Source organism: Macaca fascicularis, chromosome 6 (assembly GCF_037993035.2).
Source record: "Macaca fascicularis isolate 582-1 chromosome 6, T2T-MFA8v1.1".
Lineage (NCBI taxonomy): Eukaryota > Metazoa > Chordata > Mammalia > Primates > Cercopithecidae > Macaca > Macaca fascicularis.
In genome coordinates, this window is record NC_088380.1 from 18,541,879 (window position 1) to 18,602,826 (window position 60,948).

Sequence of the window (60,948 nt, forward strand, 5' to 3'; positions counted from 1 at the left end):
GGACATCTACTAGGGCTTAGCTTGAGCCTCACCCATGCACCAAATTAATTAAGGTCTACAGGATGAAAGCAGCCAGTGATTATTAGCTATATAAGGGTCTCCCTTGCCTGAGATTTTGGTTTATCACATTCTTCTTGTTTCCACAGATCTCTAATATCTCTAAAATATGAATTTTCAAAATGTATCTATTTCTTTCTAATAATTGAACTAGGAAAATTGGTTTTCTGTTACTACATGTTACTTAGATATGGAAATATTTTCTATTTATAGAATTTTTGTTAACCCTCTTACTTTGTTTTATATGTTTGTTATATATGTTGGTAATCCAAACTCTAGAAAAATATATAGGAAATGAAATCATACTCTATTACACTGTTTTTGTTTGCTTTGCTCAGCTTTGTTAGTGAAAAAAATCATATTTATACATATAGTTGTAGCACATTTTTAAATTTAGGATTCCATTTTGTACATTTACCAAAATTTTAATATATTCTATTGATGATGAAAATGTAAAGAATTTCATAGTTAAGCTAATGTGGAATTTTAAATCAGCCAGGCTGCCTTCTTTCTTGTTGTTTTGCTATGTATCATTTTTATTACCAAAAATATCTCATGGCTTCAGATGATTTCTGAGGATTCAGCCATTAGATCCACATTCTGGACAGCACGAAAGGTGGAAAGAAGGAGGCAGGCACACCCTTTTAAAGACATTTTCTAGAAGCTGTTCACATTGTTTTCACTTGTTCCCAATGGTCAAAATTGAATCATTTGGTCACATCCAGATACATGGGAGGCTGGGATATGCAATTTTCATTTTAGGGAGTCATATGTTTAGGTAAAACTTGAGCCTATTTTTATAGAAAATGTGAGAGTGGCCATAAGGAGACAACTATTGGTTTCTACCACATTAGTAACAAACAATCTATAACAATGTTTCTATATATCATTTATGGTTAGTTTGTGTTTTCTAAGACCGGTTTTAAATTTACAAAGAAAAATCTGACATTTGCTGCTGAGAAACTATTATGTTCATATTGATTAAAGTATAATATATAGAGTTACTAAAATATCAGCAATGTATGTGTTTTAGGTATTTTTGTTGTTGTTGTTGTCATGGTATATTATTTTTGGTGGCTGCCTTTGTGATGATAATAGTATATAAATGTGCTGCTAAAAACAAAACATTTTTTTGACAAGGCGAAAGTAAATTCTGAAGAAAATAAATAATAGGAAATTCCAATATTTATTTTCCACCAATAGTATCTGACATTTAAGAAACTGTATACTGTGAAGAAAAAAAACATGCAGAGTAATCATATTCATGATTTATAATATTTTAAAAATAGCATTTTGTTGGGATTCTGAGATGTAAGACTATATCCATTTTTTTAAAAAAAGTCATACTAATTATATATTGCATTTTAAATCATAATTTCAGTTACTTGACAGTTTGGATTTCACTAAGATGTCAATTACTCTAAATCATAGTGTTTACACTCTACTTTTAGTGTAGAATAAATGTGTTTAGTATTACTGTCCTTTTGATAATTATGGGTCATAAAATATTAAATTAACTTCTGGGTATTTATAATTCTGTGGAAGCATAAGAATTTTTAAAATTGCCTTTCAGTCACTCAGAATGTGGTGGCATTAATATACTATATACACGTCCAAGGAAATCAGGAGGATAACAGTAAAATAAATAATTGAAAGCAAACTACATTTGAGATTGATTTGAAGCACATTTTCAATTACTATTGCAGACCAGGTGTAAGCTGTTACCATTAAGTCATAAAGACAGCTGGTTGCAATGTGCAGCTCTTGGGATCAGAAGGAGGAGACAGGTGAGATAAATGCTTATCTATCAGTTGTCTGCCTTCCTTCTCTAGCACTGTTGGTTTGGATAGAAAGTAAAAACCCAGGCAAGGCAAGCCAATTTAACTCTATGCAGTCTGCTATAAGACAGGTATTGGAGGATGACGTTGCTCTTGCCAAGGTGGACATTATAATTCTCATTTCTTCTGTGTATTCTTAGTCAATTGAAATTGGAAGTGATTATTAGTTCTGGAAGAATATAAAAATCAAGGATGAATCACAGAATCATGAGAGAATGAGAAACATCTGCCAACAATAAAAATGAAAAGAATTGATTAAAATGTAAAAAAGGGCTGAGGATGTGAGGTTCAGCAGGAGTGTTTTTGGAATAGGAGCCTGCAGTCTGATGCGAGTTGTTTAATGAGGTTAATGCAGTAGAAAGGAGCAGGGCTAAGTATGTGCAGACACTCTTCTAATAAAGTAATGCACATGAATTAAACAATTTAATTCTTATCAAATGCTATGAGCTAGGCATGATTACATCACCCCATTTTACAGATAAGAAAGCCAAATCACAGAGAAATTAAGTAATTTATTCAAGGTCAAACAGGTAGTAATTGGTAGATCCAGTTGAATATAGATATTCTGGTTACAGAATCTGCAGTCTTTACTGCCTCTTTAATGAAAGAATTAAAGGCAGATATCAGAGAAGCTGGGGTTGTATTTTAATGTAAAAGAGCATGGTTTGCTTTGTTTCCTATGAGAACCAGAAACAGAACTAGCTGAGGCATCTACTAGGGGGATGATTTAACTGTCAGTAGTTGGAGAGTTGGAACACTGCAGACAGATTGTGGAAGGGAAGAAGAAGTGACAACAAGATTAGGGCAGGAAAATCTGAAGTCCAGGGACAATTTGGATGAGGCCACGGAGTAGAGCAAAAAAGAAAGTACCTTCCTCATGCAGTGGATCAAAAATAAGTATTGGCATTTCATTTGTCAGAATTTTCATACCTTCAGAAGGTATGGAGGAACCAGTAAAGGATTGTTAGAGGGAGCCCAAATAACAAAGAAGGAATGTTATTAGATAGACAATGTAAGTTCTTTTTTCTCCTAAAGGATTAAAATGTTACTTGAACACTCATCTAAGGAACGGATTGATAACCAGGTTCAGCAAAAGACCACAGACCTCCTTACATCCTGCTGCATTGCTAAAGCAAATGTAACTTGGAGTAACTTGTCAATGTCATGACTGAATTTTTCCCACAGAGGATACGATGTGGCTGATTCCAATTTTGAAATTCAAGGGCTCTCCCATGAAGCCACCTAATAAGTGCAACTGGGAAAAAGGTAGCAGTAGACCAGTATCATTCACTGTAGACATCTAATGTTTGGAGGAGGTGACAGCGTAGCAGAGTGGAAAAGCACAGCCGTTTTGGAATCTTAAAGTTATAGTTTCTTTATGTGGTTAGTGCCTTTGCTATTTTTTATTTTCTTTGATACTGAGGACACTTAAATTCTCAGAATCTGTTTTTATTTCCCATAAAATCTAGAGAAAAGTGTCAATTTGATAGTGTTGTTTTGAGTGGTCTATAACATGCTGTGTGTAAAGTTTCTGCACAGAGACTGACTCCATAATTATGGATCTTTTCGAATTGCCTTTGAAATTGTTGCGACAATTTCAGCTTGCAAACATTTCTGATACATGTTATGTTCTGACTTATAGTAATGATTAGCAAAGCTCATGAAGAAAAGTGAAGTAGTGTATAATTTATTTTGCTTGTGGTACAGACCAAGCTGTTCTAACTCAAGGGGTTGTATGCACTGCCCAGGGCAGGTGGGTGATTAAATCAGGGACTGAGCATCCTCTAGGATATGCCCTTGGCCTTGGCCACACCAGTGGATGAAGATAGCATTTCACCATCATGCCATGGCCCTGCCTGTGGACAAGAAGAAAGTGATCTGGAAGATGCAAACCTCTTCTGCTCTCATTCCATGATCCGGGACTGAGTCACAAGACTGAAACAACAAGAGTAGTATGGACCAGCTGGGGAGCCAGGAACTCAGGAGAAAGCCTGACTTATTAAAAGATGACATTGTACAAGCTATGACGATGGGATGAACAAACTGCAATGGGAACATGGACGAAGCAGCAACTAAGTCCACATTTTGAAGTAAGGAATATCTTTTCTCAGCCCTCATCTTTCCTGATTTCTATTAGAATTTCACAATAATGATAAGATAAAAATATATTTTCCTTTTATTGAGTCCTGTGAAAATGTGCTTTTCTTTGTGAAATTTAAAATACCCGTGCTATTCTTGATATTTTTAAAAAATCTCACTCCCTACATGATATGATTTGGCTATGTCTCCACCCGCATCGCACCTTGAGTTGTAACAATCCCCACCTGTCGAAGGTGGGGGCCAGGTGGAGGTTATTGAATCAATGGGTGGGGGAGGGGAGCTGCAATTCCTCCATACTGTTCTCCTGGTAGTGAATAAGTCTCACGAGATCTGATGGTTCTATAAATGAGAGTTCGCCTGCACACACTTTCTTGCCTGCTGCCCTGTAAGATTCGTCTTGCTTCCCCTTCATCGTCCACCATGAGCGTGAGGCCTTCCAAGCCATGTGGAACTGTGAGTCAATTAAACCTCTTTCCTCTTTAAGTTACCCAGTCTTGGGTATGTCTTTACTGGCACCATGAAAACAGATGAATACACTACATTTTGATGTTTCCTCAGGGTATGGTCTTGGGTCTGGGATGCTGGAATAATTATAATGGTAGAAGTGTGTTCTTTAAGTCATTTAATTGAATTAAGTGAGACTTACTTGAATATACCACCTCCCTCATTTCTTCATTTAAAAATGGTAATTAAATAAAAGCAGAGGTTTGAAATTAATAGAATTAAAGATGACAAGGAAGAGAATGATGAAGTGGGTAGCCTTAAGCCCTGGGGGAAACAAAGAAGCTGACTTGATGCTATGAAAATAGAGGAGCTGAATTGAGAAGAGGGGGAAGTCAGGTTGCTACCGTGTGTTTCAAAATGGAGTTCTGGCCAGGTGCAGTGGCTTATATCTGTAATCCCAGTACTTTGGGAGGCCAAAGTGGGTAGATCACCTGAGGTCAGAAGTTCGAGACCATACTGGCTAATATAGTGAAACCCTATCTCTACTAAGAATTATACATATATATGTCTTGCGCGTCCTTGTGAAGAGACCGCCAAACAGGCTTTGTGTGAGCAATAAAGCTTTTTAATCATCTGGGTGCAGGCGAGCTGAGTCCGAAAAGAGAGTCAGCGAAGGGGGATAAGGGTGGGGCCGTTTTATAGGATTTGGGTAGGTAAAGGAAAATTACAGTCAAAGGGGGGTTGTTCTCTGGTGGGCAGGAGTGGGGGGTCACAAGGTGCTCAGTGGAGGAGCTTTTTGAGTCAGGATGAGCCAGGAAAAGGAATTTCACAAGATAATATCATCGCTTAAGCAAAGGACTGACCATTTTCACTTCTTTTGTGGTGCAATGTCATCAGTTAAGGTGAGGCAGGGCATTTGCACTTCTTTTGTGATTCTTCAGTTACTTCAGGCCATCTGGACGTATAAGTGCAAGTCACAGGGGATGCAATGGCTTGGCTTGGGCTCAGAGGCCTGACTCTATATATATATATATATATATATATATATACACACACACACACACACACACACACACACACACACACACACACAAATTAGCCAGGCATGGTGGCCTCTGCTTGTAGTCCCGGTTACTTGGGAGGCTGAGGCAAGAGAACTGCTTGAACCCAAGAGGTGGAGGCCGAGATCATGCCATTACACTCCAGCTTGGACAACAGAGAGGCACTTGGTCTCAAAAAAAAAAAAAAACAAAAAGGAGTTTCCTGGACATATGTCCAGTGGAATAACCTCTCTAAATGGCAACACTTACTAGAAGTCCTCTTTTAGAACCTTCGGAGTTCCTGCCTTCCCGCCTCCCAACTCTGACCGACCGTGGCTAACAGGAGCTAAGACTGTTAAATTAATAGAGGTTATTCTTTTTTTCCCCGTTGAACCGTCAAGGTGTTTTGTGTGTCTTGGTTCCTAATTCCACCAAGAAACTATCAGTACTACATGTAAGAAATGTTAAAGGACACCAAGTGTCAGCCCCAAGAATGTGTGAGTGCTAGAGGTGGAAAGATGAATAGATAAGTGTTCATAGTCTAGCGGGGTGGACAAACAGTGAAAACAAATTCTCATGCCAGATGTTCATTTAAGCCACTTTAAGTAACGTATCAAGTGATGGAGCAATGGTTTGCATGGGGGGCGGGGGAGGAAGAGCACACTCAGATGCTGTTGGTGGAAGTGGTGAAACGATGGAATTCCGGGCCCTTACCCACTCCGGCCCCCCTCCCACATCTTTCCACGAGTTTAATCACAGCATACTTTTGACCAGTTTGCATATGCAAATTTTCCATTGAGTTCGTTTGAATTCTTCGGCCAGAATTCAATAGGTAATAAAAAAGGAAGATCCCATTGTTCAAGAATATTTACTATATATACACGGCTTGAGTGCTTCAGTAGAATTCAATAGGCAATAAAAATGAAAAATCTCATTGTTCCAAGATCACACAACTATAAGAAGCTATTGATCCTACCTAGGTGTTATGAATGTAAATCATGAAAATTTTTCTTGGCTAATTCTGTATTTTCACAAAAATATTCATGATCATGAAAATATATTTTCATGATTACAAAAAATATCTAATGACTAAATATGAATGCAAAATACCAGCCAACTTTCCCAGAAAAAGAACTAAATACTGAATCATTAATCTTGTACTAACTGAATCATTAATCTTCTACTAAGACTTCTTTGTGATATTTCAGTTTTCTGGGAAAGACTTTTACTAATATACTCTCATAGTAAAATAGAGTATTAACACATTGTCCTAAAAATCCATATTGCAGATTTGCCTCTCATATTGCATGGTGTAATAACCACATTTTTAAAGTCAGAAATATTACTGCAATAGCCAGAAACTCCAGACCAATCTGGAAAACTTAGACTTCATCTCTACAAAATTAAAAACATTAGCTAGGTGTGGTGGAACTTGCCTGCAGTCCTAGCTACTTGGGAGGCTGTGGCGGGAGAATCTCTGAAGCTCAGGAGTTCAAAGTTGCCGTGACATTTGGTCATGCCACTGTACTGTAGCCTGGGTGACAAAGTGAGACCTTGTCTCTATAAAAAAAATAAAAAAAAATACTGCAATAATAATTATGGATGCTAATTTTTAAAGTATACTCTTTTTGTTTCTCTTTCTTTTTTTTTTTTTGACACGAAGTCTCGCTCTGTTGCCAGGCTGGAGTGCAGTGGTGCTATCTTGACTCACTGCAACCTTTGCCTCCCGGGTTCAAGAGATTCTCCTGCCTCAGCCTCCTGAGTAGATGGGATTACAGGCGCCTGCCACCATGCCCAGCTAATTTTTGTATTTTTAGTAGAGATGGGGGTTTCACCATGTTGGCCAGGATGGTCTCGATCTCTTGACCTCAGGATCCGTCTGCTTCAGCCTCCCCAAGTGCTGGGATTACAGGCGTGACTCACTGCACCCAGCCTCTTTTTTTCTATTACTTTTTTTTCTTGAGAATAGATGGGCTCATTGGTTCATTTAATGTATACACTATGAGACAATACAATACATTGTCCATGTCTAGAGTGCCCCTTAAATGTGTAGGTGATGCTGTCACAGTCAAAACCAGTTAAACACATTAGAGGCAGACACAACAGAAAGGTCATTGGCTTTGCACCTACAGATCCATATTTGTCCATGTTGCTAGGCAATGGAAGAAAACCACAGTCCCAAAGCTCTTTTCCCCACATCCATTATTAAAACATAAAACAAAACCAAGTATTTGCAGTGATGTCATTTTACATAACCATTTTTGAAATGTTGTTAAACTCAAATACCTATCTTAGACAATAAAAAATTACCCCACTTATCAAGTGTGAGGTTTTGCTTCATATTATCATTGTGCAACAATTTCGGATCTTTTATTTATTATAATTACTATATTTAGAACATAAAATGATTCCTTTAAAAGTCCTGAATATTACTCTATAGTCTCTTGGTATTTGCAGATTTACTATTTGGGGCTTCAGGTTTTCATGAGTGATACTGTTTATTGTCCATTATCTATATTCATAAGTGTTTTGAGGCACGTATTTGAGAGTGAACTTAGCTGCCCACCAGGCGTACTCATTACATGTGCCTGATTTCTGTCTACACAGGTGCTCTTTCTTCTGAACCTAAAAACAAACAAACAAACAAAAAACCCAAAGCAGAAAAAAAAACACCCGCCTTTGTTTCTTTGTTAAAATTATCCCCCTCAACACATACACATAATTCCAGCTCCAGTGGTGGGAAAAGTAATGCAATTTAGCTTAAACCATTTCTAAAAACAAAAGCCCTGGGTGATGGTCTGTCTTTGAGATTGTGGGTTTTCTGAAAGTCTTCAGGAAGCACCTGCCGCTAATGTCAATTATTTCCTTTTGACATTATGTGTGATTCGTTTGGATGTCTGTCTGTAGGGAATAATATATCTGATTTTTTTTTTTTTAAATGAAAGCTACAAATGTGTATTTTCTGTCTGTTGTGAAGCTGCCTTCTTCTGGAACTCTTTGCAGTGTGTTTGTTTTAGGCCTTTTCCAACCTTCTGCCTGTGCCTAGGTTGGGATCTCTCCTGCCTTGTGTTTCCTTTACACTCACTACATCCTCGAGTGAACACCGTCATACAGTGTTAGTGTTATAACTGCATATTGGCCTCTCCCAGACCACATATTCCAACATGGCACAGCCCTCACCTGCATGCTGCTTGTGACATTCCAGGGATTCTCACAGTGCCTGGAATACAGCAGGGACTTTAGCAACACTGTACTGAAGCAAGCTGAAGGGGAGGCCTGCCCCTCCACACCTGTGGGCATTTCTCGTTAGTTGGAAGGAGAGACTTGAGAAAAGAAATGACACACAGAGACAAAGTATAGAGAAAGAAAAAGTGGGCCCAGGGGACCGGCCCTCAGCATACAGAGGACCCGCGCCTGCACCGGTCTCTGAGTTCCCTCAGTATTTATTGATCATTATCTTGACCATCTCGGAAAAGGGGAAGTGGCAGGATAATAGGATCATAGTAGAGAGAAGGTCAGCAGTAAGACATGTGAATAAAGATCTCTGTGACATGAATAAGTTTAAGGAAAAGTCCTGTACCTTGATGTGCATATGCAAACACCTCCATAGACCTTTTTAGTGCATAAAGAGCAGCATTGCCGCCAGCACGTCCCACCTTCAGCCCTAAGGAGGTTTTCTCCTTTCTCAGTAAATAGAACATATGATCCGGTTTTACACTGAGATGTTCCATTGCCCAGGGACGGGGAGGAGACAGATGCTTTTCTCTATCTCAACTGCCAAGAAGCCTTCTTTCCTCTTATATTAATCCTCCTCAGCACAGACCCTTCATGGGTGTCAGCCTGGGGGACGATCAGGTCTTTCCCTTCCCACGAGGCTATATTTCAGACTATCACATGGGGAGAAACCTTGGACAATACCTAGCTTTCCTAGGTAGAGGTCCCTGTGACCCAACCTTCCGCATAGTATGTGTCCCTGGGTACTTGAGATTAAGAGAATGGTGATGACTTCTAACCAGCAAGCTGCCTTCAGGCACTTGTTTAACAAAGCACACCCTGCACAGCCCCAAATCCATTAAACCTTGAGTCACCACAGCACATGTCTCTTGCAAGGACAAGGTTGGGGGTAGGGTCACAGATTAACAGCATCTCAAATGCAGAACAAAATGGAGTCTCTTATGTCTACTTCTTTCTATATAGACACAGTAACAGTCTGATCTCTCTTTTCCCCACACAATCATAGACAGTTAAAAGCATGAATTCTGGAGCCACATTGATTGGATTGGAGTCCAGGTTTTAATGCTTGTAAACTGTGAAAGCCTTCAGAACCTCCACATAGGACCCCAAGGCTTAACTGCAGCTTGACTCCAGGGAGCACGATTTATATAACCCAAAAGGTAAATGGTCAACACTAGAGTCTTCATTACTGATGATCTTGGCAGGTTATTTAGTCTCCACAGGTCTTGATATTCTCATTTTTTAAATAAGAGTAATTATTTTTACTTCCAATGGCTATGAAGATTACGAGCTAATATATATCAAGTGCTTAGAACACTGCCTTCTTTGGAGTATGCGTTCAATGCTATTAAATGTTTTTCTGTTTTTGTATTATTTTTATTACATGAGATGTGAAGCAGTCACAACTGTTGCCTAGCATTTCATTCAATGGATAAACCACTTTTTAAATTCTCCAAGTAATCATTAGGTTTTGTTTATTTTTTACCTTTCTAGTTATTGCCAAAGTAAGGGAGAAAACATTATAACATGTCTCCATGATCACATGCTCAGTCTCCAGGACAGAGCCCTAGAAGTAGAATTTGTAGGTCTAAAGATAGGCACTTTAAAAATCTTACCAGAAGGAGACTAATTGCTGTCTGGGGTGTTTGTATCAACTTATACTGACCAATGTACTACTGGTGTATATTTTCCCATTCCTCAAATCTTCATTAACACTTTATTTGATTTTTGGCAAGCCGATAGATGTAAAATATTTTACTGTTCTTTTAGTAGTTTTCTACAGCAGCCATAACAAATTACCACACATTTAGTGGCTTAAAATAACAATCATTTCTACATTCCAGCATGGGCGACAGAGCAAGACTCTGTCTCGGAAAAAAAGAAAGAAAGAAAAAATAACAAGCATTTATTTTCTATAGCTCTGTAGGGCAGAAGTCTGGGTATAGTGTGTTGCTCAGCTGGGTCCTGCATTCAGAATCATAGAAGGGCAAAATGGAGGCATTTACAGGTTTGTTTCTTTCTGGAAGCTCATTCAGGTTATTGGTTGAATTCAAATTCGTTCTGCTGGCAGCCAGTGACAGTCTTTGCTACTAGAAGTTGTCTGTAATTCTTCTCATTCTTTCCATGTGGCTCACCTCTAGCAATGGAGGTTCAAGGCCCTCTCACACTTTGAACTTCTCAAGCTTTACTTATCTTCTTTCTATCATTCTAGCTGGAGAAAGTTCTCTGGTTTTAAGGTCTTGTTTATTAAGGTTGGACATACCTGTATAATCCAGGCTATAATCTCCCTATCTTAAGGTACAAAATCTCAATCACATCTGCAAAATCATTTTTTCTATGTAGGGTAACATACTCACAATTTCCAGGGATTAGGACCTGGGCATCTTCAGGGGTCTGTTCTACCGAGCATGGTTCTTTCAATTTTAATTTGCTGCTTATTACTGAGGGTGAGCATATTTTCTATGTCAATTGGCCATATTGATCTTTTATGCTTTAAATTTTATTTTCATATACCTTTTTCCCAGTTTCTTTTTGGAAGATTTATCTTTTAAAATTGCTTTTTTTTTTTTGGTTATTATATATTGTGGCTAATAATTATTTTTCAGAAATGTACACTGAAAATATTTTAAAACCATAGCTTAATTTTTAAATGAGTTCATGTATTTTTTGTTTTTTTCCCCATAAGTTATTGGGATACAGGTGGTATTTGGTTACCTGAGTAGGTTCTTTAGTGGTGATTTGTGAGATTTTGGTGCACCTACCACCCGAGCAGTATACACTGCACCCTATTTGCAGTCTTTTATCCCTTGCCCTGCTCACATCCTTCCCCCTAAGTCCCCAAAGTCCATTGTATCATTCTTATGCCTTTGCATCCTCATAGCTTAGCTCCCACATATCATTGAGAACATTCAGTGTTTGGTTTTCCATTCCTGAGTTACTTCACTTAGAATAATAATCTCCAATCTCATCTATGTTGCTGCAAATGCTGTTATTTCATTCCTTTTTATGTTTGAGTAGTATTGCATTGTGTGTATACACACACACACACACACACACACACACACACCACAGTTTCTTTATCCACTCACTGATTTATGGGCATTTGGGTTGGTTCCACAATTTTGCAATTGTGAATTGTGCTGCTATGAACATGTGTGTGCAAGTATCTTTTTCATGTAATAACTTCATCTCCTCTGGGTAGACACCCAGTAGTGGAATTGCCAGATCAAATGGTAGTTCTACTTGTAGCACTTTAAGGAATGTCCACACTGTTTTCCACAGTGGTTGTACTAGTTTACGTTCCCACCAGCACTGTAGAAGTGTTTCTGGTTCACTGCATCCATGCTAACATCTATCTTTTTATTTTATTTTTTGGATTGTGACCATTCTTGCAGGAATAAGATGGATCACATTGTGGTTTTGATTTGCATTTCCCTGATCATTAGTGATATTGAGCATTTTAAATATGTTTGTTGATAATTTGTATATCTTCTTTGAGAATTGTCTGTTCATGTCCTTAGTCCACTTTTTGATGGGATTGTTTTTTTTCTACATGCCTTGATGATGTTCATCATGTATAGTATCTTCCAGATCTTCTCTGAATTTCTTGTATCTGGATGTCTACCTCTCTAGCAAGATGAGGGAAATTTTCCTGTCTTTTTTGCAGCTGTTCAATGTCTACAGTAAACACTGAGTCTTTGAAAATATTTCCAAGGCAGCTCTCAAAACGGGTCCTCAATAACCTACTCCTAAAGACCCCAAATCTGGAAATAGCTTGTATGTTTCTGATTTGTTGGTTTGGCTTGGCAATATCAACCTCATGCATATTTTAAGTATCTTCCAAGCTGTTGAGTCAAGCTGTTTTATTTTGCTAATTATTTGGTGGACAATAACGCACACCAAAGCTGAAACCAGAGCTTTTCCTGAGCACAAACATTAGGGTGATGACATTTTTCAATGATTTCTTGAGCTGCAAAGGCTCAAGGATATTATTTAAGCAATTTATGTCCAATTTTTTTGTGAGCTGCACACATCCATTGTCTTATTGAATAGTCACACTAATAAAAAAAAGCATATACTACTATAGCTCAGTCTTCAACTTTATGAGGATGCTTTTCTTAACATTTTTAGTTTAATTTTTTAATGGCTTATAATTAACAGCCCAAATGTGAAAAGTTAAAACTTGGATGTGAAACAAACCATTTTTTATTTGCTGTACTTTAGGTAACCTCAGCCCTCAAGAGAAAACATTTATTATATCCATCCTCCTCACATATTGTTTATCCTTTATGCAAATTATCTGATCATAAAGCATTCCATGGAGTCATTAGATATGCATGTTTTATGACACTATTAATGCATCTTTGCACATCTAAAATGATACATTGGCAAAAAAACGGATTAACCACTATGTATTTTACAAACTGAAACTAATTGTTTAACTGAATGGATTAGTTAGAATCTGTTAGACTTCTGGGAACACATGTTGAATTTTTTCATGCCTTTCTAATTTTATTATAATAAATTTTCTGCAAATGAATGGCTTTCAAACAGAGAGTGTCTTAATTTATAGCCAATTATGAGTATGCCCAGTTTCCCAAGATATATTTTAGAACTAACAAAAAAGACTAACTGGATAAATTATTGCACTCTTTATGATGCACATTTTTGTCAGTCACATTAATATAAAACTAGTTTGGAGACTTGCAAATCATCTAAAATTTTACCTAAAAAGTTTTCTATGACTATAGTCATTATGAAAGTTTGACCTTTGCTACCCCTACCTCTTGTGATTGTAGCTCAGGGAGGAAATAATGAATTTTAGTTCATCTCTTACATTGCTATTATGCGGCTTTTAATGGTGATCACAGATACATCTGTCTTGAATTTTGCAGCAGTGAAATCCATTATGGTTGTCCCCATAAGAATACAATTTTAGCTTTCGCTAAGTTTTCTCAGTAATAGTCTTGCTAAGTTTGAATAGATTCAACTTGAGCATTCTTACATATGAAGAAGTCTTAGTATTTATTAATGTAATCTATTGCCTACTTTCAAGGAAACAGATATATGTTAAGTTTTTTATGCTACTAGTTATCACATCCCCTATGTTTGCCAGACTTCCCGGCATATTCAACTTTATGTACTGTCGTTGCTTGTTTTATTTATTGTAGAGATCAAACTGCAGTAACAAATGGCCATGATGCGTAGCATTGCAAATGTTTCTCTTATGTACTAATTCAAAGCCAACTAGGTGGTACGGGGTGAAACAGTTAACTCAGTTCTATGTGATCATTCAGAAACCCGGCAGCTTCTCTCTTCTTGCTCTTCCATTCCCTAGGATCTTGTCTCTTTTTTACAATCTAGCTTATACAAGAAGAAAGAATAAAATGGGAGGCATGCAATTTCTCAAAAGGGAAGATTGGGCTTGGGGATATCGATTGTCAGCCCACTGTCTTCTCTTTTGAGGGATATCAGGTTCATTTTATTACCTCTAGTTACAATACCGATTCTTGAATAAAAATTATATTTGTATTGTCTTCAAGATTGTTTTACATTAAATGTATACTAAGTAATTGAAATATAAAATTGTACGGTGGTTAAACATCCATTTTATGAGTGTATTTAATAAGAAATTTATGGTAAACATAATACAAATTTTTCTGTCGGGAACTTAATGGGGTTAACATTTCCATTTAATTTGACCGATTTAAAGTATTTGTATCCTTTAGCAGGGTTACAGGAACTATTGAATGTTCTTGAACTTAAAACTATGGTATTTAGATTTCTGCCACCATATCCTTGCAGCATTCCTCATAAATATGAGTCAAATATAATTACTGTTACCTCACAAATGCATTTGTTAATTTGTAGCATTTAGGCTCTTATTATTAAAAAGTGGCATTAAAATAAACATTGAACCAAATATTAAGTCATTATTCACATTAATGGCTAGGTTCAAAAGATTTTTTTTTTAAATTATAAAATATAATTCTCTATTAAATAAAAAGTGCTCAGAAAACCTTTTTTTAATTGAGTAATTTCTCAGCATGGCAACTAATACGTATATATTTACATATAATGGTATATAATGATCTATATAATGTGCCATGATTTAAACACATTGAATGGGTAAATATGAAAGCAGTAATCGTATTTTGCTCAAGATAATTCTGCCTAGTGTCTAAGGCCTTCCAACTTGAATATTTTTCCATCTTTAATATTTTTTGACTGCACATAAATTTTAAAGTATGACTTACCCTCAATCCTGTGCATTGGGATCACACATAGCTTTTAATATTTAAGAATATTTTCATGCTACAGCTCTTTTAATAAGGCTACTTGTTTTTAGACAAACATCCAGACTTTAGAAAATAATTTGTAATTTATAATTATATTCAAATATATTTGTATTTTATTTGTTAAAAGCTTTATTATTTTCTCAATAATTAAGCAAGCTATAATAGAAATTGATTTCTGTTAGGAATTAGAAAATTTGACATCCAATTCCAGCTCAGTAAACTCTTTTCATGACTTTGAAGAAAATATTAAAACTCTTTGAGTTGTAATTTCCTTATCTTGGTATGAAGGGGTTAGATTAGATCATTACTAACAAGCTCTTATTTCCATTAATATAATTATATATGATTATTACTTTTAAAGATCCTCTTATAAAGCATCTTGTTAAATTTAGAAGATACAAAGATGATTTAGATACAGCCTTGCTCCCTGAGGAGCTTATTGTCTTCATGTAGCGAGCGCTAACATCCAAGTAGAATTATTAATATATGAAATAAGTGCCACAGGAAAAATCTATGCTTTCAGTTTTTTGAAAAGTCTTTAAAGAATAACAGTACTATTAACTTCCTATAAAAATGATATGTTAGGCTGGGCATGGTGGCTCACGCCTGTAATCCCAGCACTTTGGGAGGCCGAGTTGGGCGGATCATCTGAGATTGGCAGTCGAGACCACCCTGACCAACATGGAGAAACCCCATCTCTACTAAAAATGCAAAATTAACTGTGTGTAGTGGCGCAGGCCTATAATCCCAGCTACTCAGGAGGCTGAGGCAGGAGAATTGCTTGAACCTGGGAATCGGAGGTTGCAGTGATCCAAGATTGTGCCATTTCTCTCCAGTCTGGGTAACAAGAGCAAAACTCTGTCTCAAAAAAAAAAAAAAAAAAAGTTATTGTAATTTGCATCAATTTACAGATTATATTATTCTAACTCCAACCAATGTCACGACCTCTCTATGTCTCCAAATATTGCCCATTCTTCTCTTTTCTCATGCATCCAGTTGCCTCTTTTTCAGGTCCCTGCTTCCCAAGAAATTGTTCTTGCATCCTAACACTTCCAAATGCACACAAGACAAAATGTTTTTTTCCTAGAAAAATAAAGTCCAGGCTCCTTAAATTTGCACTTGTAAATTGCCATATGTTTCCCTATACCTTTCCAACATTAAGTCTCATTATTTTTCTATACAAATTTTTACCGTAAATTGATGAATCTATTATTCAGCTACACAAATGTAAATTGCTCCCTTAAAATTTGATTGCCTAACAATTTTCATTAAAAAAAACCACTTAAGTTCAGGGGTACATGTGGAGGTTTGTTATATAGGCAAGCTTGTTTCACAGCTGTTTGTCGTGCAGATTATTTCGTCACGCAGGTATGAACCCTGGTACCCATTACGTTATTTTTCCTGATCCTCTCCCTCCTCCCACCCTTCACCCTCCACCCTCTGATAGGCACAAGTGTGTGTTGTTCCCTTCTATGTGTCCATGTGTTCTCACCATTTAGCTCCCACTTATAAGTGAGAACCTGCGGTTTTTGATTTCTTTTATCTTTTGAAATGACGGTGGCATAAAATAACACAGGTAAGTACACACCACCAACTCATCAAACAAGAGCAACATCACGCTTCTTTTTTTTTTTTTTTTTTTTTTTTTTTGACAGAATTTTGCTTTGTCGCCCAGGCTGGAGTGCAGTGGCAGGATCTCAGCTCACTGCAACCTCCACCCCACCGGGTTCAAGCCATTCTCGTGCCTCAGCCTCTCAAGTAGCTGGGACCACAGGCACGTGCCATCATGCTGGGCTCATTTTTGTATTTTGGTAGAGATGGGGTTTTGCCATGTTGGCCAGGCTGGTCTCCAACTCCTGTCCTCAAGTGATCTGCCTGCGTTGGCCTCCAGGATTACAGGCATGAACCACTGTGCCCGGCTGCCTGTCTTATTCGTGAAACATAATCTAGACACATACATGGACAGGGGTTGAAAATTGAAGCATACAGTTAATACCGGATATTGAGAAGCATAAAAGTGTACAGCACAAAGGTGTTTTCTTGCCATGTCAGTCAGCCAAATAAGGTCATTGTGTTTGCTGCCTCTTGATCCTCATGGAGACATTAATTCAGATCCAAACTGGCTCTTCCCTGGGATGAATAAATTTTGACACCTAAATATACTTAGTATTCCAAGATCAGAGAAAAACATCTTCCATTGAATCCACTGATTCACTGCAAGGACAAGTGACTAGAACTCTGGCTGTAAGACTGATCCCCCTTAACTAGAGGTCATGGAAGGGAATGGCTTGATTACACCTGTCTTACTTCAAATAAGTAAATGCAAACTTGCCAACATAGAACCTACCAAATATTACAAAGCATGAGAGCTAGGAAGCATAAATACAAAACACTTTTGAAAAAGACTGCTTTTGAAAATAGACTTTAGAAATCACTGAATTTTGAGATGTAAAACATTAGGAAAGTTGTCTTAATACAAAAATAGCCAAAAAATACAACTTTAGATGAAAATGCAGATTTTTAGGCTGAGAGAAAAACACAAAACATGAAATAGGGTCATATCACAAGCAAACAATAATAAAGTAGAGTTTTATGTTGTATTTGAATAATTAAAAAATAGAAATAATGAAGAAGATGGTATATAAGGAGCACAGAACATAGAAAATCAGAAGATAACTTTTGGGGAAGTTTGAGAACACATATAAGGGAAGAAATCATTGCAAATACAGATCTAATTATAACTTTCTTAGATCACATTTTACATAAAGATAGTCAGTATGAAAGTGCCCAAACCATGATTCTAATCAAAATAAGTAAAACTGAGCCCATCTTAAACATATTCTGGGGATTTTTCCATATCATATTTCAAAAACGTATTTAAAATTACTTGTGAACAACATTTTTATGAAAACAAGTCAAAATGCTCGGATATATACATTTTTTTTTGTCACAACACCAACATGTAAGAACTATGGCACGGTGGTCAAAAAATTGAGACAAAAATCTGTGGTATGAAAGCAAGCTCTGTAGAGCATGTGTAGAAGCAAACACAACTTTCTTCTCTGCTTTAAAGAAGTCCATATAACATACCATTCACATATCCTACCCCTCAAAAAAATATTGAAGTCTACCGGCTGGGCAAATGAAAGTAGAAAGTCGAGAATGAGGAAGTAGCCTTATAAGGGAGTCAAAACAAATATTGAAGCTAGTTAAACATCTTGCTTGATCTAAATAGTAATAACTGTGAATTGATGGTACCCAACTGACTGAAAATATTTTACACAATTCTCAAATTATTTTGTAAGAATAGTAATAGTAAAGATAAGAATATGTGACCAGAATCTCTCAAGTCACATAAATAATTATTTTAAATGGTGGAAAATTTAAATATAAAACTCTGATAATTCTATCCCCTTATCAGGGGGTACACAACCAATACTTTTTTTGTCCTTGACATTGATAAATTCTAGCACCTAATAAACTTGTATATTTTATTACATCAGCATCTGAATATATCGTTTATTAAACTCTTCAATAACTCTTTAGAGGAGCCATCTGCTTTCTCCCCATCAGGAGCCAGGGAAAAAGCAGGTGGCTCCTCTAAGGAGTTATTGAAGAGTTTAATGAAAGGATATTCATAATGACTTGGGCAGAATTAATTGAACCATCAAAAGATGGTGTGGCACCAAGGATGAGTAGCAGCAGGAAACTGTTATCACCCCTAAGCCGGAAGGGGCCAGGAACAGAATTGGTTGGCCAATATCCTTGAGTCCTGTAGAAGAGGGTACCTGACAGCAGATACGAAGGAACTTCACCAAGAAGTTCCCCAGTTTCTCTCCTGCCTCCCATTGGCCAAACTAAAGTGGAACCAGGAGCAAGATGGTCCAGGGGATGCAATCTGAAAGTGCAGCCACTTGAGGCAGAGTTCAGGGTAAAGTAGGGTAGACAGGAGATCCATGGGGACATTGACACAAATAGAATACAACACAATGAGGACTTTAAAAGTCAGTTGAAAGTCTAATAATCCTCAGTATCAGTATAAAGATATTCAAAATATTTAAAAGATGCAAAAGGGAGTGGGCATTTTTTTCTAAATACATTTTATAGTGTGTATTTGAGGTTTATAACATGGGATACAAATAGATAGTAAAATGGCTACTACAGTGAACAAATGAACATATCCATAATTTCACCAAGTTTGGTGTGTATGACAAGAGCAGCTAAAATCTACATATTTCCTACTTTGTATTCTTTGAACTATATTTCCACATTTCCTGTCTCCCACCACTGTTTTATTCTCTGTGTATATTTGTCCTTTTAAAAAAAGATTCCATATGTAAGTGAAATCATGCAATAGTTTTCTGTGTTTGACACATTTCACTTAGCACAATGTTCTTCACATCTACCCATATTGTGGCAAGTGGCAGAATGTCCTTTTCTATGGCTGAATGAGAGGCTATTTCTGTTTAGGGGAACGAGTTTGGTTTGCTCTCAGTATTAAGATAAAATGATGCAAAATTGGTTTTTTGAGATACATTGTTTTTGCTGGTCATCCTAACATGTGCCGTTTAGTCAATACTCATCACAAGTGACTCATGAAAGAGACGGGAACGAAGATCTGTACTACAAAATGTTCTATAACTGATATTGAGTTCATAAAAAAACTTAGAATTTAATTATTCTATTAACATTTTGTGCCTAGACAAGGGATTTTGGACTCCCATTTGGAAACCAACTGGTGAAATCATAATGCAAACAGGTTTGGGATGTTGACGTGGTTTGGGTCTATGTCCCTGCCCAAATTTCACGTCAAATTGTAATCCCCAATGTTGGAGGTAGGGCTTGGTTGCAAGTGATCGGATCATGGGGATGATTTTCCCTTAGGTGCCGTTCTTGTGGTAGTGAGTTATCACGAGATCTGTTTGACTAAAAGTGTATAACCCCTTCACCCCCTCCTTTTCGTCCTGCTCCAGCCATGTAAGACCTGCTGGCTTCCCCTAAATTTTCCGCCATGATCGAAAGTTTCCTGAGGACTCCCCAGTCTTGTTTCTTATTATAGCCTGTGAAACCATGAGCCAATTAAACTTCTTTTCTTTATAAATTCTTTATAAATTTTTAAATACCCAGTCTCAGGCATTTATAGCAGTGCAAGAACAGACAAATATAGATAACTAGGCTTTGATTTACACTATCGTCTGCTCTGGGGCAACTTTGAGCTAGTGATTAGGAGAGGGCATTTACACTTTTAGGTAAGAACGTACTAGGGATGTTGCATGGGTATATTAGTAAACTGGAATAAAAGAAGGTGATAGTAAAGGATATAAACTCTATCACATTAAAAACAAAGAGGCAGCAGAATTTCCAGGTCATCTTGGCAGGCTTAAAAACAAAGCAATATAACAGCTGGATAAATATGTATAATAACCAAGACTCCAAATTTTTATGTTTGTAAGAATTAATAGAAATGGTAGAGAAAAAAGCAAGATTCCTCTACCTTCCCCAAAAGAGAAAGGACATAAATTCAATTTGCAGGAGAAACACTACCAAATAATAAACTTAGAAAATTATTCAAATGTGGTAGTAATAGAAAATGAAAACCAAAACGGATGAGATTTTTCTCTAATATTTGAAGTCATTAAAAATAGATTTTTCCCTTCAATATTTCTAAAGGTGACAAGAGCTGCAAATACCTCAGTGCTAATGGAGTTATAAGTTTATCATTGCTCGAAAGCAATTTCTCAACAAATGCTTATGAAATTTAACTTCATTTGGTAAGTAATTTTAAATGGTAATTACTGTTTTAGCATACAGCCCTAAGAACAGTAATTACACCAAAGATTTGTGTGCTGAAATGTTCTCCTCTATAAGAGTTAAAAACTAAATACAATTCAGATTCCTAAAAATAGGGTAGATATAAATGATCTTTATATGAGGAAATATGCTGCATCCTTTAAAATGTTGGTTTTGTAAATTTCAGTATAATAGGAAATCATTTGTGATAGTGTTTATATAAATGTAAGACATAAACTTGTATAAACAATATATAATTATATATCCAAACTTGTATAAACAATATATAATTATATATCCGGAGACATATATATAAATGTACACGTACACATATATATCTTCATATGTGTATTTCGTACATCTTTTTATAATAAAGACTGGAAAGTATATAAAAATATTAATTCTATATTATGTATTTGTTTGCATGGAATAAAATATTGCAAGTACTCTTCTATCATTCTGCAAAATTCAGCCAATATGGCTAGCTAGATTTTTTTCTTCAATATTTTTTGAAAACACATGACTTAAATTCTGTGGTATGTTGAGCAGAATAAGGTGATCTCATATGTTTATTAGAACAGATGCAGTGTGCTCATCCACTTGGTTGCTATAGAAGTTTCCAAATCTGCTATTGTCAAGAATTTGCATGTGTCAGTTTTGTGACACTAAAAAAATAACCGTTAGATATTGTGAATTTAAATTTTTAGGAAGTGTACTGGTATTAATTAAAGACTGTATTTTTTCTTAGACTAAAAACATACATTTCTGAAGATGCAGGCTGCATGACTGAAAACATAACTCAGAAATGTGACATTTGGTTTTAAAAAAAGGAGAGAGAAAAAAAATCTGTGGAATTCAATCAAGTTTGCATATGCTGCTGTCTAGAAAGTGTGGATGCTCAATTGCCAAATATAGATTACGAGATATAAATGGGACTTTTTCCCTTCTGAAAACAATATACTTCTATACATGGTACTTAAGGGAAAAAGATATACAGATCTTCTGCAATTGTTAAGAGTAGGGATTGAATTTTTTTTTTCGGGGAAATATATTTTGATTTACTAAGTTGACTGACTTTCTAAAATATCCAGGAGTTAGGTTAATCTAGTATATTATCAAGTGTATTCCATTGGTTGCTATTAGATGCTCTGTTTAAAAAACAGAGTGGGCATTGTTATTTGTAAGTTTGGGAAATACAGGTCAAACAAATTTTTTTTTTTATTGTGTAACTGTGAGATTTCTCAGTGTTTTAAATAAGTAATTGCTAATGTTTTTGAGTGCTTGCTGTGAGTTAGGACACTATGTTAAGTTTTGCACATGCTCTTTACAACAGTCTTATGAGGTAGGTGTTATTATTATCTTATTTTGTTGTAAAGATACTTAGAAAGGTTAAAACTATTTGCCTGCATTTACATAGACATTAACTTCTGAAGGAGGTAGGTGGTCCAAAGCAGACCAAAATCGAAGTCTGAACTCTGAACCACTTGGAAAATATGTCACCTCTTCTTATCAGCTGATACTCACTGATAGTCTCCAATAATACAAGATAGTAAACTGGGTTTCCCAAATTTCCTGGATTATATACCTCAGGGGTCTCCAACCCCCAAGTCATGGACTGGTATTGGTCTGTGGCCTGTTAGGAACCAGGCTACACTGTAGGAGGTGGGGGGCAGGTGAGCGAGCAAAGCTTCATCTGTATTCACGGCTGCTCCGTGTCACTTGCATGACCACCTGAGCTCTGCCTTCTGTTAGATCAGAGTTGGCGTTAGAGTCTCATAGGAGCACAAACCCTATTGTGAACTGTGCATGTGAGGGATCTAGGTTGTGGGTTCCTTATGAGAATCTAATGCCTGATGATCTGTCACTGTCATCGCCCCCAGATAAGATCATTTAGTTGCAGGAAAATAAGCTCAGGGCTTCCACTGATTCTAGATGACTGAGAGTTGTTATAATTATTTTATTATAAATTACAGTGTAATAGAAATAGAAATAAAGTGTACAACAAAGGCAATGCGCTTGAATCATCCTGAAACCATCCTCCCACTACTAGCCTTTGTAAAAATTGTCTCCCACATAACCAGTCCTTGTTCCCCAAAAGTTTCAGGACTGTTGATCTTCCTTATGTTTTCTTCCAAAGAATCTGAGTCTTTGTGTTTCACAACCCATTCATTTTGTTAGTAGTCCAAGTTTTATTATCTTACCTGCAACATCTAGCTACAAGATTAAACATACTTTCTTTGTTTTTTATAGTTTCTCTTCCAAAATCAGAGAGGGAAGGGGCATGAACGAAGGAAAATCTGAAGATAGGCCATGGGATCATTAGATATAGAAAGAAATATATATTGTATTGATAGCAAATTAATGATGAGTTTGGTTGGCTTTTTAAATCAAGGTGATTCCTTATTACTGATATTCCTTATTACTGGTATTAAAATATCATTTAAAATATTCTAATAGTTCATTGCTGGGCTAAGCATTTGGGCCCCGAAGCAATTCACAGAAGAAAATAATTTTAAAAAGTTAAACAGAAATAAAGCCTGAAGAGAACTCTGCTGCTTTTTATTTTCCTGAAAATAATAAAATAACAAGAGGTCCACAGAGTGCTTTCAGTAAACCCCAGCATGGGATACAAAGAAAATGAAGAAAATCTTTCTTGACCCTTTTAAAAGTTCCTACTGCTTCCTTGATCAAGGAGTTAGTATAACTCATTGGGAACAGTGGCCTGGTATAATTTAATACCAATTTTCAATAAATGAAATTTTTTTTCACCTGGACCTGAGAACAGCAAAGTAGATCCAGTTCAACATACATGACCACATAAAAAACATACTAAATTATTTATGTTGTTTTTAGTAGTGGTGTAGCAGAGAATATCTACTTTCAATGCAAACTTCTCCTATATTGAATTATGTATGGTGAATAGCTTAACAAATGTCTATTCAATCTTCAGGAAATTTTTTTCCTTTGGTCTAAATTTTATAAGGAGCTAGATTAGGTCTACACTGCAGGCCTAACTCTTGCTTTATAATAAGCATTTGACTTTCATCTAATGGTATTTGTTTGTGTAAGGAGCTGTCATACTAAAACATCCACATTCATGATATATCGGACTTTAATTACAGGGATCATTTTTGGTAGGGTTTTAGGGGCCACCGAAGTGGTCACATGTCAGTATTTTCTCATGTTCTGGCACATATCTGTGATACCTTGGAGACAGGCCAGCCCTAGATAACTAGGTAACTATTAGACAAGTCTTAAAAAGGGAAAGGGAACATTCTTGGGGAAGTAATTCACATGAACATAAGAAAAACTCCTCAAGTTCAGTGAGAATTCCATAGAGAAAAGGGGAACAAAACAAGGGAGATAAAAATTCAGTTTTGGGTCATATTAGGCAAACTTTATAGATGCAAAGACGGTAGCCTGAGATTTTATTTTCTTTAGTATCATGATGTATGTATGATGATATTATTCATCAAGCTGAGCCTAACCACCTGGAATTTAGAACAGTGTTATTGTATGTGTCCATGCCAGGCAGGGAGTTTGGTTACCTTGGAATCGTTTTGGTTACCCTTTAAAAATGCAAACTGTCTTCCCCCATCCCAAGAAATTTTGATTCAACAGGTTTGGGGACAGTTCAAGAAGCTGAATAATAATAATTTTTAAAAATCTCTAGAAAGTCCTGGTACACAGGACCCATTGTGGAACCACCAAGTCAGATCACATAGAACATAAATAAATAAGACAGTGAAAGATGACAGGCTGAATCACTGAATTAGTAGGTTGATGGATAAGCTTAAGTCTTGAAGTAAAAGTGGGTCAAAGGGGCAGGGTAATATTTCCCCCTGATACTCATCAGTACCTCATTTCACTTTGGTAGAATTTTAGCTAATTTTTACAACAAAAATAAGGATTATATTTCTCAGTCTTCCTGGCATTTAGGTGTGGCCATGTGACTGAATTATGGCTAGCGGAATGTCAGAGAAAATGTCATATCACTTTCTAGCAAACATTTTGTCCCACTCCATCATTCTTCCCTCTCCTCTGGGTGGTTGGACTATGAAGCTGCCAAATTTGAACACCAAGACAGAGGGATAACCTTGGGGATGGTGGCACGGTGACCTGAAAGGAGCCAGGATCCCCAGAGATTTTGTAGACGAGAGCTTTCACACCAGCACTGGCTTAGAAATCCTGGGTATTTAAAGGAATAAAATCCACACTTTGATCTTGACTTTCAAACCATTCCTGAGATCTAAGACTCCTAATTTAAAAATTATCTAACATTATGCATATGAGCCAATGTCAAGGTTACATTGAAGGAAAGGGTAGCCTGGGATGCCAAGAGCAGGTACAGAATGAGCCAGAAACAGTTCCTTGTGTTGGTTCTATGTAGTTTTGAACATTAAAAAGCAATGCTAGTAATACACATGAAGTTCAGGAAATGTGTTGTTTAAAGACAGGACTGAAAGAGTAACATTTCTAAAGGTTTTGCAAAAATAGCAATAACATTACACCTTGCATTACTATGGCCTAAGACAACCTTGATTGAACCTAATCAATAAGACTAATGAACGTGTGTGTGTATTTAAATTAAAAAAATTAAAGAGTAGCCATATAATGAAAAGTAGAATCTTTATTTTTTACTTGTTTTTAGAGAGGCATATAGCAATAAATGTTATATGTATAACAAGGATTGTGCATTTAGAAGACATGAATAGCTTTACTCAAAATACACGAGAAATGAATGTTAATTTTGCTTGGATATTTTTGATATTATTCTAAAACCTTTATAAAAGAGTCAGTGTAGAAATGAATGCTGACTGAAGGTCAGTGTGTTTTATTAAAATTAAATCTCCGTAAGAATCTAGGATGACGTTTTGCTACTTTGAATTTCAGAGAAAGCATTTCAGGTTTTGGAAATAGATTCTGGCAGTTTATTCCAGTAGCTTAGAATTTAGTTTTCTTTAATCAGCTCGTGTTGGCAATCTGGATAATATTGCTTATCTTTAGTAGTGTTTTTGGTGCATTGATACTTTCTCATGGGCACATTTTTAGAATTAAGGAAAAGACCTTTTCTTTTCACAATACATGTTCATTTTAACAAAAAAATGCAGAGGATCACATAGAAGAACATGAAATATACCATAACATATTTTCCTGAGACACCCTCTTTAAAAATCACTCTCTATTATTTGTTTAACTTCCGTCTATTTTGTTGCTTTTGTTTTTTAAATGCCTATGTTAAATTGCAGGACTGATAAGCCTCATTATAAAAAGGTCAAAATATATTAAATTTTATGTTGTAAAATATGAGATTTTTCTCTATGCCCCACCTCTAATAATATTTCTTTCTCTTCGGGTAAATAGAGTTCACAATGTAGAGTGCATTTTGGCACACTCAGCTAGACAGAGCTTGAGCACACACAGGCCCACAGTGATACTTGCATAACATGCTCAGACATGTTTTTTAAAACATAGAGATAAGTTTCTCTCTGTACATACATGCACACACACAAATAAGTATTTCTGTGGTACAATGTTTTTCACTTAATAACATACAAAATTTCAAATAAGCTACACCCAGGTAAAATTAGTTTAATTAATTCCCAATTAATACTGGTCAGTTTCAGCAACAGAAATCTTCTGAATTCTAAGTGTAGGGTTCTTTTGGAGAACTTCTTTTGAAGTGCAAATGTAAGAGAGATACAGAAAATCTAATGCTGTACTGGAAGGTCCTAAACTGTGTAGGGTAAGAAAAAGATATTACAAGGATCCTGATTGTAAAATAAGAGCTAAAATAATCTATTCATAAGTGATATGATCATCTATGTAGAAAATTCTGTGAAATGTATAAACATGCTACTAGAACTAAAAAGCGAGTTTAGCAAGATCATAGAACACAAGATTGACATATAAAAAATCTATATAATAGCAACAAATAATCAGAAATTGAAAATTAAAATACCATTATAATAGCATCAATAATATTATATACATAGTGGCACATCTAACAAAAGATGTGTCAGACCTGTATACTCAAAACCATAAAACACTACCTACAGAAATAAAAGAAAATGCAAATAAATTGTTAGCTATATCATGTTCCTGGATCAAAAAACTCAATACTGTTAAGATAACAGTTCTCCCCAAAATAATCTATAAATTCAACACAATTCCAATCAAAATTCTCAATTTTTTGGTAGGAATTGATGAACTGATCTTAAAATTTATATGACAATGAGTAAATACTATTGGAAAAGAGGAGCAAATTTGGAAGGCTTTTACACGATCTAATTTTAAGATTTTAAAAAAATCTATGGTAATCAGCAGTGTAATATTAAAAGGCTAATCAATGTACAAGAATGGAGGATCCAGAAGTGACTTATACACATATGATCAATGAATTTTTGGCAAAGACAGAAGCAATTAAGTGGAGAAAGAATGGTCTTTTCAACAAATGGTGCTGGATCATACCCATACCTTGTCTTTTATGCCAAAATTAACTCAAAATGGATCAAAGACTTTAATGTAAATCTTCACACTACAAAAGTTACAGAAGAAAACATGGGAGCATATCCTAATGGCCTAGTTTTGTGAATAAAGATGTACTGGAAAACAGTTGTGACTCTGTTTACGTATTGCCTTTTGCAATGAAATGGTAGAGCTCAATAACAGAGATTGTGTGATCCACAGAGCCTTTAGTTTTACTAAAAACTAAAATATTTACTAACAGGACCTTTTGTGAAGTTTGCAGACCCCCGCTTAGATTATAAGGAATAGAAAACCCAATGAAAGCTGGCTTCTTCTCTCATATAAATAGACATCCAAGAGGAAAATGGCTTTGGGATTGTCTTAATGCTGCAATGCTGAGTTCTGTGGGCCAACTTTATCTTCAGACAAATAAGATGGCTTCAAGATTTCAAGGCTTCACAGTGCAGATGGTAATATCCAGAGGGAGGATAAAGAAGCTGTTCCTTCCTGTGGTTTTGTCTTTGGTTTGTGGAACCCTTCCTCAGCTAACCTCATGCTCCCTGATCCAGTGACAGTCTTCTTCCCGAATTACTCTCCTTTTAATGAACTCTTTGGCATAAGGCTTAAACCTGTGTTCCTGAATCAGCCACAAACAGGGAATGGAATTAACCCTCGGATTACTCAGGGCCATCTTGTGGGTGGGGATTGTTAGGAAGCAAGATGAAGTGATTTAGTGATACCCTATGTGTTTTCTCCTGTGAGCCCAGACAGCACTGTTTGTTTAGGATTTACATAATTAAATTTCTTGATCTTTTCCCTTCTCTTTTCTCTCCCCTCCCATCCTCTCCTTTTCCATTGTCTTTTCATTTTTTTGAGATTCCATCGCTAAAAATGCTTGTAATGTTTCATCTTTATAAATATTCTTAGCTATTAATTGGAGATAAACACCTTCATAATAAAAATAAAACATATTTCTACCTAGAGTATTACAAAAATCGTTATTAGAATGTACTTTCAAATTTCAAATGCCTTTTATTATATATTTAAATACTATTTAAAATTTTTAAATCTAGAGGTGTAATGAGTTATATAGATAGATGTTCTAATATCACTCATTTTTTTCATTTCTGGAATATGCCCTTTGTGATTTTGGACTATATCTTTCAACATATTCAGGTTATATTTTATCTGGCAGTTTTTCATCTCTATTTTTAAGGTTTAAATCTGTATTTGGGAGTTTCATTGGGTTTTGACATTCATCATATAAACTCTGATATCAAAGCTTCATAAAATGGTTTTGAAACATTTTTTTCTTATTCTATATTGAAATGCTATCAACAGAAGTGGAATATTCTGTTCCAAAATGGTTTGATATGACTGACTCTTAAAACCATCACTCCAGGAACATTTTAAAATTACCTTGATTTATTGGCAAGATAACATTTGTTTTTCTGCTCAATCAACTTTTTGTAATTTTTCTAGTAGAATATTCTAAAATTCTTATTTTGTAGAGCTTGATTTTTCTCATGTTAAGTATATGTTAGTATATGAACTCGATAACACATATGTAAATTATTGTATAAAAACTGTAAAACAACATAAAATAGTTTTTTTTCTTTTAGAGACTAGACAAATTACATACATTTTACAAATACCCAACCCAAAACTGTACACATGCACGCAATGAGCAAAATTAAAATTAGGTCTTAAAAGTTTCATAGTCAACATGAGAACCAAATGTTTTCTTCTGATAAAGGAAAATAATACCAATGTCAATTGCACAATAGAGGGACTAGTATGGAGATCAGATTTCATCTCTATATGCCGTTTTATAAATACCTGTTTTGGCTTGTATGATATTGTAGTCATATGAAGCTTCCTCCTCATTTTAGTCACCTTGATATAGAAATATATATAAACATTTAAATATCAAATCACCTCTTAGGCATGCGTGATCACATTCTAATACTATAGATAAGACCCACTGGCCATTGCTTTGCTTCCTAAAGAATTTTCTAGACTGGTAATTAGCTGCCTAATAGATGATTCCAGGAAAGAACAAAGTCAGTCTAATTATTCAAGAAGTTACTTTTGTACCAGAACTGTTGTAGGTGGACTGTAACTTTTTGTAGAAAGTTTAGGACTTCACTACCAGACATTCCTATTCAAAGATATTTGAAATCAGTTTTTCCCTAAATATCTTTTGATTGCAAAGCTATTTACTATTTAGAATCCTGAAATGTTGATATTTAAAATAAAAAGATAATTTAAATTTAGCAATACCTTCAAGAATAACATACGACCACATTGATTTTTTCTTGCAGACAAGCAGGTGCATTTTGTTAGTTCTTAAAATTAAGATTGCAGAGTTTTTCCCTGGAAACCAATATCTCTGCTATAAATGTGTATGACAATATTATAGTCATAAAATATAATTAAAATTGTGAAGTTTTTCTGGAATGGTGGCTTTTCCTCTGGATATTTAGTATTACTTGAAATAGCATAATCCCCTTTTAAACTATTAAAGTTTAGTTTAAACTCATTTAGCTGAATGAGATATTAGACTATTAAGTATCATTAAGAAAATAAATTAACACTAGCCAGAGACAAATGTTTATAGTTTCTGAGTAATACATAACTTTTAGTAAAAGTGAAAAAATTAATTTTCAAAGCACATTAGACTTCCAAAATTACAGTGACCATTTCAAAATTCAGTGTTATGGATAAGAACACTTGCTTTATGTTGGCCCAGGCAGTTCAGAGTCTCACCTTCCTATGTCTTTAATGCCTGAAGTTCCTTCGTACTTATTGTATAATGCTTATATTTATTTAACTATTTATTTTCTTAGTTAATTATTTTTTCCTGTCTTGGGGAAAACTTGGGAGTGACATATTGTGTTCATTTATGATTGCTTTCAAGTATGTGGCTTCAAAAATCTCTGTCCTCCTTTCCAAAAAGAAATGTATTTCACAGAATTCCTGGGAGTCTTCTCTTATCAAAATCAATGGTCAGATTTCAATATTTCAGCTAAATTGTGGGCAGGTACTTGTTCATTTGATTGGCTTCAAATGAAGTAATTATTGGATCTCATTATGGCCAATTACTTTTGTCCTTGGAGAGGTTTTAAAGGGGTCACAATTGAAGCAGACTCCAAGCTGCAGGTAAAGTCCTTCTTGTCTAGCCATACCATGCATATATCAAAAAGTAGTGGCTCTAGATATGCTTGGACATATCACATACATGAGCACACACACAAGTAATTTCACTGCCTAAATCTCCTGTGGTGCTACTTGAACACTGTTCAGTGGATCTTTATATAAGCAATCATTAACTAGTAAAGTGATACTTTGGTTTTTAAACATGTTCTTATCCTGTAATGTCTGCCTCATTTCTTATGGCAATAAAGTCATGACTGGCTAGGAAAATGAAATAATTTCTGATTTAGACAATTATGCACAGTTGACCTTTGAACAATGTGAGGGTTAGGGTTGCTGACTCCCTGCACAGTTGAACATTTATAACTTTTGACTCCTTAAAAACTTAACTGCTAATATCCTATTGTTGACTGTAAGCCTTATTGGTAACATCAATAGTTGATTAACACATATTTTGTATGTTATATTATTATATGCTATATTCATATAATAAATATGCTAGAGAAAAGAAACTGTGATTAAGAGAAACATAAGGAAAAGAATATATTTACTACTTATTAAGTGGAAGTAGATCATCATAAAGGTCTTCCTCCTGGTTGTCTTCACACTGAGTAGGCTGAGGAGGAAGAGGATGTGTTGATTTTACTGTCTCAGTAGTGACAGAGATGGGAGAAAATCTGCATATAAGCGGAACCCTGCAGTTCAAACCCATGTTGTTCAGTAGTCAACAGTATATGTTCTTCATATATGGTTGTGCAGGTTGTTCACTGCATAAGTGCACTAGGGCAAGGTGGCAAGTGGGAGCTGAAATGAATCCTGGACTCTGCTCTTCAAGCCGTTTGACCTTATTAAAGCTATGTCCTCCGCAGGCAGGGCCACTTTTTTTCTAATTGCCCAGAGGTACAATTGGTTTACTGTAGCAATTGGGTTTGTGAAATTCATATAGTCACAGAAAAATGTGATACTAAAATGTCCTGAGGCTATGTCACTACCATATGTTAAAAATATGCTGAGATTTACCCCTGAAGAACAACCTTAAATTTTTACAATCATACATGTATTACTCTGTTTTTCATCTACACATGTTTTAAAATTTTAAGTAAAATATTCCATCTCTGTGCTTTAAGCTCCATTGCTTAGTTTGATTTCCATAAAAATGTCATAAGTATAAATATTAATAACTAATTGTAAATCAAATAAATGAAAATGATGAACAGTGTGAAATACCCATGAGCCACTCATAAGAAATTATTAGGTTGTAAAATGAAACTGCCATCTTTGTAGTTCATAGTAGTCAAATATTATTGATTTCTTATGGTTCAATCTAATAAATGCTTTGTTAATGAAGCTCTTCCCTCAACATAGTTCCCTGATCTGGCATCCCATCCTACATCTCATGTTCCGTATTCAATTAAAGGTGTAGTTCTAAACACACTTACTTTAAGGACCCCTTATCGGTTGGTATATTACTCTGTTTTTCATTTATTACTGCATTTATTTTTCCCTTATTCAATATTTGTTTGTTGAATACCTGCTCTTTAGCAGTCAAACACATACAAATGGTTTATAGGTTCATTGTTCTTAAGAAATGTTGGGGTTTCTTTTCTTAGAATGTCATCGTTGGCCCTAACACTTCTGTTCTAGCCTATGGAATTTTGAATGTAGGGGCTTGGTGCATGTGTGGAAAATACTTAGTTTGGAATATTAAAGTGAAGAGCTGTAAGAAAGAGGAGGTGTCTTAGGGCTGATATAACAAAGTACCCTAGACCGAGTGGCTTCAGTAACACATCAAAATCAAGTGGGGAGGCTTAAAATTAAATCTTCAAACATCTGACTTTTCTGGCTTTAGGCTCTAGCACTGGTATTTTTTATAAAGCTCCCAGGTTGTGCTAATGTACAGTGCAGGTGTACACAAGCTTCTTTGGAGCAAAGTCAACATAGGCTGGAGATCATCAGCTTTCACTCAGTAAAGATGGTAAATATTGAGGTCAGCTAGGAGGGCTTCCTTTTATCAGATGAAAATGGTTGATGAGACTCTGTTGTTGAAACAGTGGTAAAGGTTACTGTGCTGTGATTGGAACAAGGTTATTATGAAGAAAACCTGAGAAAGGTCCAAACATAAGAGAAGGCATATAGCAAAAGGTAAAATCAAATAAATTTAAACAATTATGGATATGCATCCTTAGAGGGATAGAAAGGAATCTGTTTGACTATCACTTATTTTTAATTTGAAAATTTATTTATAAGTTTTAAGAATAGTTATGTTTTTATGGAGCAAGTGATTTAATTATTTAGTGATTTAATACTTAGCCTGTTATCAGGATTTGTTGTTGCAGTTGCATTTGCTAGTTTTGGGCTTGTTGGTAGGTCATTCACCTCTTTGGATCTCATCTTCTTAATCTGTAATATGGGAGAACACTACTTGAGCTGTTTCTATCACAATAAAGAAACACTCTCTTTAAACTAAAAGACGTGTGCAAAAAAGAAGTAGATACTTGTTGACAATGCTAACTTTTTTTTTTTTTTTTTTTTTTGCAAGTAGGTGTGTAGAGAATGCTATTGTTTTCCAAAGTTCCTGGGATTTTTGAGATGCATATGGCATCCTATATTCCTGTTCTATTAATAGATGTGCCCTCTTAGTGACTGTTTGACCTAATCATATTTGTAACTTTTAAAATATTTCCCTTTCCCCTTCTAGTTTTGAAAATAGGCTCAACATCTATTGAAATTCATTAGCTATGCAAAAGAGACTTCATGTTATTATGACAAAATAATTTATTAGGAGTCACAAGATTTTGGTTAGTGTCTTAATTTTGCTGGGTTCTTGTAGGAGGACTGTGGTCAAATCATCAGCTTCTCTGGTGCTTATTTCTTCAATTTTCAAAGCAATGTGTCTGCATTAAGCAAACGAACACACTTCTTTAATTTCTGTGATTCTATGGCATATTGGTTTACAATTTTATTTGTATAATATAACCACAAATGTTATAAATTTCTTTTGTTCATAAACATTGAATCAAATCATTGAATATATACTTGTTTTCTATATAACAATATATGGTCATTTTCAATATATCACACGTTATGAGTTATATTCAGAAAACTGTATTAGATTTTATTCTTTCTCAAATTGTATGATATAATTGACCAAAGGATAGTATTTTTCATATTTGAAGCACACTGATATAAAATCCATATTCTGTTCTGAGATGCCTGCAAGGTTATGGGATTCTCATAAAATTTTACTTTTCTATATTTAAATAGTGAAGAATAAAATTTCAACAAATAAGTATTTATCTTAATGTAATGAAATGCTGACTAAGCATAATAAAATGTTATTTAATATCATTATAATATTTTGATACATATTGAAAAAGAATGTATATTTTGATTGCCAATCAAGTTTTAAAAGTTGTCTTTTATTAGAGACATCTTTTATTTGAGATGCACTTTTTCACTTTAACTGATTTTAACGTATTGTTTCCAAACAGTGTCTTTTAGGACATAGCTCTGATAGATAATTAAGACATCATTTTTGCTTTTAAGAAGTTAAGAAATCAGAGGATAAAGGCATCAACTCAGATAATTATGATACAAAGCCAAATTTGATGCATCCTTTAAGGACAGTGCAAAAAAATAAAGAAAAAGTCTAATTGGTTTCTAGAAGAGTTACGTATCCTTTCCACATTTCATCAGGACTCAATAAAGACACTTGTTTGCTGGCACATTTAAACCTCAAGATGATGGGAGGACTAACGAGAATGATGTCAATAAACCTTTTTGGGGCATGTGGCCTTATTCTCCCCCGTCATTTCTTGGGTTGTTTATATTTGAGCCTGATGTTTTGTCCTATTAAAGTGAAAAAGTAAAACAGGCTCAGCCTGGAGCAGAAGGCCCAATAGGCTGCTAACTTTGCACTGGTTCTAAGTCAGGCTCTCTTTTTCTAGTAGAGAGGGTCCTGGTGGATACTTGGGTCCATATTCTTTCAATAGAAAAATATATTAGTGCTTAGGCCAAAACACTGCTGGGCGACAATTTTCTGTGAGACTTCCTGTTACTGTTTGTCTCTATTACAGAGGCATGTGTGTCTTTGTTCCAGTATCTTCTTAGAGTCTCTTCAAAGATATTTGCATGATGAACAGCCTGGGAGATAGAGCTAGTGTCTCCCTCAGGAGCAATAAGCAGGTTTGTTTCCTGTCCGGTAATACATGCGTGTGTGCATGCGCATGCATGTCTTGGTTTTTCAAAATACCAGTTATTTTTGGAAGCTCATCTTTTGCCATGAGTTACAAAACAACCTTTACTACCTTCCACTCAGGATTCAAACTCAACAAACATAATGTTGAGCTTCTCTGTTTTCCCAGTAAGTGGTTTTTAACTGGCATTTTGGACAGTAAAAACTTGAAAAGAATGATCGAAACGTGAACAGAAAGAGGACCATCAAACAATGAAATATGTGGATAGAAATAGATAAAAATAGAAAATTTAAAAAAAATGGAATAATGATGATATATCTGACAGAAAAGAAGGCAGCCACAGCCAGAATATTCAGAGAAGGCTACCATAGATGTAGGAGATGGTTTTGTTGGCAGAACCATAGAATGACTCCAGCATCAGGGTGAGAGAAATTGGGAGCAGATTTGGGATGTGGCAAGTAATCAGGATGCATAATTATTCTAGGGAACGTGAGTGACAACTGGTCCCTTACCACATCCCCCAGGTGCAAGGAGTGATTATCTACCATAAGTGTTCATCTCTGCCATTATAGCCTGAGAACTTTTATAGAAAGAAATTGAACCAATTTTTAGAAGAACAGGGTCATTAATAGTCTGGCTGGCACTCCAATGTAAGACACTCATTGACTTGATGCTTCTCCACAGCACACTCTACTGGTTTGACCCTTGTGACACTTCAACATAAATCCTGTCCTCAGCCACTCCTGTACACAAATATTTAATTCCATTCTCTCTTTCAGAAGAGAAGCAGTGTGGGAAAACACACCAACACAATAGCAACATGAATCAGCCTAAATCTCCATTTGTATAAGTGAGAAATCAGCCAGGATAGCCAGAGTTTTGAGAAAGACTAGCATTTTAGAAGTTTAGGCTCAAGATGAACCTAAAAACGATATTATTCAAATCAAATAGACATTTCATAGAACGTAACATTTATCTTCTCCTATTTAGTATACTACAAAGAACTCAGGATGATGAAGTAAAATGGTAGCTTTGAAAAAATACAAAGTGAGATCAAGATAGAGTTCTGATGTCAGAAATTTGATTGCAGAGGTAAAAATAACCAAGAATGCCTGGAAGGAAGATTTAAAAAATATTATTTCTTAGAACATTTACCAACAAGTCAAAGATGGAAAATGTGAGACTAGAGTATTAACATAGGTGATTTCAAATATCAAAAAATGTTAAGAATAAGGGAGGAGAATGTTTAAATGGAGTAAAGTTTGAGAGTTAAAATAAGACATGAGTTTTGATATTGATAGGGCACCAAAAACCGTAGCAAAATGGAATAAAAATACTGTCACCTAGGCATTTCTTTGTAAAATATCAGAACACAAAATTGTAAAATTTGAAAATGGTAAAATTTCACCGCACAAAAGAGGATTCCATTAAGAAACAATCAAAAAGATCATCCAGGAAGGATCAATAATCAGTTTTTTTCCACACTTGCTATTACCAATGCTGGATACTAGAAAGTTCAAGTTTTGGGAGTCAGGGGACGAACATACACAGGTTTCTATTTCTCCAGCCAACCATTTCGTTTAACAATAGGGTAAAATACTGTATTCTCAGAAATGCAAAATCTCTACAGGTCAACATTTTACAAACTCAGGAAACAAAGGGAATAATCACAGCTATTAGGAACAAGGGACTACAAATTCTTGAGGGAGCAAAATGTGAAATCTAAGAAAAGATGAACTAAAATATGCAATGAAAACAAATGGCTAGGATGACAGCTGTGCTGCAGTCCTAGAAAGCAATCTGTCCAAACTAGAGATAAAGTGTGAGAGCTCTGTAAAAGAAGCCATTAGAAGTCAAGGGCAACAGTATCATTAGGAAACTGAAAGATCTTAGGAATTTCATGAAAAAGGCATATAGCCTATTTTTCAACATACTAATATAATCAATTATAAAATTTAGGAAAAAATGATCAAATAAAGTGGGGTGTGATTTTAGCAATCAATGGAGTACAGCAACAGAATTTGACTTTTATGTGGATAAAAGTTGGAATTATAAATCTGTAATATGGCTTTTGTCATTTACTGAAAATCTGCATGCAAGAAGTAAGAGAAACTCTAGGCCTGAGGCCAGAGACCACAATTCAGTCCTTGACAGATCCATTTTACAGTTTGTTACACACAAGAGAACAAGTCAAGCTTCTCATTCTCCTCTCCCAAATGTATTCACCACACCTTCCAGAGGTACACACGTAGATAAACTTCAAAAGATTATTACATTTGAAAGGATGTTCAAATATGAATCTGAAAACAAGAAGAGTCACAGTAAATGAGGCAAAATGTATAGCTCAAACAAAACTCAATTATATATTTGCAAAGAAAGTCAGGTAATGGGAATGAAGAAGAGTTTAAGAGTTTCAAGATCTCTAAAGAGGTCATGATGGTTGTTCAAGAGAGCAGAATATTAAGGATACTCTGTAGGTTAGAACGTGTGACAAAATTATTTTGATTATATGGAGCTGCTTTATACTTCATCTTGAAGCTTGGAATATTCTTGAGCAATGCAATTTTACTGACATGTGTTGCCGGACCTTCTCCATGATCCAACTATAATATACTGTTCTGCTTTGACTAGTGTTTTCATAATTCAGTATGTTAAATGTTCATTACTAGTTTAAATTTATGGAAACTTTAAAGAGTTAAAATCTAATCACTGAATGTGTCATTCAAAAATATTCCCGGCTGGGCATGGTGGCTCACGCCTGTAATACTAGTACTTTGGGAAGCTGAGGCAGGAGGATCACAAGGTCAGGAGTTCGAGACCAGCCTGGCCAACATGGTGAAACACTGTCTCTACTAAAAATACAAAAATTAGTTGGGTGCAGTGGCAGGAGCCTGTAATCCCAGCTACATGGGAGGCTGAGGCAGGAGAATTGCTTGAACCCAGGAGGCAGAGGTTGCAGTGAGCCAAGATCTTGCCACTGCACTCCAGCCTGGGTGATGGAGCAAGACTCTGTCTTGGAAAAAAACCAAAAAATCTCAAATGTATTTCTTTAGCTTTGTCTTCTCAGCTTCATGTTTTTATGTGACTGGTGGGCATTTTGTTATATGTCATCCAGGACTTCATAGATACATTATCTAATTCTTTTTTCCCCTAATATCAACTCCTATTATTTATTGATCCATTTTGCTTAATGGTATAAATATTTTAGTGGTGCTCACCTTCAAGACATAGTGGCAACCTTAGTGCCTTTTCTCTATATTCATAATTGTTATGGATTATCAACTTCAGTTGACTCTTAGTTTTAATTCTCTCTCATTTCAATCCTTTCTCCCTGTTGGTTGTAATGCTCCTAATTCAGGCTCCTTTTGTCTCCATCTAGATGATTGTTGTAACCTCTTTAATGGACATTGAATGTCCATTCTTTCTTCCTCTTATCCCCTGCACACTAAATCAGATTCACATTTTTAAAATCCTGCCTATGTCTTTCTTCTGCTCAAAAATATTAAATTGCTGTCCTGCATTCAAATTCCTTAGCCTGGCCCTCAAAGTTTGTCACCACCTGCTACAAAAGCAGTGTGCCAAGAGGAGGCTTGAGGATGGGTCTCATTCTCTTTAATTCGCCGCCTGATGCTTCAAACTGTCCAGCCAAACTATTATCAAAGTAAAGCAAGGTGTTTGCAAGGCAAACGCAGCCTCAGATGGAGGTTAGGGCTCCTGCATTCCTTTCTCATAGAAAACTCTAGTACTGTATTTAATCTGACCCTAAACCAAGGTTTTAGCTATGTGTTTCTACATTCCCCCACTAACACTGTACTTACATGTCAAACTGGTTTGTCACTGTCTCCTGAACCATTTGAATTTGGTGTACTACCCAAAATATTATCTCAATCTTTCATTACTACAGGAATGAAAAATTCCTCACAACTCAACTCAAATTCCACCTTTTCCACAAAGCAATTCCCTGACCTCTCTTACCTGATGGGATTACCTCCTTCAAGAAACTATTTCTTTATAATATTTTGCTGATAATTATTTATTCTTGTATCCTGGTCTGTTATTGTTACCTTAAACTGTTAAAAAAAAGTTTGCTTAAGATTTTCACCTGTTACATTCTTATTTTTACAAGATTGTACAGTTTTGAGAGTAGGAACTGAGTTTTCATTCTCATTTTCCATGTCTTCACTATAGTTAAGTAAATGAATGGGGTCAGAGCCATTGTAAGCAATTGACTTCCATACATCGTTGATGATTTAAATCAGTGGTTCCGAAGTCGGGATGATTTTCCTCCCACAGGACATTTGGCAATATCTGGAGACCACAGCTGGCTAAGGTGGGGTGAGAGGATGTCTATTTGCATTTACTGGGTAGAAACTAAGGATGCTGTTAGCAGTGGTTTCTTAAGATGCTACCCTGAACCCAACTCTTCAGTAACATTTCTTAAGAAATGCTATTGTGTGTCAAGAAGCGGCCAAGGGACCAGATCTTCAAAGCCACCATTCTAGCTTTAACCAGAGAAGCTCTTTAAAAATCTGCATTAGATATTGAACTCCTTTATAGATCTTGATTTTAAAATGTCCACCATTAAGCAAGCTACCATCATGCCACTGCTGGGAACCAATAGGTTACTATATAAAAGAGGAAACGCAGAAGAGTATAATGGGCAAAGAATGTATAGAAAAAAAAAAACCATGTTGTTTAGTCAGATTTCATAGCTATGTGGAATGAAGACTTCTTTGACTAAAGAGAAAAGGAATTTTATTGGGTAACTCCTGAGTCACTAAGAAATTGAAAGAACTGGTGAAGTACACAACTTCCAAACCAATGTTCTAAGCACACCAAAAAACATTCTGAAAGGGAAATAGCTGCTCAGTTCCCTAAACACTGGATGCTAGTTTACCCTGCTACCTCATCTGCTGTAGAAACTCAATGCCAGTGCACCTGCGTATGCATTCACACATCTTTTTTTTTTTTTTTTCCTCTCCAGGAGACTGATGATCTCTCTGGGAGACAGAGAAGGGGAGAGAGGGGGAGGCAGAGAAGAGAGAGAGAGACAGAGAAGTAGAGAGAGAGAGACAGAGAAGTAGAGAGAGAGAGAAGGAGAGAGAGAGACAATGAGAGAGAACACGTGTCAGAGGGAAATAGAGATGGAGTGCCTTCCACCTGTGTCTTTAGCGCCTTACCTGCTTGAAGGATCTAAAGTCACATGCCTGCATCCCAAGTGAAGGCTGGGAAAACAGGTATCTGGTATTTTTAGCACTTACAAGAGAAACATTTTCTGTCCTTTGCCCAGGCAGTAAAAGGCAGGGGGATTCTTCAAACTCAAAAAAGGGTAAATATATTGGGCAGCCTTTCAAAGTGACCACTAAGGAGTATTTTCAAATTCAAAGAAATCATTGTCTACTTTTAACATAAAATTGATTCAAATAAGGCATAACTAATTTTAATATATTCTTTTAAATAAGAACAGCAATATTCGATTGATTATATGGTAATTCAAAACTAGCTTCTAAAAAAGGCGGTGAAAGTACAATGATAGCACACCTACTCCATTTATGAATTAATATAAATGAATTATTCAGGGTTTCCTCTTTATGTTTACTTTTTTCTTTCCCGTGGTAAATTAATCATATAGATTCAAATAGCACTAGTTTTCTTAAATGCATATTTTCAGATTTAAAAATGTGTTATTGAATTTGGCCTCTTTTAACAACGACCTATTCTTAAGGCTGTGAAAGGTAGAGACTATAAAATTGCTTACAATTTCCAGAGTTATTACGTCTAGCAATATTTCTATACCTATGCTTAGGTGTATCAAAGGAGAAAAAACAAATCACTTTCTTTGTTTTAAGGTTGTATGGTTGAATAGATCTTGAAGTCACTGAATTTAATAAAGTTTATGAGAATATAAAGGCTCAAGGATATATCTGTGGGGTGTTATGCTTTAAAAGATGTGATAATTTTTATAAACTAAAGGAAAGTACCCTGCATCTTAAGTGACTCTTGGAGAATATTTTTCCCCAGAGATTGTTAATTTTCTGAAATGGAGAAAATTTCTTTTAGACTTCACCATTACCAGTGGCAGCCTGAAGAGCAATTCACATTTAAATAGCTGTTTCATAGCATCTCATCCTTTGCCAGCTGCACGATCCTGCAAGACTAATGTGCACCCAGCAAAGAAATTGGTCTTATAACATCACAACGCTAATGTACTTTGAATACCATGCCTCTGATATTTTTATTGAGATGTCGTCAGTTCTTACATGAGCTAGCTAAAAATATAACAGGCAATGGTGGAGAATGAAAGCTCCTTCTGTTAAAATTTTGTACCAGTCTATGATTACTCTAAGATGTATTATTTTTTCAATTTTTTCATTATACCCACATTTTATCCTTCAGAATACAGTAAATACCAGTCAATGTTACACTGCATTAAATGCATACCGTATTATATTTTAGATGACTTTAACATCAGCATGTTAAAATCACAAGGATTTTGTTTCAAATTATAATTGCTCTGTTACTGCCTTAGACATTTTACAAGGAATAACTGCGTGTAGAACTTACAATATATCCTAAATGCAATATTTTGGAAAGCACAACTATAATTTATAAATGGAATTTTATTTATTGATTGAACCATACCAGATTGGCTTTCATAGGTAAAATGTCTAGATATTGAAAATTTCATGTAGTTGAACCTACAGATATTGAGTTTGTTTCAATGTTACTTTCCCTTCAAGATCAATCTTTGCCCTTCCATTTTCCTGAAATTCAATAAAGTTTTGAAACCTTGGGAGAGTATAGTGAATACCTGAACTTGTGCCTTAACAAAGTTAGTGAGTTCCTTTATAAGTTGTCTTGATGATACTTATCACAAGTTATTAAAGTTTATTTTGTTGAAAATCCCTTTTGATTAAAAAAAATTATTCAGCTTCATTTTAGTGGTCTAACATTCAGTGAGACCTTTTTTAAGGCATAAATAACCTTACTTTCTGATTGAAGACCTTCATGCACTAATTCTTTTCTCCAAATGTTACTTCTGTCATCCTTGCAAATAGATTTTTTCTCCTGATCCTGCGCTAAATTTTTGCTAATTCCAAACTACTGGACATGCTTTTCTGTTTTGATATTTATACATTGCTTTATACATTTATGGCACTTCTGTTGAATTTCAGTAGTTTGTATCATTGCTTTCATTTCAGTGCCTGAATTCTTGAAGAAAAGTCTTGTTTCACTTATCTTTGCATATAATACATAGAAAATGTCTTTGCTCATAAGTCATTCAAATAATGTTTAAATTAAATTGAATTCTGAAAAATAAATTGTTTTAAAAAAGGCCTAAAAAACAGTAATCAAAAGAAAGTGATAGATTGGCCTCAAAATAATTAAATGATATTGTATATTTTCATGTACATAAATAAGTAATATATATAATATATATAATACCTAGTATATCTCTACAAATGCATATTTGTATGTATACATACACCTATAATACAGACATATACATATGTGTATATGTGGTGTGTGTATGCTTATATATGTATTCGTGCAAAATATTTACATCATTGCTTTGTAATATTTTTGTTGAACTTGAATTGCTATTTTGTTACTACAAACACATAAGCTTCTGCATGTAGTCTTATTAACAATAATAGAAACATAGTCAGATTCTATAGCTTTCCAATTTCTTTCTGCACAATTTCAGCCTTTGCCTCCATTCTCCCTATTCATTCAAAACTTTTTCCCTTCCCTGATTCAGTAGGGAAAGTGGCAGATGCTGTTCATTGACTTTTTCTTCTCCTAACTCTGCTGCTTTGGGGACTTAGAGTACTTGTAGAGGTACCATTACTTTCAATGGCAAAAAACACAATTAGTTTTGCACCAACCTTACATATTGCCTGGGCAGTGCAGTGCACATCACGGGGTCTGTTTTTGTCTCCTTTAGTAAGCCGTTGAGCAGACATCTGTTAGCTTCTTACCATGCTTATTAGATTATGGAGATTCCAATGATTATTGTTCCAAATTAGCTGAAATTCTAAAAATTGGAATTCCCATGTGTATTCTGTTACATAATTTCTCCAAATTTGTTGATAATTTAGCAGTTTTAAGTGGAGCTGCCTGTAAGTTCACTCAGTGAACACTAATCAAGTGCTTATGTGCAAGACACTGTAAGTAGTAAGCACTTTTTAGATGAATTCTATGAATGAGCTTGTCCATTCCTATAGCTTCACCTACCACAGTGATAGTGATGACTCTTACATTTGTGTATTTAAGTTGGATCTCTCTCCTGAACTTCAAATCCTCCTACCAAATGTTTTTGGATTATTCCACTTGAGATTCTAGAAAGGAAGGAGAGAGTTCACAGTGAGTGTGTAACTCCTTTCCTTTCATCTCTGGGTGCAAGAAGTAGTAACGATATTGACTATTTGTCCTTCTAGAAATGTCCATTGTCAACATTGCTTATTGTTAAAACACTTGGGCAGGGCACAGTGGTTCACACCTGTACTCCCAGCACCTTGGGAGGCCGAGGCAGGTGGATCACCTGAGGTTGGGAGTTCGAGACCACTCTGACCAACATGGAGAAACCCCATCTCTACTAAAAAAACAAAATTAGCCAGGCATGGTAGCACATGCCTGTAATCCCAGCTACTTGGGAGGCCAAGGCAGGAGAATCACTTAAACTCGGGAGGCGGAGGTTGTGGTGAGCCGAGACAGTGTAATTGCACTCCAGCCTGGGCAACAAGAGTGAAACTGTCAAACAAACAACAACAAAACAAAACAGAAAAAAAAATAGAGCTTGTGAGATATAACTAACTTGTCAATGGAAGTTACTTATGCAGTATTTTCACTCATGAATGACTAACCAAAGCAAAACAAAATGTTATAAAAGAAATTATATCCCCCCTAAAATTTATATGTTGAAGACATAACCCCTACTCTGAGTGTGTTTGGAGATAAGGCCTTTAAAGAGGAAATTAAGGTTAAATGAAGTTGTCTATGTTGAGGCCCTAATCAAATGTGACTGGTGTTTTTTATAAGAAGAAGAGGAAGAGACCCCAGGCTTGTGCACATACAGAAGAAAAGCCATGTGAAGACACATCAGGAAGGCAGCCATCTACAAGCTAAGCAGAGAGGCCTCAGGAGAAGCCAAAGCTTCAAATAGCTTGATCTTGAACTTCCAGACTCCACCAACGTGAGAAAATAAATTACTGTTGTTTAAGCCTCCAGTCTGTGGCATTTTGTTATGGCAGCCCTAGAAAACTAATAACTAAGAAAACCTGAACCCAAGCAATGTTCTCTGGACCAGCTGGATCTCATAGACATACTGTCAGTGCCCTTCTGTTACTCCAATACCAATGCATGCCCATGAAAGACAACAGCATTAGGGACCTGCCTCTGACAGGGCCTGGGCTCCTTCAAAGTTGAATATTGCATTTGTGCCTGGGTTTTGCTTATACCCATTGTGAATCATTAGTACAATTTAGTGTTTGATAGTGTCTATGAGTCCTAGGAATCTGCCTTAACAAGTTAACTCTTTGTTATATTTCAACATGTGTCCTACAAGCATTTAAAAGTTAACATATTTAAAACTGAAGCCATCATTTCAGACCTGCAAACATACATCTCAATAAATAGCTCTGTGTTACTTTCTGGGGCTGCTGTAGTGAAGTTGGCATCTGGGCTATAACTGGGTAGCTTAAACAACAGAAATTTATGCTTACAGTCCTGGATCCTAGAAGTACTAAATTAAGCTGTAAACAGGGTGTTAATCTCTGAAGACTCCAGTGTAAAATCAGTTCCATACCTCTCTCTCAGCTTCTAGTGCGCTGGCAATCCTTGGTCTTCTTTGACTTGTAGATACATCACTACAATTTCTACCTACATTGTCGCATAGTGTTCTTTCTATCCTTATGTCTTTTCTTCTTTTCTCCTAGGAACACCAGTCATAAGGGATTAAGTACCCACTCTACTCCAATATAACCTAATGTTAACTTGACTATAGCTGCAAAAGCCCTACTTTCAAATAAGATAAACAGTTCACAGGTTGCCTTACACTCACAGGTACCAGGGATTAGAATTTGAACCTATTTTTGGGGGAGGACACAGTTTAAGACATAATCCTCAAATCCTGTTACTTCTGTTTCTTAATTTTTCTTTAAAGAAGAAGGGGAACATAAAAAGCAAATTATTCAGCAATTTACCCATTCATACAACAGATATTTATTCTGCATCTAGTTTATGTTGGGCACTGTTTAAGATCCTGATGAGAAGTCTGTGATCAAGACAGATCAGGCCTTTGGTCTTTCCAAGCTAATATCCTAACTGTAACATCTACAATGAACATATAGAAGGAGGATTTTTGATAGGGGCAAGTGCTGTGAAAATATAGACCAGGTAATGGGATATAGAATTACTCTATAGGCAGGAGTAAGGCAAGGATGTTCTTGTTCAGATAAGGAAAGTGAGGAAGACTTCATTGACAAAGGAATATTGAAACTAATCTTAATGGAGAACATTCTGGTTAAGGGCCATTCTAGATAAAAGGAAGAGGAGATAAAAATCTTACAAATTAAATATGTGTCTGGTAAAGTATAAAATGAAATCTCCTGTGACTAAAGCTTAGTGGCCACAGCAGGAGTAGAGCCACATGGTGTCAGACAGAAGTGTTCACATCATGTAAGCCGTAACAACAAGACTAGATTTTACTCTAATTGCAATGGGACACTAGAAGGTGGTTTTAAGCTAAGACTAGTATTTATGTTTTAGAAAACTCCTCCTGCCTGCTAGGTGAAGAATAAAATCTAGGAAAGCAAGAGTGGGAACAGAAATCAGTTTAGAGATTATTTAATCAGTCTAGTAACAGATGATGATGGTTCAGACTACAGGGGTAAGTTGTAGAAGTGGACATAGTGAAAAGTGATTGGCTTTGCCAACATTTATCAATTATCTGCTGTGTGCCAGGAACATTACATTTGTGATAAGTTAAATAATGAACATCCAAAGATGTCCCACACCCTAATACCTGGATGCCCACACTCTAATGCCTGGAGCCTTTGAATATGTCATGTAACATGGCAAATGGGACTTGGTAGATGTAATTAAATCATAGGCAGTAAAATAAGGAGGCAATCAGGGGTTATCTGGGCACAACCCAATCACATGAGTCCTTAAAAGTGGTAAACTTTCTCTGGAAATAATAAAAAAGTTGAGATGAGAAAAGTCATAGACAATCAAAATGACAGAGTGACTTGGCCTGCCATTGCTAGAGGAAGGGCTCACGGAAAGTGTGTGAAGGAATGCAGACAGATTCTAGGAGCAAAGCTTGGCCCCCAAGTGACAGTTAGGAAATAGGGACTTCATTGCTACAACTGCAAGGAACTAAATTTTGTCAACAACCTGAGTGAGCTTGGAAGCAGATTCAGCCCCAGAACCTCTGGAAACAAATTTCATCACCTTGATTTTGGCCTTGTGAGATTAGCTGAGGATCCACCTTGTCTACAGTCCACCCAGGTGCCTGACATACCCAATGCCTGACTTTTTACAGTCTACCCAGATGCCTGTGAGATAATAAATGGGTGTTGTTTTATGCCACTATGTTATTGGTAAATTGCTACAGCAACAATAGAAAACTAAGGCCATGTCTGTATTTCCCCTTCCACATGCAATCCATTCAAGCAGTTGGTCCTTTCTGTTCCCACTGTGTCATAAATCTTGGGTAAGGCGTTACTTATTTTAGACTTTAATTATTACCGCAAATGAACAGCAAAATGCCTAAGTTCAATCTTACCTTATGTTCTATCAACCACATTCAGTTAGAATGATTATTATAAAATGCACGTCTGATCAGGACGTTCCTTCTTTATTTGCGTGAATAAATCCTTTCTGCCAATGCAACCAATTCAGGCACTCTTCCCTTCAAAGCAGATTGAGTCTACCTTCTCAATGCTTCCATAGCTTCCTATTTAGCATGCTATCTCATCCCCTATTCCTCTATTGATCACTTTCCCTTTTAAAAATTATTTACTGTGTTTTTAATTGCAAAAATAATCCATAAAACAAAATAATTCCGGTCATAAAAAGGTAAAAAATGTTTCTTACATCTTTTCTATCCTCATCTAACCTCATATCTAAAAGAAATAACTTTTAATAGTTACTCTTTTATATGTTTTCTATGTACATGTAAATTACAGGGTGATAGCTACAATTTATTTTGTACACATAAATTTCAGGGGGATATATATATACATATACATGTGTATATACATACATGCTTGTATATTCTTCATAAGAATGTAGAACATTAATTTTGCTTGTAATCTTATTTTTACTAATTTTTACATCAGTTATAGGCTCATTTTTAAATATCCATAAGTTATTTTATTGGTTAAATGTATTTTATTGAATTATCTCTTTTTAAGAATTTTAGGGCCAGGCGCTGTGGCTCACGCCTGTAATCCCAGCACTTTAGGAGGCCGAGGCGGGTGGGTCACGAGGTCAGGAGATCGAGACCATCCTGGTGAACACGGTGAAACCCTGTGTCTACTAAAAATACAAAAAAAATTAGCCGGGCGTGGTGGTGGGCGCCTGTAGTCCCAGCTTCTCGGGAGGCTGAGGCAGGAGAATGGCATGAACCCGGGAGGTGGAGGAGCTTGCAGTGAGCGGAGATCACGCCACTGCACTCCAGCCTCGGCGACAGAGTGAGACTCCGTCTCAAAAAAAAAAAAAAAAAAAAGAATTTTAGTATTCCAGATTTTTCTCTATTTAACATGCCTATACTTATATGTGTTTGAGCACTTATGAAAATATATTTGTAAAATAAATATGTAAAATAGTAATCAAAGGGTATGTCATATTAAATTGCCAAATTGCCTTCCAAAAATAGTGTGCCAATTAACGTTCTCATCAACTTTGTGTGAGAACTCCTGTTTCTTCACAACCTCAGTAATATGTGAACTTGGGGTTTATTTGTTATGCAGCAATAGAAAGCTGGAAGAACAACAGAGATAATCTATCTATGAGGTGCCATGGTAGGAGTTGCAAACAGATAAAGCAGTGGCAATGGAGAGAGAAACATTCCATAATAATAAAAGAAGAAAGTTTTATAGACTTCACAGGATGCATCTGTCTTCAAATTCAGAGAATGATGAATGGTAAACAACAAGAGTTTGAGGCACATCAATTGGAAATTTATTACCTTGTAGATAGATGATAAAAAGCTGTAGTGTAGAAGGATAGAAAATTATCCATCTGCCTACTGAAAGAATCAGTTTTATGTAAGATTTGTTTTGAAAAGCTTATAGAATAGGGTGCTTTCAATGTTACTTTCATCCTGTACTTCAGCCAGTCAAAATATTAGTCAATGCTGAGAGATTACAGACGTTTTAAGATTCAGAACATTTTTACCATGTGCTCTTAGGAAATTCCTTATGAAAGTGATCCAGCAATATGGAGTGAAAGTCAGAGGTGGTGGTGGCCCCAATCCAGGAAAACAGAGAACAAGGGTCCAAGAATGGAGTTGGGCCATTGGTTTGCAGAGGCTTAAGTCCAGTTCAGAATTGTAAGGCAGACTCAGGAATAAAAGTCAGATGTTACAATAGACAATAATAAGAAATTTATTATATTGTTAAGACCGACTGCATGAACAAACTACCTGTAACTGGGTACTCCAGATTTAAAAAAAAAGAGACAAAAAACAACAACAACAACAACAAAAAATGTATTTCCCCCGATACAAAACAATTTACTCAAGATCAGATGCTGGTGAGCTTTACATCAGTCTCATCAGATTCTCAGCAAGAGACAAAGAAGAGCTGGAAGATATTTGTTATAAAATTTAAAAAATTTACCTTCAATAAGGGATAGTGACTTCAGCAAAAAAGAAAAAGCAAAAGCAACTCCTGTGGAGAAAGGTGTAATTCAGGTAAGAAGCAAACTAATATGTTAGCCTGATTGTAAATAATTGGTGGAGCATACAAAAATGTTTTTGAAGATTTTTAGTTTAAAGTTGCACAAGACTAAAATGTTGGAACTGATAATTAATATAATTACATACTATAAAATTAATTAGTTTAACAATTATAATTAGATACAATTAAAATAATTTATATTGTTCTATTGGTTTTAAACTTGTATACACAACCTCAGAAAACAGTGTGAGGAAACTATGTGACGGAGAAGAATACCAGCAATGGTAACATAAAAGCAAACTTATTTTCAATAGGATTTGGGAATGACAAGCAAGCAGGGAGAAAGAAGGGTTACAGAACTGATTTGCTCATCTATCCCATCATCAAGGGTAGAGTCAAAAACTATTGTCTCCAATTAATGCAATCAAAAGTAGAAGCCTATACATATTATTTAAAATTATGGTGGCAGCTGGTAGAGAAACAATGGTATAATTGGCAGGTAGAGTATTTTGGGAGTGGCAGAAGTGAAATAAATCCTTGTCTTTAACAGCAGGAAGTTAATAGGTTTTACGGGTTGAACATTTCCTAATCTGAAAATCTGGTCATAAATGCTCCATAATCTGTAACTTTTTGAGCGCCAACATGATACCACAAGTGAAAAATTCCACACTGGAGCCTGTGTGAGGTGTGGCAGTCAAAGTGCACACATACAACACAATTTATTCAGTGTCACCAAAGGAAAAATCAGTTACCTTCAGGTGATGCATATAAGATGTATGAGACATATAGATGAATTTCTTATTCAGACTTGAGTCCTGTCTCCCAGAAATCTCATAATATATATGCAGATATTCCAAAATCCCAAACACTTCTGGTCCCAAGCATTCCAGATATGGGATACTCAACCTGTATATATGGAATCATAAATCAGAATGAGCTAGAGAAACATGGTAGTAGAAAGTTAAAATCCTTAAAATACAAATTGTGCTGGTAATAATGAAGAGGAAAACATATTAGCCATAAATTCTTCCTCAGGCTAGTAAAAAATATGCAAATGCATATCTATGTGCATACATCTATAGAAGCATGTATAGAATAGACATCATCAGTATCATGCTTACTCTAATATAATGAATAAAAAGTCTCATAGGATTAAATTGTCCATCACAGAATATTTTTGTATTTATGTCTTTAAGAACTACCTGTTTATCTTTTACTAATTAAAAACTCATGTAGAATTTCAAAAATCTGAGTTGTTCAATAGCACAATTTTTGGTCAAAGTTTAAAAATACAGTAAGGCTGTTGAAATAATATTTAAAATACAAACTCATCTAGAACATTATATTATTTTTTAAAATCAACTGAAAATGGTAACACTTATTTCACAGAATTAAAAGGATGGGTGACAAAATATTACAAGCTGAACATTTGTATATACATAGAGTGATTTTTTGAAGACGGAACCAAAGTTGAGTGAGAAACTAAAAAGGGAAAAAACATATTTTTTTGTATAGCCATTAAAATAAACGAAAAATCAAAACTATCTAAAAAACATCAATGTGGGCAGGCTGCTCCCTTCAGAGCATCAGGGCACTCCTATCTCCTCTATGTTTCCCTCTGTCCTGGCCCCTCCTATCTGCACTAAACGGACCTCTCTCTCTGATTATGCCAGCAGCTGTGGTAGCAGAAAATTTCACAAGTAATGTCCTCACATTAAAGAAGACTGCTACTTTGGTTTTCTGCCACTTATGCCTTCAGCTAGAAGATGGCCTTAGGGGAACACATGTGGTTAGGTGGGGGAGAAAGGAGACACCATTCAGCTGGCCAGAGCATTTGAGCAAACGCGGACAGTCAATACAGCAGCAGATGCCACTGCCAGCTTGCCTTGACACATAATTCCCTGCCCTGGAACAATTTCATTGACTTTTACAGTGGAGGGGTCTTTTATGGTTTCTCCAGTGTCTTTGACTCTTGTTACAGGCCAGAGGCAAGATCTAATAAATCGAAAGAGGCAGAAGTGTTGAATTTCACAAAAGATGTCCCTATGTTTTGCAAATTGCAAAATGGAAGAGTGGGTTATTTTAATGAGCTTCACAGTCCCTTGCCTCTCACCATCCATTTTTGTTTAAACATTTAAGGGCATTACAGAGACAACATGATAAATGTCCAAAGATAGGGAGAAGAAAAAATACAAAGAAAAAGATCTGAAGAAGATCTTGAATATAAAGTTAAAGAAGGAATACAGAGATGGAGGTTCCCTTTTGCTACTAATCTTTTATACTAACTTACGATTCAATTGCCAATTGAAAACATCCCTATGTAAGTAAATTGTATGTACTTGTTAAATTAAGAATAGGAGTTGGCTGCTTGGCTTTCAAGGCTTTCAGATGTATTTCAATTGTATGTATTAGTTAAAATTTTTATACTTGTTTCTGACACATTTTATGAACTCATCAACTTGAAAAATATGGATTATCGTTGCCAGTACTGTATTGACCATTATTTTATTATATGTTTTTTCCTGTCTCACCCACTAAAATGTCGGCTTCATCAGCCATAAAACCTTTTCTCCTCTTCTTCAGTATTGTATCAGCAGTGCCCAGTGGATTAGTGAAAATCTGGTAAATAAATACTTGCTGAAAGAATGATAATCTCTTATATAATGCAGTTCAGATTTCCTTAGAATTAATTGAGGCGACTCTCCACTGGATACATTTCATGAGGTATGGCTTTCAGATTATAATACAGTAGCTCAGGTACTATTTAATCAGCATACTTGAGAATCTTCTTTATTTTTACAGACCAGTGGTTTTCAAGTATTTCTTTTTGGCAGTTATTCTTTCAACTAAATTTCATTACAAATTCCAACCTAATAAGGAGAAAAAAACACAGAATTATTGTTTGTAAAGTGAGCTTTGTTGATTGGGCTCATTTATTCTTCACCTATTCCTACATAGCAATGCTTGAAAGATCTTTAGAGAAATGAAGGCATTCAAAACATGAAGTTTAAAACCCACGTTTGAGGGATTAACTTTTTCTTCATGAAGCTCGTGCTTTCTGTCTTTAAATTATTAATATATTGGCAAATAACATGAAATATGAATTAACTGATATATAGTACATATAAAATAATTTTAAAACATCAGGTTAACATTAAACATCCTAAGAATTCTCCAGTTATTTTACATGCCCTCCATATTTTATTATTTAAAAATAAATGCCTAAAATAGTCTTTTATAAAATGTATATTTGACATTCCATTTCCTGTAGCAATGAGCTAGTTTTGTAGAATCAATTATCTTGCTTTATAAATGCTCAAAATATTTTCTTTAATTTTTTAATGGCATAGAAGTGCTTAAAAATAGTGCAGAATAATTGTGCCAGGTTTTGTAGAAAATTATGAACTCAGGTAACAAAAAATGTGAGAGCATCGCAGCTGATTTTGTCTTGAGATCATTTTCTAATACCTCACAATGGAGTTTCAGTTAGGAAAGTAGAAACTATTCAGGGCCCAGAACTATCAAGGTAAGGAGACTTATAAGAGATCCTTCCCACATTTACTTGAAAATCAGAGGCTATTCAGACTAAGCATGAACCAGAAGTGAACCTTCCCCTCCTCTGTTTCTGCAAACTCATGGCCTGGAGAGAAGGGTCATAAAATAATTCACATACATTAAAAAATATACCATGTTTACAGAATATAAAGTGGGACATTTGCATTATCTCAATTTTCTCCAAATATGTGTATGGATTTAAAATCAGAATTTCAAATGTGTGTGTGTGTGATCTTGTGTAACCTAACAGTCTATAATCTATATGGAAATGTGAAGCACCAAATATTGTCACAACAGTCTTGGAGAAGTAAAAGTTGGAAGAACATAATATAAAAAATATATTTATATTTTTTATAAATATATCAAAACATAATATAAAAAATAGTAATAAAGCTAGTTTAGAATTGTTTCATGGGCAAACACACCAATCGATGAGAATCAAATACAGAAACAATATCTTCAATAATTGGCATTTGATTTCTGGCAAATGTATTACTATAGAGTAATATGGAAAACACAATTGTTGCTTTTTATTAAATCATGCTGGGAATATTGGGTATCCAATTAAAATAAAATTTTACATTAAAGACTTAAATGTAATAAAGAAGTTGAAATAATCCGGGAGAAGTTATTTGATCCCTTAAGACAGGGAAGCATCTTAAACCAGCTACAAAATAGTTCTAACCATAAGGAAAAATATTGATAAAATTTACCACTTTAAAATTAGCAATTGCTGTTCATTAAAAGACCTAAGAGTGAAAGGACAGGCGGTGAGATAAGAGCACTATAGATTAAAAAAGCAACCTCTGGTCAGACACAGTGGCTTGCACCTGTAATCCCTGCACTTTTGGAGGCCAAGGCAGGTGGATCACAAGGTCAGAAGTTCAAGACCAGCCTGACCAATATGGTGAAACACTGTCTCTGCTAAAAATACAAAAATTAGCCGGGCTTAGTGGTGTGTGTCTGTCATCCTAACTACTCAGGAGGTTGAGGCAGGAGAATGACTTGAACCCAGGAGGCGGAGGTTGCAGTGAGCTGAGATCATGCCACTGCACTTCAGCCTGGGCGATAGAGTGAGGGGGAAAAAAAAGGCAACCTCCTTGGGTACTACAGTCTCATAAGAGCAGCTCCATGAGTTAAGCACCAGATGAGATTCAGCTCTCACTCACCAGCTTGGCTGGGTGCCCTTGTTTTTGGCATGACACATACCACTGTATGTGATGACCCTTCATATTGCGAGAGAGGGTAGCTGCAATACGTATAACCAATAAAGAACTGGTATCTAGAATATGGAAATAACTCCAAATGTCATTAAGGGAAACAAAAAATTCAATAGAAAAAAATGAGCAAAAATCTTGAATAGGCAAATAAATGAGCAAAGGTTATATATCTCCATAACCGTATTACTAATTTAGAGCAATTAAAATCATAACCACAGTACGATGGTTAATACTGTCAACTTGATTGGATTCAAAGATGCAACGTGTTGATTCTGGGTGTGTCCATGAGGGTGTCGCCACAGCAGTTTAACATTTGAGTCAGTGGGCTGGGAAAGGCAGACCCACCCTTAACCTGGGTTGGCACCACCTAATCAGCTGCCAGCATGGCTAGAATATAAAGCTGGTAGAAAGATGTGTAAACATGAGACTGGCGTAGCCTCCCAGCCTACATCTTTCTCCTGTGCTGGATGCTTCCTGCCCTCGTACATCAGACTCCAAGTTCTTCAGTTTTGGTACTTGGACTGGCTGTCCTTCTCCTCAGTTTGCAGATGGCCTTCTGTGGGACCTTGCGATCGTGTGAGTTAATACTCCTTAACAAACTCCCCTTTATTTATGTATCTATCCTATTAGTTCTGTCCCTCTAGAGAACCCTAACACACACAGTGAAATATATTGTGCAATGTAAAGTGTCTGAAAGGTTATGAAACAATGGAGACTTATATACTGCTGAGAGGAGTGAAAACTGGTACAAGAGTGTTGATAAATAATTTTAAGTTATGCATACCTCACTGATGGTGTAGTTTTAATTTAGGTATGGAGTAAGTAGTTATATATTTCTGCACATATGAAGACATGTACAAGAATGTTCATGGTAGTATTATTCATAATAGCTGTACTCTGGAACAAACCAAATGTTCAACAGTAGAATGGATAAGAAAATAATGGTACATTTCATTCAGAATTATAGTACATTAATGCAAATGAACATATGGCAGCATGTATAACATAGATAAACTTTAAAAGTCAACCAGTGAAAACACACACGTACAGTCACATGTCATTTAAAGACAGGGATATGTTCTGAGAAATACGTCTTTAGATAAATTCATCACTGTTTCAACATCAGAGTATACTTACACAAACCTAGATGGCATAGCCAATTATACACCTAAGCTATAGGTGTATAATAGGTATAGCCTATTGCTCCTAGGCTACAAATCTGTACAGCAAATTACTGTACCAAATGCTGCAGGCAATTGTAATAAAATGTTATTGGTATATATAAACATAGAAAATTCATAGTAAAAATACGTACAGTATGATAATCTTATGGGACTACCATCGTGTATGTGATTCATTGTTGAATGAACATTGTTATGTGGTACATGACTGTATTTTATGATTTCAATTACATGAAGTCATCCAAGAGTTAAAACTAAAATATATTGTTTAGGAATACATGCTAAGGTGTTAAACTAAAGAATATCCAAGAAATAATTGAAATAAAACTCGGGAAAGCAATTATATCTGGGTGAGGGAGATATGATGGAGAAATTTCCAAAATGCAGGCAACATTCTATTTTCTTTATTTCTCTAGTATTCACTTTATATCTCTTGTCCATTATTTTTGTCTTGTATGTGCTATGTATTTCCTTTGTTTGTATGTTCTTAGTGAATACTTAAAAACTTATAAATACAATTAATTTTAATTGTATAACACATAACTTACTAATTTATTGAAAGAGGGTGTATTAGTTTTCCAGAGCTGTCATAAGAAAATATTACAAACTGGGTGGCTTAAAACATTAGAAATTTATTCTCCCACATTTCTGGAGACTGGAAATCTAAAATCAAATGTCAAGTGACCCATGCTTTTCCGGAGGGCTCTTAGAGAAGATGCTTTCCTTGCCCCTCCCTCGCTTCTGTTGATGGTTGGCACTCCTCGGCCTTCCTTGGTTTGCTGCGGCATCACTGATCTCTGCGTCTGTCTTTGCAGGGCCGTCTCCCACTTATGTCTGTGTTTCTGTGTCCCAATTTTCCTCCTATGAGGACATCAGTCATATTGGATTTAAGACCCCTTTTAATTCAGTATAACCTCAGATTAATTTATTATATCTATATAATCCCTATTTCCAAGGAAATTCATATTCTGAGTTTCTGGGAAACATAAATTTAGGGGAGACAATATTCGACCTAGTACAGGGGTATAATGTTTAATACACTCATGGGGTGTACTTACCGCTTCAAAACAGCAATATGAAGTTTCCATTGCCTAGCCACCTCTAAGCCATGGAAACACAGAACCTAACGTAAGGGTTGAGATCTCTCCAATCTAAGGGAAAATTCACATTGCTACAGCTAGAGAAAGTCAACATTATCTGTGTGTTTGAGGATGGAGTTTATGGAAATTGTGTCAGATTCTCTATGGAAACTAAGGCAACAGTGACAGGAATTTTTTCACTGAGAATTAGAATCAGAATTATGTTTACCTTTGCATTCCTTGAATCTAGAACAGAGGAGTCCCTTGTTCTGTTAACCAACGATCCTTTCAGAAGAAACACCCTGCTCAAATTTAGATAAACACAGTTTTGGGACTGAAAATCTCAAAATGCTTCATGTATCGGTAATAAATTTACAATGTGAAATTTTTGTTGCTATAGCTATCATTTTCCTTATTCATATTAGAGACAGGATTAGACTTCAGAATAATGTGCTTTATTATTAATGTTCATTAAATAATAATTATGAATACATGATTCACATTTATGGATAGTAAATGACATCTTTGAACTTAAATATATTTAAAATAATTGCTTTCTCATGAATAAGTTAAATCATTTTCTTTGAAATTTTTAAAATTACTGTATTCATCCTTACACTACCAGTTTTCCATTTATATCTGAAATGCTACTTCCAAAGTACTTTTAAAATATTAAAATAGAAGATTTCTATTGGAAAATTTGAATAATTGTCTTCAAAACTAAATTGTGCATATGCTGTATCTTCTCAGTATCTCAGCCAGCAATGAAAAACAAAGTACTTTGGGAGCAGAGTGGAAAAGAGGAAAGAGAAATTTGGATTCATTTCAAAGTTAAAAAAAAAAAAAAAAAAAGCCTACTGGCAGACTCAAAGGCCTGGATTATATTCAAAATATCACAGATCGCTAAAACTGAAAATTGTCTTATAAATCATTATTCAGTCTAATCTCTGAGTAGATGGAGAGATGTAATAGGTGAGGAGCCTGAAATCCAGAGAAAATTGGCAACATGCTCCAGGCTTCCCAGTTAGTCAGGTATATCTCTGTTTATTCTACTGCCAGTACCAAAACAAATAGGTTTGGAAGTACACGTTTTCCTAAATACCCCATGTCCTTTTGTGTACGGGTGTAAAATCTAAGAAGATCTGCAGTATTAATACAAATTGGTGACATTACTGGAAGCTTCAGGTGCTGTCCAGAGGGAGAAAAACAAATGACTACAAACAAGAAAAACAGATTTACGCTAAGGTTTGGTTTTCACCCTTTTCGGTGCCATCCTGTGTCTATTTAGCCCAGTCTAAATAGCACACTAAGGAAGACCTGATCGATTGAGGACTTACAATGTGTTTTTGTTCCCATAAATAATTGTGAGTAAATGTGGTCAATCATCCTTAGTGATATATATCCAAAGTGAAATACTGAAAATTTACTTTGACTAATTTCATTTATTCTCAGCGCAGTTGTCTGCATCAGGAGTCATTCATGAACATTTGTCTCCAAGTCCTTTTTTTTATTTTTTATTTTATTTTACCTTTCATTCCAAAGACCACACAGGACTTTTTGATCTCAATTCTTCCTCACTGGCATACACTTTTTGGCCTGAATCTAATTTTAGAGAAACATGTCACTCATTTGATCTATCAGGATATATTTGTCTTCCATATGGGTTGAGGGAAAGCGTCAATCGTAGATAATAGGAAAATTTAAACTAAAATTCTCTAAAAACAATGTCCCTGATTTAGTACTCTACGTCATTAGTGACTAAAAGTAGAAAATCTGTTCAACACGGTTTGTCTTAAATTGGTGCCAACCGTATTGACACACTGAATATATTTCTGTTCATGTACATCATGGGCCATCTATTTTTAGCGTTGAGTGCAAATAAAGTGCTCTCGTCCAATTCCAGGTGCAATCCTTGAGCTTTCTCCAGATGTAGGACTGGAGAGTCACTGGAGACACTTTCAAACCCCCAATCTCTCTTTTTTTTAACTTGTAAAGATTTAAAGGGTACAAGTCTATTTTGTTACATGGATATATTGTATAGTGGCGAAGTTAGGGCTTTTAGTGTATCCATCATCAAAAAAATGTATATTGTACCCATTCAGTAATTTCTCATCACCCCCTCCCACCCACTCCCACCCACCAATTCTTCTGAATCTCCATTGTCTATCATTCCACACCATGTGTTCATGTGTACATATTATTTAACTCCCACTTCTAATTGAGAGCACATGGTATTTGTCTGTTTCTGAGTTGTTTCATTTAAGATAATTACCTCCAGTTTCATCCATGTTGCGCAAAAAACATGATTGCATTCTTTTTGGCTGCATAATATTCCATGATATATATGCCACATTTTCTTTATCCAGTCATCCAATGATGGACATATAAGCTGATTCCATATCTTTGCTATTGTGCATAGTGCTGTGATACAAATGGCAAACAAGCATATGAAAAAGGGCTCAACATCACCAAAAAATGAAAATCGAAACCACAGTGAGATGTCATCTTACACCAGTCAGAATGGCAATTACTGAAAAGACAAAAAATAACAGATGTTGAAAAGGGTGCAGAAAAAAAAGAATGCTTATAAAATGTTGGTAGGAATGTAAATTAATACAACCTCTATGGAGAACAGTATGAAGATTTCTCAAAGAACTAAAAATAGAACTACCATTCAGTCCAGCAATCCCACTACTGAGTAAACAAAGTAAAATCAGTCATTATATTAAAATGATATAATGCCTTGATATGGTTTGGGTGTTTGTCCCCTCCAAATCTCATGTTGAAATGTGGTCCCAATATTGGAGGTGGTGCCTGGTGGGCGGTGATTGCATTACGGGGGTGGATCCCTCATGAATGACTCAGCACCATCCCCTTGGTGATGAGTTCTCACTCACTTCATCCTGAATCTAGTATTTTTTGTTTGTTTGTTTGTTTTGTTTTGTTTTTTGTTTTTTGTTTTTGAGACAGAGTCTCTCTCTGCTGCCTAGGCTGGAGTGCAGTGGTGAGATCTTGGCTCACTGCAACCTCTGCCTTCTTGGCTCAAGGAATTCTCCTACTTCAGCCTCCCAAGTGGGATTACAGACATGCACTATCACATCTGGCTATTTTTTTTTGTATTTTTAGTAGAGACGGGGTTTCATCATGTTGGCCAGGCTGGTCTTGAACTCATGACCTCAAGTGAACTGCCCGTCTCGGCCTCTCAAAGTGCTGGGATTACAGGAGTTAGTCAGTATGCCTGGCCCTAAATCTAGTTGTTTAAAATAGTCTAGGACCTCCCTCTTCTCTCTTTCTTGCTCCCACTTTCCTCATATGGCATGCAGGCTCCTGTTCACCTTCAACTGGGATTGTAAGCTTCCTGAAGCCCTTGCCAGAAGCAGATGCTGGCACTATGCTTTGTGTACAGCCTGCAGAACTGTGAGCCAATTAAACCTCTTTTCTTTATAAATTACCCAGTCACAGGTTTCATGTATGTATATAGCAAGGCAAGAGCAGACTAACACAGCCCTGTTTCTTTAAATGCCCAGTTCTCTAGCTCCTTAGCATCTGGACAGGAGAGGAGCCCAGTCTAATTGGGTCTTACTTCCATGCACTGCTTGCTAAGGGATATTATTTGCTGAGTAGAGGTAGTTCTCAACAGACCTCCGTTTGAAGCTTTAGATGAATTCCATTTTCCAAACACTACCATGGTTGCTAGGAAAAATCTTGCCACATTTGCAGCCCTTTTCATACGTGTTAATTTTTCAAATTCATGTCCCAGTGAAGAAAGTGCTTCTTGCTAAATGGATGAATTCCCTCAAGGTCAATGCTTAGTCAATATTTCAGCCAACCACACTTGAAGAGTACAAGATCAAGGTAGCATGAGCGGGACATCTGTCTACTGATGGGCTTGTGGTGGCAGGGATTCTGGCTGCAGTGAAGAAAGCCTGCTGTGTAGCTGCTAACTCTTTCAGTTGCTGCAGTCCATCAAGCAAGAACAATCCCTGTGTAATTTGTAGTGTGGGAAAATTAACACCCTAGGTGGTTTAGTTACCAAGTGTGACAGCTTTATCAGCTTTTTCAAGATTCACATATAATCAGTTTCAAGGTTAATAAAAGACAAGTTCTAGCATCAAGCACATCATAGACCTAGATCAACGTCTCCCATTATCCCTTCTAACTCAATGCCGGGATCCATCCCCAAGTGCCATAATTTTGGGCTCTCTGGTAGATGTTCTTTAAGTCCTCCCTGCTCTTGTGTCATAGACCTGGATGGGAACTATGACATCCCATCACATTAGAGTTCCATAACAGTGAATCTCTGAGAAAAAGTGTTGGAAGATTTTTAATACCTACTGTACCCACTAACCTGGATATAAAATTAGTCTATACTCTTCCCCCAAACACTTCATGACAATGGTTATGCTGAACTTCTCCTGGCCTGAACAAAAGGTCACTTTACACATTTTATCTGCATAGTGGATGAAGTTCTCAAGAACAGCTCAAGAGACTTTATCCGTAGAGAGGACAGTGCATAGCTTTCGGCTGAAAAAAATAGATTTTTTACTTGAACACTCTACTACTATATTCATTTTATTGATCCTTATGAATATGAAAGCCAGAAATTTTTATAATTTGAATTTAAAAGACAAAGAATATTAGAATAAGATAATATCTATAAAAATGTGAAAGGTTATCTTTGTGTCTTTGAACAAGGAAAACGGCAAACTGTCTTGGAATGTTTTCATGGCTACTTAAAAATATTATTATACTTTATATTTTTATAGCAGTTTCAGGTTTATAGAAAAATTGGGCAGACAGTACAGAGAGTTCCCATATGTCTTCTTTTGACCACACAAAGATTCCTTGTTGCTAACATCTTGCATTGGTGTGGTACCTTTGTACAATCGATAAACCAATATTGACTCACTATTATTAACTAAAGTCTGTAGTTTCCATTAGGGCTCACTTTTTGTGTTGTACATTCTGTGGTTTTTAACAAATGTATAATGATATGTGTCTATTATTACAGTGTCATACAGAATAGTTTCACTGCCTTAGGAATCTTCTGTGCTCCACCTATTCATACGTCCCTCTCCCGAGCCCCTGGCAACCACTAATCATTTTACTATCTCCATAGTTTTACCTTTTTTAGAGTGTCATATACTTGGCATCGCACAGGATGTAGCCTTTATAGACTGACTGCTTTTATTTTGCAATATGCATTTAAGTTTCCTGCATGTCTTTTTGTGGCTTGATAGCTCATTTCTTTTTATAGCTGAATGTTACATTGTCAGGATGTACCACAGTTTGTTTCTCCATTCACCTATTGAAGGACATCTTGGTTGCTTTCAGGTTTTGGCAATTATGATTTGATATAAACATTCATGGGCAGGTTTTTA

At 35.7% G+C, this 60,948-nt stretch overlaps 1 long non-coding RNA gene across 1 annotated transcript; it reads right to left on the reverse strand.

The window, feature by feature from the left end:
- Positions 1–31,902: 31,902 nt before the first annotated feature.
- On the reverse strand, positions 31,903–57,984 carry LOC107129916 (uncharacterized). Its single transcript, XR_006698665.2, has 4 exons — positions 57,840–57,984; positions 51,064–51,402; positions 49,285–49,438; positions 31,903–32,826 (listed from the first exon to the last, which is right to left on the reverse strand). It is a non-coding gene; the product is annotated as an uncharacterized lncRNA (long non-coding RNA).
- Positions 57,985–60,948: the final 2,964 nt, after the last annotated feature.